This window comes from Indicator indicator, chromosome 1, assembly GCF_027791375.1.
Source record: "Indicator indicator isolate 239-I01 chromosome 1, UM_Iind_1.1, whole genome shotgun sequence".
In the NCBI taxonomy this organism is placed as follows: Eukaryota; Metazoa; Chordata; class Aves; order Piciformes; family Indicatoridae; genus Indicator; species Indicator indicator.
This window is the reverse complement of record NC_072010.1, coordinates 70,467,109-70,539,197: the sequence shown is the minus strand read 5'-3', so window position 1 is coordinate 70,539,197 and position 72,089 is coordinate 70,467,109. Positions and strand designations below refer to the sequence as shown.

Genomic DNA, 72,089 nt, shown 5'->3' with positions numbered 1-72,089 from the left:
AAGATACTGAGTACCTCAGCCTTTTCCTCATCCTTGATCATTATGTTCCCCCTTGCATACAGTAAATGATAAGGGATTCTCCTTAGGCCTCCTTTTGTTGCTAATATATTTGTAGAAGCATTTCTTGTTGCCTTTGATAACAGAAGGGAGATTTCTAGGTGGGCTTTGGCCCTTCTAATTTTCTTCCTGCATAATTTCATGACAATCTTGTAGTCGTCCTGAGTGGCCTGCCCCTCTTCCAAAGACCATAAACTCCCTTTAGTTTACCTGAGTTGCAACCAAGTGTCCCTATTCAGTCAGGCCAGCCTTCTTCCCTACCAACTCCTATTTCAGCTCATGGGAACACCCTGCTCCTGTGCCTTTAAGACCTCCTTCTTGAATAATGTCTAACCTCCCTGGACTATTTGACCCTTCAGGACTGCCTCCCAAGGGACTGTGTCAACCAGTCACTGAAACAGACCAAAGACTGCCTGACGGAAGTCCAAGGTGGCAGTCCTACCAATCCTTGTCTTTACTTCTCCAACAATCAAGAACTCTTATCATTTAGTGATCATTGTGCCAAACATGAACCCCAGTCATTACATCACCCACAAGTCTTTCTCTGTTCACAAACAGCAGGTCCAGCAAAGCACCTTCCCTAGCTGGTTCCCTTGCCAGCTGTGTCAGGAAGTTACCCTCTGCTGGGTACCTCTGGGTACCTCTGGGACTGCTCCTTCTCTGCTGTATTATATTTTCAGCAGACACCAGGAAAGTCGAAATGCCCCATGAGAACAGGGGCTAGCAATTATGAAACTTCTCCCAAAAATATTTTATCTGTCTCTTCATCCTAGTTCAGCAGTCTATAACAGACTCCTCTAGGATTGTCTTAAGGTTCTGTCTTGCCTTTTGCCTTCACCACGTTAAATCAGCATTTTTTTCCTAAGATCCTAGAGTGACTCTAGGTCACCATCTTCATAGCATGACTAGACTTCTGGTGCATCAGCTAAATTTGGATCACACAAAATTTCTTTCCAGTTTTCCCTGTATGCCAAGCAAATCCCATGTGGCATTGCTGCTGAGAAGTAGAACGATAACCAAATGAGGAGGGAAAAAAAAATATGTAATCTGGTGAGTAGTGTGCCAATTTGATACTGGAAACATAGATTCCATGCCCTTCCCCTGCATTTGGCACACTGTCTGTCCACTCTTGGTGCTTTTATGCAGCACTTCTTCACACTCTTGGTAGCTTTGAATAAGAGTGAAAGAAGTGAGACTTTTTCTCATAGGTCTTTTCTTTCCCCTTCTCTTTACAGTTACTTTCTCTGTGAATTTCTCATGTGAATTCAGAGGCCAGATACATTTTTAAAGTTCAATTTTGGAGACTTTGCAAGAGGTCTGCAAGAGATCCACAAGAAAGTGATACCAGCAACCTTGTTTGGCACGAGAGAAAAAAAAAATCTCCCAGTGCATTTGAGGTTTTTTAAGGAAACCACATATCTTGTGTTTGAGGCTTACTCATGACCTTTCTTTTTTTTCCTTTTTCCTTAGGCTATGACATATTACCTGCCAGTGGCTGGATTTATCATTTATTAACTCAAATCCCTTTAGAAGTGACATACTTCCTATACAACTTTGAGAAACCCTGGAAGATGAGGAACAAGAGCGACCAGAGAGAATGCTGAGGAAAGCTTTGAAGGCTGAAACAGAAAATTGCATCTGTTAGGGGAGGGGTCTTGGTCCTAAGCAGGTCCTTAATCACCTGACTTACTAAGAAAGTGAGGTTTAAACCACTAACCAAGTAGATTTACACCCTCCACATACATTACATCAAACACATGCATGCTGTTAGGCTGTGGCTACAGAGGCTGAGAAACCAGGGCAAGGGCAGAAGTCAGAGGCTGTGTCATGAGAGCAGTTTCTCTGTGCACAAGCACCAGGACTGGTTCCTTCATCATTTTGCAAAAAAGATGCCAAGAAACATGAAAGGTTGGGAAAAAAACACAAAAGACGCCAGAAGCAGCAAGAATATTTTTCTTCAAAGAAGACCAAATTCAATGAAATTATGTGAGACACTAAGCTGCTAAACCTCAGTGCAAAGGCAGGGAGTGGAAGAATTCAGGTTGTGTGCCATCACCATCTCAATGCTCTTTAAGAGATGGTTTTGGGCTGCTTGGGTATCTGTGGAAATTTAATGTCAGCAGAAAGAACTCTCACCTTTCCTGCTTTTACAGTTTTGCACTACTTCAGATTGAAGAGAGTGAGTTTCAGGAGAAGAGAGACCTACTTCATCCAGACCAATGGGTGTTTATCCAGGAGCAGGATTCTGACCCACTTGCCACCTGGAGCAACCCAAGCATGATTTGTTGTGTTTGTGCTCAAATTGGCTTTATAGACTCAAAGGAATTGAAAGTATTTAGCAGCCACTAAGTTGTAAATATTCCATACTCCTCTTATTAAAAAATAACTGCCTACAGAGTTCCCCATTTTCAAAGCTCTTTACTATTATTATCATTATTACTAAATATTTATCTTTCCATACAGCCCAGAGGGAATAGTCAGAATCAACTCCCTATAGCACTACCAGTAGTGTTACTTCCCAGCCTACCTTTCAACCCACTCTTGTTCTTTCCACCCAGCTGATGAATATTGTAAGAAATGTTCAACCAAAGAAGGTTAAGCTATGCCAACCCTGCAGCCACACTACTGGCCACTGTCATACTGCCCATCTCCTCACAGTCTCTCCAACACCCCCTCAGTGACACCCTGAATGTCACTGCCTTCCAGTCACACCTCTGCCATTACAGTCTGTCATGCTCCCACAACACCCCACCCTCTGCATATTGCTGGGGGCTCTGCAACCATATGCCACAATTGATCTATTAGTCCAAATTTCCCAAGGGAGCATGGTGTATCCATCTGACATCCCTGCATTTGAACCTCTGAGTCACAGGTAGTGGAACAACGTGTGAAAAAAAAATTGAAAAAAAAAACATCACGCATTCTGTCGGCAAAGCACTTCCCATGGAGCATGCAGCATAAGTTGCTCGTGTGCACCACTTACCCCACTGTGTCTACAGAATAAATTATGCTCCAGAAATTTGCTCTCAATGGCCTCTTTCAGATAGTAGCAATGTGTAAGATAAAACCTGCCACTTTATGTCGAGTCACACTCATCGAGTGCAGATTTAGTAATAGTAATACTTGTCTTTTATGTAGCACTTTACATTTTCCAGTTGCTGCATGGAGATTAATTAATCAGTTAGACCTACATAAGCCAGGCCTGAAGCACATATTGGAGGACTGACAGATGCCTGCACTGCTGCAAAAGCTCAAAGGCAACCACCTGACCCACACAGACGTTTAGTTGGAGTGAGACAATGGCAGGAGCCCTGCAATCTGCTTGGATTTAACCTGGAACATGGCTGCTTGAGGCTTTGCTCATCTCCTCTCCACCCAGTAAAAAAGAACAAATGTAAGCAAACACTGACCATTCTACCACACATGCTGCAAACCTCTTGCAATTAGTGCAGTTACTGTCTCTGAGGCTGGGAAATGCAAAACGAAGACAGATAGGTTTGCAACCTGCTTTTTGTTAGTGCTCACTGCCCATGGCACCCCATTGAGACCTCTCTTTGCTGTGGCTTAAATATCCTCTCACCCATGTCCTTCTAGCCCTTGCTGGGCTTGTTCTGAAGTCTCTCCATGTGTTGGAGAGGGAAGTGATGTTTGTGACGGCAATGTGGGAGAAGGCTCACATCACTCAGTCATTCTATCTATTGACAGCACTCATCCAACCTGGCTGCCCAGATGCTGTTACTGCTGCTGGTAGAGTGCTTCAGACACACTTTCTGAATTAAGCCAAGTCTGGATAATTGGGAGTTGGAACCCACTCAAACATGAGCCAGCAGATGAGGGATCGTGTTGTTCACTGAATTGCTCATTGACAGTGAAAGAAAAACATTTGTGGTGGAGTGCTGCTGCCCTCCAGACGGGAGCATTGGCCAGTGGAACAGGTCGCAGTTTCATGAGAGTATCAATTTTCATCTCAAACTGGATTTGTGCAGCTCCTCTTGCCCCAGACTACGCCTGAGGCAGCACAAAGGCAGCCCGGTGACTTGCACTGAGAAAGTACCCAGTGCAACATCTTAGCTTTTCATAAACTGAAAAACAAAACAAAACCTGCAAAAAAAACCCAAACCAAACCAAAACAAAACAAAAAACTCCACCTTGTAAAAGAAACTACTGACATTTTTATACTTTGAGACTTTCTTTCTTGACATCTACCTTCCTGCTATCTTCAGAAAATGTAGGAAGGCATTAATATGCGCATGTAAGATCACTCTTACCCATATGCCTGTCATATACTTACTATGTGGAGAAAAATCTTACACTAAGCACATGTAAGATGCTCAGATGAGATAAAACTGATGTGTTTGTGAAACTTCAATATGGGCATTGAAAGTATCAGTTGAATTAAGAGTCACAAAGAGTTTTAAAATTAATAAATGCATGGCTCCTTTTATTTGTCTGTTAGTTTCTAAGGCCATAAGTAATAATTTCAGAGTATTTATTCTCAGTCAGAAAGTCTAGCAGTCCAACTGTTATTTGAAGTGGAAGATGAGATTCTGCCATAATCAAAAGACTCCAACAACCGAGATAGTTTTAAAAAGGTCTCGATTAGCCAGAAAATTGTAAAGAGAGCTGGCAATACTGCTATGAGACTTTAAGTTTTCCGCTTTCCTGACGCTGTGCATGTTTATGTTTGTACTTGTGGCAGTTTAGGCTGGGTGCCCCCTGCCACTGCTACATGAGATACACCTCTGGTGTCCTGGGTGTTCACCCAATAGGGGTGGACACAGGAAACGGTGTATTTCTACCCATAAGTCCTGCGCCCTATAAGGCCATCTGCAGAGTCATTCTCTTCCTCTTTCTTCCCTCTCTGCTCCCATGGGAGATGTCCTCTCTTATCGGGTAATGCCGGGGGAGTATCCTCAAGGCCTCTTAGGCCTGGCTAGGCCTAATGCCAGGAGGAGGATGGAGGCAGGGGCAGTCTTAGACCTGGCCAGCCTGAGATTTGCCTAGCAGCGGGAGGGGGAAGAAAGAGCCCTGGGGGGTTTGGGTTTACCCTCAGGTGGGAAGAAGGGAAGGATTGGGAAGCCTTTGGGAATTCTGTGAGGGGTTCTGTACGCTTTGGGATACTCTTTGTCACTATGCTTTGTAGTTTGTAGTTCTCTGTAGCTTCACCAATCGCTTTTCCATTTAAACTTTCCATCACTCTCCAATCCGTTTGTGTGAGTCTCATTCTTTTGTCCCTTTCGGGGCAAGAGACGATCTGTCTGGCCCCAAACCAGCACAGTACTCAAGTACGTTTTTCTTGCATTTAATTACAGCGACAATTCTGTCATCCACAGACACTTTCCCATCTTGCATTTCCTGTCACCAAAAACTCCTGTGGTGGAGGCCATGTAGCTGTTCCAGGCTCCCAGTGGTGTCCAGTGATATTGCTGGTGGAAATTGGTTATTTTGCACTGAAAGCAACATTTAAGCACTTTAAACCAAGCTATAGGGAGACTCTCTCATGATTCAAGCACCTTGAGGTGTCCTGTCATCTCCATCTCATTGGGCTGTGTCTGTAGAGATGTATCTCCTCCTCTCTGCTGGGGCTCAGGCAGACCTGCTATGCAACTCAGAGATGTGAGACACTGAGATGGCAAATCATATTTGTCTCAGTGTTTCTGAATTCTCCCTTGTCTTTGGAACAAAGACATGAGAGTATGATGCTGTGGCATTAAAACTGAAAAGTTAAGTGCCCAAAAGCCACCAAAAGAAAAATACTAGATTATAAACATAATGCAAAGAGATCCTTGAGTCTCTCCTTGTGTTTGCATAACACTTGTGAGGTGGGATTCAATGCTGAGAACTGCACGCTGTCTGTGACCTCACTCATGGGCAGCTGCCTGTGCTTCTGGAGGAGGGTAATGCTGGGGACCACATCCCAGCTCAGCCCCTGAGACTCTTTGGGTGCCACCTGGGGCATTGCTTTTCTCTGTGAATGTGAGCAGCTCTTGAAGACACAGGAGGTTTTTATACCAGTACAAGTCCCCAGTCCCGTGTATGCTGTCTGACCCTAAGCTCCTAATACCTTGGAGACTCAAATGGCCTGAGCCAGGACATGATGCATTTGTAGGAGCTTTTCTGTAATATTGTCAAAACTATCAGACAGTCAGTTTTAGTTTTTTACCACCTAACTGATTCCTTGTTGCATCTGGGCATTCAGAGGAAAAGCAATATTTTTTTTCTGAGCTTCCTTTGACCACAACCATTGCTGTGGATGGAGGATTTAAGTGTACATGTAGTCCTGTGATGTGACATTTTTAGAGGTCAGATCAAATCCCCTCACATTATAGTCAGAAAGGACCGTGTTATGACTGTTGTTTCATGTTAAAAAAAATAAATAAACCAAAGCAAAACAAAACAAAACCCAAAAACAAACAACACACAAAACCCCCCCGCAAAATCCCCCCACAAAAAAGCCCCACAAATACAAACCCACCAAAAAACTGAGAGTCACTTTTAAAAATATCACTACATTTCTACTATGCCCAGCAGAAACAAATGTTTTCCCCTCTTCCCCCGCCATGACAAATGCCCCCTCCATGACTGTCAGTGAGATTTTGTAAAGTCCTTATTATCACACTTCACTACATATCAGGATGAATGAAGAGAGCTGTGCAAACACTGCAGATATCTTTTCTTTATTACAGCTGCAGCCACTCCCCAGAGACATTATTAATGTCCACAGCTCTCGTAGAGGCACAGCGTATGCTGGCATCTGATTGCTATTCAGATCAGCAGCCTCCCTCCGTCTGTCTGTGAACCAGCACATTAGTAGGTACATAAAGGGCTCTTGCTGTGGGCTGAACAAGTTCCTAGGGCCTCCATCATGAAAAGATAATGGCAGCGTGATTGCCAAAATTTTGTGAAAATTGTGCTAAGCCAAAGCAAAACAAAACCCAAGGTAGGGGATGCATTTTTCCTGGGCAATTTATTATTTATCACTGCTCAGCAAACCCTTTTGTTCTTGTGTATGGCAGTTACTCTCCATTTATAGCTCACTTGGGTGTATAATTCAGAAAGAAGATACATGATGTTTTTTAAGAATATAGGGGTAAGTTTCATTCCCTGGACCAGGACCAGGCTCAACAAGGGTTAGCTATGTGAGAAATGAAGGTTTAAAAAAACAAACGCCCACAGAGTCTACAGCCACTGCTGCCTTGGGGTTTCTGCAGGAAGAAATCTGATGCGTGGAGTCAATAGCCAGAAGTATTTCATGGATCAGAGAAGGGTCCTGTACCTCCAAGAGCAGAGCTGCCCACCAGTGGTTTTGAATTACATGTTGGATTGTGGCCATGGAAGGCAGCACCCGTGAACAGGACCTGGGTGAGAGCTGTGGGCCTGCCTTGCCTGTGGTCATGAAGCTGTGTGTGCTGGGAGATGAGCACCCATCACTCCAGCCTCACGCCATCTGCTTGAATCCATGACAAATGGATCTGTGATAAATCAGACCCCATAATACCCTGTTCCAGAACCTACGCTTCTTTGATGTGAAGCAAGCGACATACCCATTCATTGTCCATTCAGCCTGGAAAACTAGTACATACCTCTCCTTTTGTGATACACCTGCATCCTTAGCACAGATACGTACGGGAGAAGAAAGTAAAAATATATTTAGCAATGAAGACCTGAGCAAGGAGATTTAATTAAGGCAGGAAAACTAGTGTTCACACAAGAGGGAAGACACAGCTGCTTGAGGAAACACAAGAAGAACAGAAACGCTTTGCTGTCTTGTTCCCAACCATATCGCAGGTATCCTCAGGTCCCTCACAAGAGCAAATTGCCAACATGCAGTGCATGGCTATGTACCTGTGTGCTATGGGCACTTAGAAGTTCCTTTTGGAAACACAAAAAGTGACCAAACTTGACAGCTTGTGACATAGAAAGCAACCCAGAAATATGAATTTTAAGGGAAATCTGTCTATATACATGAAACATGCAGAACTGTGATGTGTGTGAGTGGGCAGTTGTAATAAAGGTCAGGATGTGGGAGAAGACCATACCCAGACCTCTGCAAGAATTAATTTAGAAATTAAACCAGACACTGAAACTGGAGCAGACAGGAGGAAATATTCTACCCTCTCTATTGGCTGATGTCATGCATTCATCATTGAGTATTTCAGTGTAACAGCCCCTCAGTCTGCACATACATCAAGAATGAGAAAAATGGTAGTATCTTCTCTTTGCTAGAGCTCCCATAAGTGCTAACCATGATCATCGACCTGGACCTGCTTTGTCTCATTAATGTACGTAGGGGGAAGACAGTCTCTGGAATTTGTTGGCATCATGGTATCTTTGCCCAGCTGTGTGCATCCTGACACCAGGGTTTTACATAGTGTAAAAAGCTCTCTAGCTTAACACAAGCGCTGTCTTTCCCCTCACTGCCTGCTTCCATGGCCTAGAAACCGTTGCCAACTGCAGTGCTGGTGGAGGTTGCCTGATATGCTGTCACAGCACCTGCTTTATGAGCTTGTCACCACCTGGGGTTGCCAGCTCCTGCCTGTAGTCTCTGAGTACCATGAAGCCATGGACCCCTCCCTCACTTGCTTTCCTCAAAAAGGAGGATGGGGAGGAGGCACACTGCTGTGCAAATTTCCTTTAGTCATTCTAGACATTACACAGCAAGAGGCACCATTTCCTCCCATTAAAATGAAGGTGAAGTTGCAATGAGCTGTGGCAGTGACCTGATTCTCTTTAACATCACAGGTTGTCAGGACAGAGATGCAGACAGCAGCCGCTTCAGAGGAGGGACTCTTGACTCATGCAAAGATCCAAGACAGATATCTGCTTTTCAATGAAGGCAGTTATTTTGTCATGAAGTCCTTGCCCCATTCTGCAGCAGTATTGAATTGCCTCTTCTACCCTTGAATGTATGGAAATATACTCCTCATGGGAATCTTATGAAGACTTCCAGGAAATCTGAAAAACATGTTTTGTCTGCCTCCTGACAAAGATACACTGCCTCCAGATGCTACCAAAAAGGGGTTAGATGTGTTGGACAGATAATATTTTCATTTATATATCGACATCACGAAATCACATTACATTTGATGTGAATCTTCTTCCCTCCTGATAAGAAGCACAGATGTACAAAAGTGACCTCATACCTGGGGATGACAGAATTATTCTTCTTGTAAATAAAGAGCTACCCATGTTTCCAAACAGCAATAAGCAACACACAGATTGAAGTGCTGTTTGCTCAGAATATAAATTGCAAAAAATTGCTGAGCCCTCTTGGAAAATGGTTGTGCTCAGAGAACACTATATTTTCATGGAAAAGTTTTATTTGTTAGGCACTTTGGTACAATTACCTGACCATGTACAGTGTGGCTGAGTTACACTGAAAATGGATACTTTCCATAATGGTGTCTCATTACTGATGATTCATTGGAGAGGTGCTGCTGTGGTAATTAGTATTTTATGGGTGAATGGGCCACACACTCTTTGAGAAGTCCAGTTCCCTAACGATGATTTATTTAAGTGGTTGGTTTCTGATAGTCATGTAAATAAATACATACTAATGGAACATAGCAACGGTGCTCCTGTTGACAGGTTTCTGTACCTTACCATAAAGCAGCTGAAGAACTAAATCAATAATGGTTAAGGGCTTTTATGTGTTTTTGCAGCAGCAGCTTTGACTGAATGCACAAAAAGATGCTAATTTCTCATTTCCTTCAATTTTTACCTCCCAGGATGTTGTCAAAGCTTACTTTTTAACTTAGGTATTTGGAGAGGCTGATATTGGATGAATGAGCATTATGATGCATCTGTTGATGGCCTGCTGCTGTTTCAGGGGCTGGCTTTGCCCTCCCACTCCATTAATACACTTTGTCTGCGAAGTGTGCTGGATACTTTGAGCCATGCCCTACCAAAGCTGTTCTATGTGGTCAAGAAAAGGAGAGATTTTAACATTGGTTGTAGTGGGTGATAGGGCAAAGGATGTGACATCCTATCCTGGCTGCTTCTGCTCCAGTGGTTAAAGACACCAGCCCTAAGTACTTGTCATCATTGCTTTTCTGAAATTACTGCTCCCTGAATTTACCAGCTGAGCTACCCATGTGAAAATGAGACAGAAATGCTAGATCTCTGCTAGGTCAGCTTTTGAGGCTGACAGGGTTTAGGGAGCATGCATAGGAGCAGAGAGCTAGCAGGTCTAAGGGCAGCAGAAAGTGGGCATCTTCAAGCAGAGCTGCTGCAGGCAGGAAAACATATAAAAATAGAAAAGTAAAAATAAAAATAAAAAAAATCAACTGAAACAACAGCTTGGCAGGTTTTACTTCCCAGTCCTGTGAGCTCATGCAAGAAGCCCTGCCAGAGGGCTCGTGGGACAGGGTGCAGTGAGTGAAGCTGGCACAGATCTTCCACTCTGTCATCTTCTGATCACTGTGAGACAGCCAAAATAAGGGCTCACAAGCAGTCCTCATTCATTCAGCTCCAGAAAAAATGCAAATAAGCTCAACAGCAACAACAAAACACCCAGATTTTTTCTGGTGCAATTATGGTGCCTATAAACACAACTTCAGCTTCAGTCTCGCCGTTTATATTGCTTCTGGAAACTCCTGAGACATGCATAATCTTACTGAGCAGAATCCTAGCCCCACATAAGTAATTAGCAAAACTCCAACCCATTTCTATGAGCAGATTTTTGTGCATCATGAGCAGCTTTTATTTGAATCCAGAATTCAAGTGTGAATGTATAAACTTAAGATGGATTATTATCACTGTAATAAAAATATACAAAAGCACATTCATATACTTAGGAAAAGGAAATAAAGGAAGGATATTTGCTAATAGAATGCATAACAGTTTACATCTGCTAGTATAGTTTCAGGGAATTAGACCAGATGTTGGAAATCTGTCATCTTTTATTTTGAAAGATATTCTTCCAGTGTATATAATCTGGTGTGTCAATTAAAATATGTTAAAGAGTAAATTTCTTCCTCAGCATTATAAACTTACTGTGACAGGGTGGCTGAGTCATGCTTGTCTGAATTGCTTCAGATTTTCTGCATTCCTTCAGCCAGACTTAATTCCCTGCGGACATGAAGAGGACAAGTTCCTTAGCTGTGGCAGCCAGGAGAGCACTATACAAGCTTTCAAAGGCTGACAGGCAGAGTGGGTTGTCCTTCCCCTTAGTTTGTCACAAACCTGTGTTCTCAGGGACAGAAAGGTGTTTCTTCTTAAGGTGAGGATGGTAGCAGGCTCTTTTCATTGCTGTCTTTCAAAGCCCAAGATGTTTGGTGAATGTGCCCTCTGACTAGATAGCGGAACAGAGAGCAAAGGGAAGAGACTGTTTAAGGTAGGCTAGATGTTAAGGCCCTGCACCTCACCACAAGATATCTATTTTGAGGCTTTCAAACTGTGGGACTACAGGAAGCTCATGACTCATAGGCGTCTCCCTCCCAGAGTTAATCCTTGAGCACTCAACATTTTAACTGTCTCTTTCTTGTGAAAAGACCTGATTGTAATTGTGATGTTTGAGTAACAGACAGATGAGACTCGTAGAAATGTGGAGAAAGTTACTCTCACACAGACTTTGAGGAAGAAGCATTCATGTGCAAGGGAGGCAGCACAGCAAGGTTCCTGCTTGCAGACAGTTTCTTGGCCCTTGCCAGCTCCCAGGTGCCAAGTACAACTTTATGTGTTTCAGAGCAGCCTTTTCCATTATTTTTCTCATCACTTATTTGGAGGAGCAAGTGGCATGCAAGAGCTCAGCCTGGAAGAGGTGTGACCACCTTGACCACCTGCATGAGTACCAGTATCTGCTGGGTTGCTCCCAGGGAGTCACCTACCACCTCCCTGACCTGCCTTGGGGTCTGCTGTGTGCAGGCTACTCCCCAGAGCTGCCTGACTCAGCTTTTCTTCAGCCAGTGCTTACGAGGTCTGACAACCTCTCCTGAAGGCCCCTGCTACAGTGAGGGAGGTCTTTTGTTGTGTCTAATCTAAACCATCCTTGCTGAAACATTGGTCCAGTCTTAGTTGTCTCCTCTGTAGGAGACATGTAGGGCAGATCAGCTGTCTCTACTAAAGCTAAACTATACTTATTTCCTTCAGGCTTGGTTAACAGGTTGTGTTGTCTTGGCTCTGCCTTTTCTAGCAGTCTCTCCTGAGTTGTCTCCTGCTGGGTCTCACCTTTCTTCAAGTGCAGTAACCCAAGCTTGACATAATCTTCCAGCTGAGACCATGTCAGTGCTGAATACAGCTAAAACAGTCCTTTATATGTTGTTACATACATGTAGGAATATGAGGTTTATCTTTTTCATTACAGCAAGACACAAGAGACTCATATTCAGACTCTGATCCACCGTAGTTTTAGATTTTTTTTTTTATTCATAGATTTTTTAATTTATTTATTTGCAGAACTGATCCCTCTCTGGTATTTGCTGTTTGCACTTTAGACATTTCCCTGTTAAACTGCATATTTTTTTCTTTTTCTTAAGCCCATATCACAAATGTATCAAGCCATCTGAAGCCTGTCCCCAGCACCACAGAGGCGGCTTGCCCCTTGCTGCTCTCTGTAAATGTGACAGGCCCATTCTCGAGTCCATCACCAGTGCCAAAGATACAGAGCAATCACAGGGCTATGGCAGCCTCCTGCTGAGCCCTTCTTGATCCAAACTTCCAATCTGATAATGAGCTAATCACTGGTACTCTCTGAGTAACATTTTCCAGCTTGTTTTGTGCCCACCATGCAGAGGATTGTCTAGACCACACACTTGCTGCGCCTGCCTGTGAGCACTCTGCAGGAGACACCGTGACCAGACATACATTTGTTTCTGTCAGCAAAATCTGTCACCCTGTCACATGAGAAAATAAGACTGTTTTGACAAATCCATGTTGGCAGCTACTCCTTCTCTGCTTCCTTCCAGGTGTCTGATTATTTGCTTCGGTATTTTTTACTTCAGTATTTTTCACAGGAATTGGTGGGTGTACACTTCCTCATAGGCTCTTGCTTCCTGCCCTCAATGATAGGCACCCTACCTCTCCTTTTCCAGCGCCTCAGAAGATGGGGCAAATGCTCAGCATTTGCAAAATCTTACAGAAAATCCCCAATTGCATTTCAGCCCCCTCCACTTCAGTTATTGGAGCATCTTAAGATTTAGATCAGGAGGTCTAAACAAATTTGAAAGCACCATATTTATTTAGAAAGTGTGTGTTAACCTGGTGCTTTGAACTTGGTTGGAGGGCTTGTTTGTTTTCCATGGCATATTAGTTACATAAATCTCTTTTTTATATTCCTGCATGAAAACTTCGCTGTCGACTAAGACTGTATACCAAGACTGAGTCACTTCCTTTGAGGCACACTATGCTAAAACATGAGATGAGTGTCTGAGATCTCCATTTTGTTGTGAAGAGCTAAAATAAAGAAATCTTCCAAGAGCAGCTGGCAGAAAATATTTGTAATGAGAGCTGCCAGCTACTAGAGGAAAGTGGCTTATTTATACGGGGGCACCACTGAGACAAACTGAAGAGACAGATTGTGTTGGATTTAGAAAATTAAAATCACCAGAGTGGACAAGGCTGTGAAAACTATATAATATAAAAAATTAATCTTGTAACCCAGCAGCACCTGCATCTGGCAATCTCATTCATGCCTTCTGCAGGAGCTGAACCTTCTTGCTGTATCAAATAAACCCCATAATTACATTGCTTAAGTAGGATATTAAGTGGCATCATATTAAGCCATTACATGACCCTTGTCATCACCAGCTCTGCCAGGCAGTGAGGAGAGCTGTTGCTCCCTGCTGATTTCTCTGGGTATCTATCTAAACATACTGTGGTAATTAGAAACATCTAAATAAAGCCCTGCCCAGGATTACAAAGGCTGAAAGGAAGAAACCTTTCTGACCAGTGTTTACAACCTGCTGTTGTTATGTGTGTGCACACATCCTTGCCAACATCCCCCATTTGATATGATCCAAAGCTCTACAGGGTAAGAATGTGAGAGGTTCAAAGGCAGCATCCTTTTCCTCCTCTGATTGATAGAACCTGTGCCACTGGTGACATCTTTCCGCAGGGCTTGGAAGACAAATCTGCTAATTCCCCCTGCTTTACTCCTTTATGCCTTTCTCTGAAGAGAAACCTGTGGGTTTCAGATGCCAGCTTCATTCTAGGCGTCCTTCCTAATTACCTGAGCCACTATCATTAACTGCAGCACGTATATTGATCTCTATCATGCATGTTGCCTTTCTAATATTCAGTGACAGTGAATCAAACTGTGTCACAGATGTGGTTTTCAATGACAAGGTATGTCTGAGTGCACCCCACAGATTTCCCTTCCTTGTAGTTGAATCAGAATAAATAAATAAATAAACCTCTCAAGTTTCCATCCTTTAGCTCTATGTAAGGGAATACGATTAGCTCAGGAGCACTACTGTGCACCTAGTCCTGTGAAAGATTTCAGCTTCAGGTGGGAAAAATCCCTTGCTGACAATGAAAGGTGTTTGGGAACATGCTTCCAAACTGGATTGCCTCCCAGATTTAGGGAACAGATGGCTTAGAAAGGTTTATGTCCATTTTTCAAAGCCCCAGTTCTAGCATTTGTCTTTCACTGAATTGTGTTTCAACAGAAAACGTCTTCGCTTTCCACAGGAAAACTGCTACAAAAGAGTTTCCAACTCTGTGCTGTGCTGCTGTCTCTGCTTGTCTCTCACTCACAAGATTTACCCTTGCAATGCCTGGGCTCAGACACCGCTGTGCTTTCCAGTGGCTGTAAAAATTGTTCATGAGCCAACTCACAAATAAGCAGTACTTCATGTCACTGTCAAGTAATGATAGTGGTGGACACAGTTCATGATAACACCTTTTACACAGGGAAAAGTCACAGATATCAAAGACCTTTGTCAAAAGAGAGGTTTAAAGATTTTAAGGTACATAAGGAGAAATAGAAGTTGTCCACTTCAGTAACAAAAGCAGCCTTATATTTTATAGCCAAGGGCGAAAGTGCAGTGGGTTGAGACATGTCAGTAATACAAACAATTTTGCCTGAACTATTTGAGACAGTCACATGAAAAGGGCTCTTTGAGAAATATTTTGGTATTAATTAATTGCCTGTTAACAACCCATGCTTTTGTTTCCCTCCTTCATGAGTGGGTTGTATTCTAGAGTGGGAGGTCCAAACTACAAATGAGGCACTACAACGTTTGACAAACATCTTATCTTAGATACATAGTATCTGCCCCCAAAAGGAGGCCGTAAACTAGGTTAATTGGTAATCCTCTGGCCTTTTTAGACCAGAATAGCTATTCCAAAACAAACACACTGCAATAGCTCCTCTGGAACAGCTCACCAGGTGGTTTTGCTTCCCTGAAAAAGATTATTTCTCCTGAATAATCACAGCCCTCTGAAAATACAGTGGCTTTTCTTCAAATAGCATGCCCTAGTGGGAACTACTTCCAAGCTGCTATTGGGAGATGATGTATTCTGCCGCAGTTATTATAGCAAATTTACTCAGGTAGAGAAGGTCAGTAGAGGTATTGACTAAAAATGCTCTCGGACCAACTTACCTGGAGGTTAAGGAGCAATTTTCTTTGGTATGGAGTGGAAGATTTTACCTAAGCACTTTTCATATGTGCACAATTGATGCTGAGAAAAAAGAGCAAAGTCTATTTTTGTCTCTTGTCATCTGTGCCTCAATCACAGTATAAAATTACTCTGGTCCAGCGATTGCCTGCCCAGAGAAGGGCCCATATTCATTCCACCTCCAGGGTTTCCATTAACACAGCAGTTACACTGTCATTTGGGCAGAAAGCCCAAGTCAAAGCACTGCTTCATTTGATCTGCATCTGTCCTAAAGTAATATCCCTCTGCTCTTTCCATCGTGTTTCTCTCTGAAGCAGCAGACTGCTGTTTTTGTGAGGAATGACTGCCTCCGTTTGACAGCAGAATGCTTTGAAGCGATCATGCTAAGCAGACAGCGCTGCTGCTACGAATTACTGTCTACAGCACATTACGGTGACCTCCCTACCTTTCTTTTCCATTTCATATGAGGACCTAGAAAGGAAAGGCACCCTTTTGTGTGTGGTAATCATTCAAATATGCTGCTTTTCAGCAATTCTTTCAAGGTAATGGAGAGCAATTTTGGTGAAAGAGGAGAATGCTCAAATAACTCAGATCCCACTCTCCTCCTGTGTTTAGCACAGTGGAATTTACAGGCAGGCCCTGTATTTCTGGGTGACTGAAACTTTAACATTCCTGAGGGCCCAGTGCAAAACTGGCCCTTCTCTACTGTCAGAATATCAGGTTACTATTTCACATAACCTCTCCCTCAGGAAATTTATAGATCGGATATTCTAATGCATTCTGTTACTTCTTATAACAATTTCACACATTTTCCCCAGTTTATGTATGTTTCAAGTTAAGAAAAGGCTCTAGCGAGGAGAAGGAATCTGTAACACAGTGAGGTTGCCTTCCTCTGAAGGAAGATAACATTTCACTGTTTCTTTATTTAGACTTTTTTTTCCCCTGTAGTACCTTGAGAAGCCACAGAACTGCAAGCACATCCTCTGGAATCCTTTTCATTAAAGGGTCTCGATTTGTGAAGGTCATGCTTTGACAAGGGAAAATGAGGATAGTCTTGGTATCTTTAACATCTAGAATCCCTGTGACAAATTTACGAATGAAAAAAATTGTTATCTCACTGGATTAATTTTTTGAAGACAGATGAGGAAGAGGTTATGTGGGGAATGTTTATTCCGAATGACCTTAGGTTTTTCTCTCAGGGAGAAGTTGTGGCAGCTCTGAGTCTCCTAGAATGAAGGCCATTTTTCCATTGCTAATGATAACAGTGACCTCTTGTGGAAATGTCTAAAATATGTTCTAACTCACGTTGTTTTTAACCCGTTTCTAGCTTTGGATCGCCTTTCATCATTTCTAATGCTTTTGTTACTGTTCTTCCAATTTAAGATAGTCCCTTCTCCCTTGGCCAAGTTTAAGACTGGGCCCCTAATTCCAGTGAAGCAGATCTTTAGAAGTTAGAAAAAGTTGTTAGACGTTAGAAAAGAAAATACTACAGGTATGTTGTTACTTTAGAAGAGGTATGTGGGCCTTAGGTTTAGTAACTAAGCATCCTACCGTACCCAGAAGTCATAAACAGATTTTGGTATTTCTAACCAAAGTCATGACATCTGATAGCTTTTGCAGAAAGACAGGATTAATAAACACAGAGAACCAACATCTAATTGTCACTGGAAGATTTGCCGGACATCCGGTGTCAAAACCTGGCTACCTTGTAAAAGGTATGCCAACAGCTAGGATTGTTTTTTTTTTTTCAACTTCATAAATAAAATTAATAGGAGGAAAATAACTAATTGCTAAGAATAGTGGAGAGAGGATCCAGGTAAGGCCATAATTTTCAATAAGGATGTTGATGTTTGCCAGAGATAACATGTGATACAGATAAGGAGGCTTAAAACCCAGGAAAAAAGTTGCCATGGATCTTTATTACCTTAACTACAGAGATATCAAATTACCTTACATCTGAAGAAGTGAGTGCACACTCTTTTATTTTTATAATGGATGGGGTTTCTTTAACATATCTTTCCAGTTAGGAATGTTACCTTCTGAAAACATCGTAATGTCAATGTTTAAGAAGAGAGAGAACTATTCAGGTACATACAAGTCTATCAAGCTGACTTTATCAGTGTGTAAGACTTTAGAGCAGTCCTGAAATTAAAAGACAACTAAAGATCTGGACTTAAATGAAAAATGGGATAAAATCTATAGAGACTAATCAGACTTCTGCATCTATTTGGCCTAAAAAATTAATTAGTCTTATTTGACACAGTTCAACATGGGATCTTAGCAAAATAGCTTAAGAAGGTGGTGATAAGCGGACAAATCATAAAGCTTACAGGATGCAAGTTGAAAAGGAATGATGTGGCTAGAGATGGGAAAAAATACCTAGTGTTTTTTCTCAAGGATCAGTCTTGGCAGAAGTCTTTCCTGAGGTTTATGTAACGTGGGAGTGTTTTACGACATTGAAAGGGATCAGTACAGAGGAGGACAAGGATATTGTGCCTGGAGACCCACAGGACTGAACTGAATGGAAATGAAACTCAGTCCTGCAAAATGTATTTGGGAACCAGCAATGAAAAGTTACCTGGAAGATAAGCAGTAGCCCAGTGCCACCCTCCTTTTCGCAACATACAACAGTGCAAGTGTAGCCATCTCAAAACAATGACTGATGCATTTCCAGGGGAGTTCACAGGGCCCCTGGTGAAGAGATGTGATCCAACAGCCAACAGATGAGAGGTTAAAGAGAGGTAGCTATGGTTTGGGCATCTAGGAGAAGATTAATGGTGCTTACTAGAGAACAAATCTTATGAGCAGTGGCTGAAGAAAACAGGCTTGCCATCCTGGGACAGGGATGGGTGCTGAGAGGAGACTTTCTGGCTTTTTACAATTCCCTGAAAGAAAGTTGGAGCCAGATGATGGTTGGTCTCTTCTCCCACACAACAAGCAATAGGACAAGAGGGAACTGCCCAAAACTGCACCAGGTGGGGTTTAGACTGGACACTGGACACAACTTCTTCACAGAAAGGGTTGTCAAACCCTGGAACAGGTTGCCCAGGGAAGTGATTGGGTCACCATCCCTGGAGGGCTTTAAAAGGTTTGTAGATGTTGTGCTGAGGGACATGGTTTAGTGGTGACCTGGCAGTGCTGGGTTAATGGTTGGACTCAATGATCTTACAGGTTTTTCCCAACCAAAACAATTCTATGATTCTATAATAGGAACTGAAACCTGAAAATGATGAAAGAAGAGGGGGAAAAAGTGGAAGAGAAAGAAAAAGTGAGTTTATCATGACCCACCCATGACACTGGCATCCATTAAGGTGAAGATTCAGTCTTGAAGGAGGTATGTCCCATACCGGTGGGGAAATACTGGAGTATAATACAGTGTGCATTTCTAGGCACATATATTAAAGACAAGGGAACTCAAAAGAGGATTAAATGCAGAGCTGGACCACTTTGACCTTCAAGCAGACAAAAGGAGCACTGAAGAAGGTTATGATTACCCTGCACAATTACAGTTGGGCTGGAGGACGTGGAAGCAAAAACCCACAAAGCTTACACCAAGCACTGATACTAGAAGCTTTTTTAAGTCTTTGCTTTGACCAGCACAGGACAGATGAAGAATCAAAGTCTCATGACAATGTGAGTAGCCTGAAAGGATTGTAAACACAATATCATGAAGTGAAAAAAATAAATAGCCCTTCCATACATATCATGGGCTAGACATAAGCAGAAATTTACATTTATGTAAAAGTGCAATCTATTTCCTGAGCAGCAAATAAAAAGGAGCACACACTTGGCTGAAATGAGCAGTCATTTGAAATGTGAACCAGTGTTTGTTAATGGATTTTTGGCACATGTCTGCAATTTCAGTTATTAGCACTGGCTGAATGATGCCAATACTATACAATAATTTCATAATCAGAGGGCTTATAGCAGAGGATAGGAGACACAGCAAGCTTTGTAAAATGATGCTGCAGCTGCTTTTTTTATCCAGAGGCTACTTATTAACATGAATAACATCATCCAAAAGAGAAAGAACAATGATGTCATCCTTCAAAAAGAAAATAAAAACAATGCAACAGTTTAGTTTCCTGATGTTGATGGGCCCCTGTAGGTTTTTTCAAGAATCTGTGGAATTTTATTGACTGGTAGTGGAGTTTTTCTTTCCTTGTACAGTTACTTCATAGGGAAAATAGCATATATAGAGAAACACATAATCGGTAAAGCAGACAGCTGATAAACAGCCTAACCACAACATACTCATATTTGGTTTTGTACAAATTGTACTGAGCATTGTGAAACTGGGACACACAGTACTTAAAGCATTATACTACACCAGGAGACCATATTCCATTACCATTTTACATGGGGGGAGCAAGTTAAAAAAACCCTACGGCTCATTTTGCTTGTGGGTTTGTTGGGGTTTTTGTTGTTTTGGGTTTTTTTGGGGGGGTGTTGTTTGTTTTGTTCTTGTTGTTTGTTTGTTTGTTTTTCTGTAATTACTTCTTGACTTTTGTTACTTTATATAATTTCCAAATTTCTACAGGTCTCCAAACCTCTCTCTCAAGTTTCAGAAACAGCAGTGCAGCAGCATCACAGCCAGAGATATCGTTTCACATAGGCAGTGTTACTGATCCCACAGTTTTTGATTGAGCTCTCTTGTAATTAATCCAAGCCTCTGACCTTCATATGTTTAATTAACTTTCTATAAAATGATGCATGGTTGTTTACATTAATATAATTGTCCTCCCAGACAATGTCTGAGACACAAAGAGGTTATGACACAGCATCCCTGCGATTCCTGGGCTAAAATGCTCCACCAGCAATTGGCCAGCATCAGGGCACTGCATACTCAGGTGACACCCAAAAAAGAGTAAAGGAAAAGCTGTCCTGCTCTGGGCAAGGGGGCAGGAGGAATGTAATGGTAGGATGTCCAGGATCCTGCCTAAGAGCCCACAAAGATATAAAGCAGTGCTGAGTAACTCACAAATCCTGAGTTCAAATACTGCTCTGGTCACACTGACCCTCCCTTTCCCACAGACAACGAGAAAACATCAGTACAACACTCAGCTGCTGCTCTCAGGCTGAAATGTCTGCTGGTGCTCAGGCAGTCAGTCCAGGCTTGTAAGAGGTTGCTGTGGGAGCAAAAAAGGGAAAACCCAGCAGAATAAGGGCAGAGAAAAATAAAAAGGGGGTGTTAAACTGTTAAGAGATAAGAAGGGAAAGCTTGTTCAAAGGTATTGAGGGGGAAAAAAAAGATGCTGCAGCAGTTAGAAAGTCTGCTGTTCTTTGTGGCTCTCCTATTTAGTTTCAAATTTGTGGTACAATATTTGCAAACAAGAAAGTGTAGGTGTAGGGAGCACAGGATCATAGAGGAGCTCTGACAGCCTCACCAAGAGGCTGAGCAGAAAAGGAAAGTGCCAAAAGACCAAACTTCCTGCTGGACCATATACCACATCCAGTACTGGGTCAGAGAAACAGCCAAGCCCTTGCTGTGTACTGTAGGGATTAGTCATGCTCTGAGAGAACAAGATGACACAGTGATTTACTACTAACCCAAATAGTTCTCAGAGCTCTCAGAAGAAACCTGACATAGTTTTCTCAGTGTTTGTTTTATCTGATTGATCAATAACATCTAAAACTGCAGATTTTTCCTTACTGGGAACTGAAATCGGAATTAAGGATATCTCTCTTCTCTGCTTGGCCAGCTATTTTCATCAGAGTTACAAGAACTGAGACTTCTGTATCACTGGGAAATCTTACTGAAATCAGCAAGATCTTTTTCATGGAAAGGATTGTTCCTCCAGCCGTGAGACCTTATGGAGTCCTACTGTTGCCGTCATTGCTGGCAACACCACTTTGGTGCCCTCTAGAAAGATGGGAGGGATTACTCCATGTTTTACACATTCTGGGTATATTTTAACCACAATAATAAGCAGCATTCACAAAACAACACAACACAGTTCCTATCAGGAGCTGGTTGTGGTTCAGCCCTGGTACATCTGCAGCACAGGGCAGGATGGTATATTTATCTCCCAGCAGCTGTAGGGAGAGGAAGCTGGTTTCAGTCACCTGGCACTAGGTGCTTACTCGTGTGGCTGAAAGCAGAGGCACAGCTTTGCATGCAGGCATGGTTTCCTATCTAAAAATCTAACAATAGAAATTAATCATAAGAAGGAGCCTTGGTGTCTCTTTCCAGAAGCAATCAAGAATCAAGTTCCTCCACTGGCTGCTGGGGAGATGCATAGAGATGCTTTGCAGGGCTGTCCCCAAGCTGCATCTGGGAACTCATGAAGTACTCCTGGCTCAGAGGAGAAAAGAACTGAATTTTTTTCAAAATGCAAATATTATACTAAAACTTCCAGAGGGACACAGAACATATGGGCAATAACTGTCTGCACAAATGTGCCTAGGAAAAATACTTGCATCTGTATAGCACTCAAAGGCACAAAGTTACTGGCACAAGCAGAGCCAGTGGGACATAGGGCAACCTTGGTAGGGTCAGGGAGAGGCCCTTTGTCTCAGTCCAGAGAGGGAAAGAGACTAGGGTCTTTTTGAACATTCCTGTGTTATGAAATTAGAGGCACAGACGAGGTCAAAATATCAGCAGGGAGGATAATTATTAACGGAATAAAGTGGATGGAACAGAAGAAGGGAGAGAGAGAGGGAGAAAATAGAGAGAGAGATGGAGAAGAAGAAAGGAATTATATTACCACACCCCCACAGTTTGGGTCTGTGGAAGAGTGCTGCTGCTTTGGCTTGGAGGAGATGTCATCCTTGTTAGCTTGTGCTGTGCTCCCTGGAGGAGGGGAGGGAAAGATCCCAAAGTCCAAGTCCTTCTCTGAGCAGCCCCCAACATGTGGTGTCCTCAGCAGAGATGTCTTTACTGAGTTGCAGCAGGCAGAACTTAGGACACAGAGAGAGGGTTCCTCCTAGTCTGCTGCCTCCAGGCTACATGGTGATGTCTTTTCTCCTGTGTCTGTCCTTTTCCTCTCACATTTTCTTCCCCCAAGCAGGCATCAGCCAGGTCTTTTATACACTTTTTCAGTCACAGGGTTTTTTTAGCTATGTGTCCAGGTATTGTCCCCAGGGCATCTTCTGGGGAGTAGGGGTGGGGGGAAAGAGAGGCCTCCACCTTTTACCTGCCCATACACACAATACACATCAGGGGCTTATCATGCCAGGTGATGAATCCATTGTCCTTTTCACCATCCTCCCTTTCCAGGAGATGGTCTTGTCTGTGCACATTCCAGAGGGTGTCAGATACCAGTGGTGTCTGCCTATTACACATTTCTGTTTCCAGAGGGTCTTTTCACTATCCCCTCCCTGGGCAGCTGCAGCACAGGTGATTTTTATCTTTGTTGATTCACATCAAGAGAGGCAAGATTTAGTCTCTTAGACCCTTGGGTTGGCTCAGAGCAGCACAGGAGGCAATCCTTTCACCTGTGCAAGAGCCAAGAGCTAAGCAGAGGTGAGAGAAGACAGGGTGACCGATCAGCCTGGTATTCCTGTTAAATGATATGCAGCAAGGGGAGCTGGGTAATCAGTGATAACCAAAGCAAAGGCTTACTGTGATGGCCATATTAGAGCTACACACAGCTCCAGGACTTCCTGTGTTGTTCAGGAGGGGTTGGAGCAAGAGGAGGGGTGTGGTAAAACAAACTGGAATGGCAGTGAGGGGTCTCAGCAAAGCCACCCAAGTTTTGGATTCTTTTTGGACTCTCCCTGCTGCTCTCTTTACACTCCAACTCCTTTGCTTGCCAGTACAGGGAAGAGAGACAGAAAAGGTAGAGGGGATGAAGAGCAGGGAAACTCAGCAAATGATTGCTAGATTTAGATTTCAGAAGGAAAGCACCTTGATGATTCATAGAATCATTTAGGTTGGAAAAGACTGTTAAAAGATTATCAAGTCCAACTCTCAAACCAGCACTGCCAAGTTCACCATTACACCATATCATTAAGTTCCACATCTACACATTTTTTAAATATCTCCAGGGATGGTGACTCAACGACCTCCCTGGACATCTTGTTTCAATGCCTGGCAACCCTTTCCATGAAGAAATTTTCCCTAGTATTCAATCCTGCTCTATCTGGTTCATATTAGACCATACCTGGTCTACATTCAGTTTTGGTCCCTGCTGTACAAAAAAGGTGTGGACAGGCTGTAAAGTGCCCAGAGAAGGGCCATGAGAATGATTAGAAGACTGGAAGATCTGTCATCAATATGAGAAAAGTCTGAGAGAACTAGGTTTATTTGGCCTTGAGGAGAGAAGGCTTAAGGGACACCTTATTACCAAATATCAGTACACAAAGGGTGGCTACCAGGAGGACAGAGACTGTTTTTATGAGTTGTGAGGGTAATGGGTACAAGTTACTCCTGGGGAGATTCTGATTGGGGTACAGATGAAAATTTTTCACCACGAAAACAGTTAGACATTGGAATAATCTCCCAAGGGAAGTAGTGGTTTCCCCTACACAATTTTAAGACTCAGCTTTACAGGGTGTGGGTCCATCTCATTTAAACTGTGCCATTACCTAGAAAGGTTGGACCAGACGATTCTTGGGGTCCCTTTCAACCTGGCACTCTGTGATTCTGTGAATCTAATCTTCCTGGCCCTAAGGAGAAGAGAACAACACCCACCTCACTACAACCTCCCTTAAGGTAGTTGTAGAGAGCAATAAGGTGTCTCTGAGCCTCCTTTTCTCCAGACTAAAGAACCCCAGTCCCCTCAGCTGCTCCTCACAAGATTTGTTCTCTAGACCCTTCACCAGCTTTGTTGCCCTTCTCTGAACATGCTCCAGCAACTCTGTGTTCTTCTTGTAGTGAGGGCCCCAAAACCGAACACAGCATTTGAGGTGCAGCCACCCAGTGCCAAGTACAGAGGCACAATCAGTTCCCTGCTCCTGCTGGCCACACTACTCCTGATACAAGCCAGGATGCTGTTAGCCTTCTCGGCCTCCTGAGCACACCGCTGGCTCATATTCCACTGGCTGTCAACCAACACCTTCAGGTCCTTTTCTGCTGGACAACCTTCCAAGCACTCTTCTCCAAGCCTGTAGTACTGCATGGGATCATTGTGATCCAAGCACAAGACCCAGCACTTGGCCTCGTTGAACCTCATACATATCATTGGCCTCAGCCCATTGATCCAGCCTGTCCAGATCCCTCCACAGAGTCTTCCTACCCTCAAGCAGATCAGCACTCCCACCCAATTTGGAGTCATCTGCAAACTTGGTGAGGGTGCACTCAATCCCCTCATCCAGATAACTGATAAAAATATTAAAGAGAACTGGCCTCAATACCGAGCCCTGGAGAACACCACTTGTGACCATCTGCCAAGCAGATTTAACTCCATTCACCACCACTCTTTGGGCTCAGCCATCTAGCCGGTTTTTTACTCAATGAAGAGTATATTCATCCAAGCCATGAGAAGACAGTTTCTCCAGGAGAACGCTATGGTAAACAATGTAGTACAATGACATTGTACTACAGACAAGTAAACAACATCCACAGCCTTTCTCATCCATTAAGTAGGTCACCTTGTCATAGATGGAGCTTGGATTAGTCAAGCTAATGAAGAATATTTTGATGACACCTTGTTCCACTGAGCTTTCCCTCTCATCCCCAAAGATATGGCTGTATCCAAGAAAAAAACAGGGGAGCAGCCCCAGCTGCAGGATGCATGCTTTTTCTGGCATGGTGTGGTCAATCGGGTCTCTCCCACCAGCCCTCCCACCCAGCTGGGGTTGCATCCAGCTTGCAGCAGAATCAGCACTACTTGTAGCAATTAAACATTGCTGGGAGTTCTCCAGCATTGTTTCTCTTTTCCTTGTCTTTTGAATAGCTCACTCTCACTGGAAAGCTTTGGGTAGGCTGGGAGAGAGGAGAAGAAAGGTGTCAGCCTGCAAGTGGTGACAAGAAGTATGGGATTCACGAAGAAGGGCAGAAGAAACAGCCAGCAGGCAAGACGGGTCCAGCTCTTGGCCAGGACATGGCTCTTGGCCAGGACACGGCCAGGCCAAAGAGTGAAACCTGTGAGCATCTCTAGGACTCTCTCAAATACTAGGTAACAGTCATGTATTCCTACAGTGCCTAAATGATGACACACACTCAGCTTCAAAAGCTCACAGCTGACCTCTCAGCTGCCAACGGTGATTTGGAGAGCATTGAGATGCGTGGGTTTTGTCTGATTAGCATCTCTTTTGTGGCCACTTCCCTCACAGACAGCAGAAACATCTTCTACCTTGTTTGTGTGCTGCAGACAGATTTCTCTCTGCCATCTGTTCTGCATTGCTAGCTCTTTGGCCTTCTAAAGCCATGGGCAGAGGAAATAGCAAAATTGCCCGTTGACTGAAAAAAAAAAAAGGCTAAAAATATGCTTCCATCACATCATGCAAACTCCACTGCTAGCAGAAACATCTCTGACTTATTCTGTCAAAAGCCTGGATGTAAGGCAAATATTGGTGTTGATCCACCTGCCTTTGAGGTTGCCTGGCTGCTCAGCCCACTTGGGCCTCTGTGAATCTACCACAGACCTTTTGCATGGAGATACCTCTTCTCTCTTGATAATGTTCAGTCAGCTTACCCTTAGCTCTATCTCTAGGTATATCAAGGATAAGAAGGTCATTGGGAGCACTCACCATGGTTTTACCGAGGGGAAGTCCTGTTTAACCAACCCGACATCCTTTTATGAGAACATAACCAGGTGGATAGACGATGGTAATGTGGTTTATCTTGATCTCAGTAAAGCATTTGACACCATCTCCCACAGCATTCTTGCAGCTAAACCGAGGAAGTGTCTGCATGATTGGATAGTGAGGTGGATTGTGAACTGGTTGAAGGAAAGGAGTCAGAAAGTTATGGTCAATGTGTCTAGTTGGAGGCCTGTATCTAGTGGAGTCCCTCAGGGGTCGGTACTTGGACTGGTACTATTCAATATACTCATCAACGACCTGGATGAGGGAACAGAGAGCACTGTCAGCAAGTTTGCTGACGACACAAAACTGGGAGCAGTGGCTGACACTGGAAGGTTGTGCTGCCATTTGGCAAGACCTGGAGAGGCTGGAGAGTGGGGTGGGGAGAAATTTAATGAAATACAACAAAATGAGTGTAGAGTCTTTCATCTGGAAAAGGACAACCCCATTTACCAGGATAGTTTTCTATCAACAGGGTTCTGTTGGAGAGCAGCTCTGGGCAACAGGACCTGGGAGTCCTGGTGGACAACAGGATGACCATGACCAGCAATGTGCCCTTGTGGCCAAAAAGACCAATGGCATCCTGGGGTGTAGTCAGTAGGTCAAGAGAGGTTCTCCTCCCCCTCTACTTTGTCCTGGTGAGGCCACATCTAGAATATTGTGTCCAGTTCTGGGCCCCTCAGTTCAAGAAGGACAGGGAACTGCTTGAATGAGTCCATTGCAGAGACACAAAGATGATTAAGGGAGTGAAACATCTTATGAGGAAAGGCTGGGGCTCTTTAGCTTGGAGAAGAAGAGGCTGAGGGTGGCCTCGTTAATGTTTATCAATATGTAAAGGGCAAGTGTCAGGCACACGGAACCAAGCTCTTCTCAGTGATGTCCAATGATAGGACAAGGGGCAACATGTGAAAGGAGATTCCACATGAACATATGGAAACTTTTTCACTGTGAAGGTGATAGAGCACTGGAACAGGGTGCCCAGAGAGGAGTCTCCTTCACTGGAGACATTCAAAACCTGCCTGGATGTGTTCCAATATTACCAGCTCTAGGTGATACTCCTCTGGCGGGGTGATTGGACAACACGATCTTTCCAGGTCCCTTCCAACACCTAACATTCCGTGATTCTGTGATTTGGGCTTACAATGGTGAATACTGTTATGAGGAATTGCAGGACGGATCTCAGAGAGAGCGAGGGACTGAGCCTGGACTTGCTGGCCTGATAAGCATCTATGCAAGCACTAGCAGTACAACAAAAGTGGAAAAAAATAGACTGTGGGCCTATAGGAAAAATCCCTTCCCTTGTTCAGCCTCCAATGTCTCCTGTTAGTGCTTCTTAATTCCTGCATCTGAACAGGGAAAGACTACCTGTTCAACACTTCTTCAAAAAGTTTACCTTAATTAGTCCATCCTCCCCTCACTCAAGTCCTAAACAGACCAAGCCCCTACAGTTTACCTTTAAACTTCAAACAAAAGGGCTAAGGAGCACAACAGGGTCACAGGATGTCAGGGGTTGGAAGGGACCCAAAGAGATCATTGAGTTCAACCCTCCTACCAGAGCAGGACCATATAATCTAGCTCAGGTCACAGAGGACCACATCCAGACAGGCCTTGAAAGTCTCCAGAGAAGGAGACTCCATAACCTCTATGGGGAGCCTGTTCCACTGCTCTGTGACCCTTACAGTAAAGAATTTGCCCCTTGTGTTGAGGTGGAACCTCCTGTGCTGCAGCTTACATCCATTGCTCTTTGTCCTATCCAGGGAGCAAGTGAGAAGAGCCTGTCCCCTTCCTCCTGACATGCAGCCCTCAGGTATTTCCAAACATTTGTTAAATCCCCTCTAAGTCTTCTCTTCTCCAGACTAAAAAGCCCCAAGTCCCTCAGCCTCTCCTCATAACACAGTGCTCCAGTCCCCTAATCATCCTTGTAACCCTCCACTGGACCCTCTCCAGCAGGTCCCTGTCCCTCCTAAACTGGGGAGCCCAAAACTGAATGCAGTACTCAAGATGAGATCTCACCAGGGCAGAGTAGAGGGGGACAACCTCCCTCAATCTACTGGACACACTCTTCTTAATACACCCCATCATCCCATTGGCCTTCCTGGCCACAAGGGCACATTGTTGTCCCATGGATAACTTGTCCACCAGGACTCCCAGGTCTTTCTCCACAGGGCTGCTCTCCAGCAGATCACCTCCCAGCCTGTACTGGTGCAGTTTATTATTCCTCCTCAGATGCAGGACTCTGCACTTGTCCTTGTTGAACCTCATTTGGTTCCTCTCTGCCCAGCTCTCAACCTGTTCAGGTCTTGCTGAATGGCCACACAGCCTTCAGCTGTATCAGCCAAGCCTCCCAGTTTGGTATCATCAGCAAACTTGCTGAACAGACTCTTTGTCCCCTCATCAATGTCATTGATGAAGAGGTTGAACAGCACCAGACCCAGCACTGATCCCTGGGGGACTCCACTAGTTACAGCTCTCCAGCTGGACCTGGCACCATTGATCACCACTCTTTGGACTCTGTTTTGTAACCAGTTCCTAACCCACCTCACTGTCTGCTCTTCCATCCCACACTTCCTGAGCTTGCTCACTAGGATGTCATGGGAGACAGTGTCAAAGGCCTTGCTAAGGTCAAGGTAGACTACATCCACTGGTCTCCCTGAATTTACCCGTTCAGTTATGGCATCATAGAAGGCTATCAGATTAGTCAAGCAAGATTTCCCCTTGGTAAATCCATGCTGACTACTCCTGATAACCTTCTTCTCTTCCAAGTGCCTTGAGATGCCCTCCAGAAGGAGCCGCTCCATCATTTTTCCAGGAAGCTTGCAAGACTAGCCCAAAACTAAAAGTAGTCCTGCACACACCCATTGGTCAGACTGTGGACATGCTCGCCAAGCAAGGCTTTGGATCATGGAAGTTCCCACAGGTTCAAAATGGTGCCATGAAAAATATAGAAGAGAGATCTACTAAAGGTTCAAAACCACAGACATCACATCTGGCTCAGGAAGTCTCTTCAGTGCTGGAAGCTGGGGAATGACGTATTATGCTGTTATCCCTTGGGGTTTTGGCTACTGCTGGAAACTGGGCACTGGGCCAGATAGGCCTTTATTCCAGTCCAGACTGGTGGCCTTACCCTCCTACACCCTCAGTGCAGGGTACTCCAGGCTCTTTGGTTGTCATCAACCATGTGTGTACAATCCTGGGCTCATATCCTGTCCTCATTCACGGGAAACACGGCAAACAAACTCTTTAGGACACTCCCCTGTGATTTCATCCAAAATTTACTGCCATTTCTCCAGTCTTCCACTCCTTTCCCTTCCCACACACTTAGCCAACCAGGACTTTATACTCCATTTAGAGAGATCAAGCCAGAGCACTGCAAAGCCCAGCATACATGATTAGGAGATGCCTGCTAGGATTCCCTATGCCACTTAACAGCATCATATCTGAAGCCAACCAGTATCAAACTGCTTCCTTGGCAGCTGCTCTCCCAGCAGTGCTCACCCCCTCCCACACAAGAGTCCCTTGTGAAACTTCTCATTACCTAGAACAACATGCAATTTAAGAAGAGCTGAGAAAGGCTTTAGGCTCCTACCAGATAATGTTACAAACCCCACCTGCACCCTCACATTTGCAGCCACAGCTCAGAAGTTAGCACAGTGCAGGGACCATTCCCAATAAGTAGCCTGTGTCAAGCTGCACATCTTAGGTGGGAAAGAGCGTTTAACACTGTGGACACACAAAGCTGCTGTGTCAGGCAGTACTTGTGCCGGAGAACAATCTCACATGCAGTTTATAAACAGAGGCTCAGCTAAAAATGTGCCTGCTTTTCCTGTATTCCCTCTTCTACCTCAAATGAATGAAGCAAAGCAATGCGATGTCCTTAGCCAATCCTGCCGGAGTCCTGTGCATCCCCTCCCCTCTCGGTGTGTTTTTATTTGCGGTGGCTGTTCCCTGGTGTCTGGCCAGGTGGGTGCATGTCAGACGTGAGCCATGCACTCCTGTTCCAGGACCGGCTCCAATCCCATACGTGCTTGCAAGCAAACCCACTCCCAACTGGGGACAGATGACTCAAGCGAGAACTCAGAAATATTTAACTCCTCTCTGCCAAGAGATATTCCAGCACTAAGTGCAGAAGGAACAGAGTGCTGAAAGGCAAACTGCAATCAGCAGCTGGCTCTCTAAGTGGGACTAGATATTTCCACTAAAAAACAGGTACACCCAGCCCAGGCTGTCTCACAACTGGAAGGACATCAACTACTATTGATGTCTTGGTAGGCCTCATCCAGAAGGAATTACCTGTTGCTACTCATAGAGATAAAAATCAATAAGCCTCTGCACTGTAGAATTAGCATGTAATGACAACATCTGAAAAGCTCCAGTCAAAGCTGACGCTTATGCAAAGTCAATTACTGCAAAGTAAACAAGAAAATTACTTGCTAGAAAGCACCATCTGGTAAGGAGGTACCTCTGCAAAACAAGGAGCCTGCGATTCAGACACACAGCTTCTGAATGCAGTCTTGTAACTATCTACAGGGCAAATAAAATATTCAAATGTGCAAAGAGTGGGAGGCACATCTTTTTTACAGTTCATTCATTCAGGAATGTGTGATTGATTTGTGCTTCTCTAGCAAAAGAAAACACACCAGAAATAATAGACATTCTGGGACTGATCAAAACAACAACAGAAAGGAAAAAAAAGAGAGAAATAAAAATATCTTTGTGCACAATTAATTTGAGGAATTTGTTGACCTACTGTGGCACTGAGGTGACAACGCTGCAGAGAAGGGAGATTTTATGAATGCCACTATACTCCATTTTGCTTGCTAAAGGTCGGAGCCTTCCTCCAGCTGTGTATACCACAAGTTTGGAATGCAGAAGGCTTTCCAGGACATATAGAAACCTCAAATGGAGAGATTTGGGGGAAATATCTTGCCAAATTATTTTACATTCTCCTGTTCAAGCATTTCTTTTGCTTTTCAAGTGTCTGGTATTAGTCTATGTTGAGAAAGGACAATAAGTCACTTGGAACATTATCTACTTCCTATGGAGGATTTGCTACTAGGATTGAATGTGCTTAATCCTGAGCTTCATAGTTACATCTGGAGTTGGAGAGGGAATAGAGATGTGATTCTTAACAGTGAATAACAGAGAATAAAATCCTGCTCTAAAGTTCATCTTTTCTGAACAGCTTTTCCACAAATTCATTTAAGCTTTGGGGATGGTACATTTTAAGCAAACCAGGTTGGATAATTCAGATCAGCCATTCTTCTGGAATTACTCAGGTCCCATTGCTGAGCACAGGGCTTGGGATTTGGGTGGTCCCTCACATCCTTGGACCCTCTGCTTTCAGCAGAAACAAAGAATCAAGAGGAACTGGGAAGAAGCTGGGAAGGAAATACACACTCAGCAACCACACTCAGTGAATTCTGAGTAAGTAACTTCTGCTTTCTTTGATTACTCTGTTGTTGAACACCAGTCTCCATTGGCAATTAAGCTTTGGGTCCAATTTCCACACAGGACTTAGCAAAACATAGGTTAATCTCAGAGTGTCCCACATGAAGAAGCACCTGTTCATGTATCCATAGAGAACAGCATCATTTCCAGACACTCCAGCACAGTGTTTGCTGAAAATACAGGCAGGACTGCAGACAGCTGCCTAAAGGTGCCAGCGATGGAGTCATCCTTTACAGCAAAGCCCTAATGCAATGTGGGCTCTGGTGTCACATACTTGAGTACAGAAACCAACTTTAACTTAACAGCCTTTGTTATGCATCTTAAAGGATCTGTTCTCTGTAACACTGAACATCACTAGTAGTTTAACTGGAACTGCTAGAAGACACTTGGGTGGCAGGTATCTCCATTAAGCCTCCTGGGGATAGGTCTAACCTGACTATTAAATGTTAACAGAGAGGGAATGGGGAAATGACACTGGTGTTCAGCAAAGGCCCTTGCTAAGTGGATTTCCATTCAGGCAATGGATGATCTTGCCTCCTTCTGTTCAAACCAAATCATTCCAGATACAAGAAAGTGAAGCTGGGATGGAGCAATTACACATTTTCTAATACTATGGCTACTTAACCACAGCAAGTTCATCTTCTAGAACATTGTTAGCCAACAACAGCAGCCAGTCAGTGCTATAGGGTGCCTCTGTCACCAGCAGAGAATATGGAAGTATTTGCCTCAGAGCAGGGCTGAGCTTAGGCTCAAAGTTGGATATTTTTCCTCTTAATATGGACATTACATTATATATTAAGTGTAATGCTCTAAGTGTCTGTCTTTCCCTGCCAGATCTGCTCTGAAAGGACACAAGGGGTCCTCCTGCCTGAACCTACTCTGACTGCAGCATTGGTCCTAACCAAACTGGAACCGCTGGCTAGGAAAACTTCCCCAGGCATTTGATTTCTTACCTTTTATCTCTTTCATCACTTGAAAACAGTACATTGAGAAGGAAAGAACAAGGACTTGTGAAAGACCCCAGCCACAATATGTGGTAGGTCTCCCATAGGCTCCATGAATTGAACTGAGGGTGAGAGGATTTCATGTTGCAACCAACACAAATGGGCTGATGGGCTGAAGGTGCTTCCCTTCAGTTTTTGTTATGGTTAAAGAAAATTCTGCTCTTGAGCACCTGCAGTATATACCATGCTCAGGCATGCATGAACTCCATGCATGAGAAGTTCCAGCTCTGCTTTAGAAATACACAAAGTAGAGGAGAGGGGCACCAGAGCTGTTTCTGTAACTTAGTCTATGGTGAGGTTAACTGGCCTGGTGACCAGCTTCTGGTCTGGCTTCTGTGTTCCAAATTCAGGTCCACCCAGGGGCAGGGCCCCTATGTGGCTGTTGCAAAAAAAAGAGCAGCAGATGTTATGAGAAAAACACGCCAATGACATTTAAAAGCAATGATGTTTCTCCTATGTATGTATGAAGTCCCAAATTTAGCAAAGGCTGAATCCCACATATGGCAGAACATCACTATAAAAGCTGTCAGCAAGTAATACTTATCTCAATTTAGAAACAACTTGTTCCTACCATGTAATGTGAATGCAATTGAAAACATGCCCGTCTTTTAGCTGAAAGTGTAGCATACACATCCTTAAGAGTAACTAAGGAAAGGGCTAGCATGGATCCACATTTTTTTTGGCCCATAAAATGAGTCTCAATTTTTTTGGTCCAGATTACTCAGTTCTTCTTATTCTATAGCTGAAATACCAACTGTTTCCAGCACGTGCCCACTCTTCTGAATGTAGGTACTGCTGGTCAGAACTAGGCAGCACTATCTCAAGTTCCCACTTTGATGAAGCCCAAAGCAAAGCAAAAGGTTTCCATGCTCAAGGAATGGCATCACTCTAAGGTTCAGGAAAAGGGGCACAATCTGATATGCTGCCCTACCAGAGCTTGACATCAGCTAGTAAAGGATACGTAGGGTGAGGAAATCGTATTAGCATTTACTAGCTTCAGCAGTTATTTTGCTTCTATTGCTCTCGAAGCCTTAAGGCACACGATAATAACAAAAAGGAAAGATGGATCAGTCACATTTCCCCACCTCCTTCCTTTGGTGAAAGAAGTGATGTTTGAAGAATGCTGTTGTCTAGCGTAACAAAACATCTCAGGCACTTACACACACGCTCCAGCACACACTTGCAACTTCTTTTAGAACAGCAGCACTGCAACTGCTGTTTGTTTGCTCATACATTCAGTAAACATGGGCACAAAGGCCAAAATCAATCCAACACCTGAAGGAAAAAAAGGGTCAATATTTACAAAAAATGCCTTCAGAGTGGCTTTGCTCAGCTGGCAGCAAGTCATAACTGACTGCTGACATGGGATATGCTTCCTGCAATCTGGCTCAGCTTTGCCCTCCCACAACTGCATTTTGCTGCTGCTGGAGCCTGGCCAGCAACCCACTGCCCCTATCACCAGTGCCAGCTGTGCTCAGTGTCTCAGTGAAGTACATCGCTTCCACCTCACAGCATCCTGAAGGTACTTTATTTCATGGGGCTCAGTCAATAAAACATTTCTGGGTTTTTAATTGCAATCATATTTTTTCAGAGCTTATTCTGTGCTTATTCCAGTCAGGTCACACTTAGGACTAAAAATAATCTAAGAAGCTACAAAAGGACAAGGCCACTGTGTGACCCTCTCCCATCTTTGACATATCCCAGTGCCAGGGGAGCTAAGGGCTCATCTGCATTGTTGCATGTCTGCTGAAGGCTCCTTACTCCCTATCTCTTTTGTGGACCTCCAGCTCTCACAGACTGCATCAAGTCCCCAAGCCCCGACATGCCTCACACCATACAGCCTCCTCCCCTTCTTTCATGCTGAGGCTAAAACCTTTGCTATGCAACTTATGAACCCTAAGATCTAGCCACTGATTCTAGGATGTCATTTGCCTCTAAAAACCTCGCGAGGCCAATTCTCATCCCTTGTGGTCCTTGTTGGGGAAATCAAACCATCATCCCCCTTCTGAGAGCAGCACAGCATCACCTTGTTTCTGTTCAGACTGTATCTACCATAGCTCCACCGCTACCATTGCATCTACCATTGCTCTAGCACTCAAAGAGCAATGAAGCTTTCCCATAAATTCACACTCTTATAAATTCAATCTGTTTTATTCCAAATATCACATAAATTAAATACATTTCCCATGAATATTGCAAATATACATGAAATGAACATTGCAATTTTTAAAAAAAGTTTTGGCTTTGCTTATGCAACAAAAATTGCCAAATGTGGTTAGAACATGAACTTCTCCTGTATTTACTAGATACAAAAAGGTGCAGATTAATAATTTATATTTATACATATGTACACACTCCATTTCATAACTAGCTTTAAAACAGTAAAAAATTGTTTCAAGTTTATCTACATTAAACATACTCATTTAAATCTGGTCAGAAGCCCCAGATAAGAGTTGATACAATCATTTCACAACTGCAAAATTAAGGCGCTACCAAAATACCAGTTCCACTAGTGTAAAATGTAATAGGAATAGAGAGTGTACAGCTTTCTATTTATCAATTTAAAAGTGGACTGGAGAACGAGGAAAAAGGAGCAGTAAGAAACATGACAAGATCTACAGGTTAGAAGTACAAAGAGATCTTGATGACTATCAAATAAACATATTAAAATACAGTAGATAAAAGGCCTCAGTGGCAAACAATTAGTATGCTTCTGAAAGACAAAAAAAGGTTAAAATATATATAATTTTGTAGCTTGAAGCTTTACAGGTGAACAACAGGTGTAGAGGTAGAGGGATTTTTTTTTTTTTTTTGGGCCTCTTTACGATGTATAAAGAAGGGCCACATTCACCACAGTGAAAAGACTCATCATATATCCCAGCATCCTTGCTTGGACAGCAAGCAAGAAAAGCGTCATGAGCTAGAAAGGCAACGAATCCTGTCTATCTCTTCCAGGAGCTAAGCTCCAATGCTTCCACATGTACCTTGGCGACAAGCTACACCTAAGCATAGATCGGTCATAATGTGGACGTTTCCTCTAGAGAAAAAGAAACAGATAGCTTTTCCCATGAGGTACTACTGGATGCTGTAGAGATTATATGGCAGAGATAATTTGGTAACAATAAATTTGGTACTTTCACTTAGAAAGCAAGTACCACAGGGCAGTGGTGATTATTTTTTTTTAATTATTATTTATTAAAGCTTTGCTATTTGATCAGCATTCAGTGTTTTGGAAGAAATGTCAGCTTCAGGCTGCTAATAACTTGCATCCATACACAGACAATTCCTACGCTGTTATCATTTTATCCAAAACATCAATCACTGAAATATTCAGAAACTGCTTTAAAACCTTGACTAAAAAAAAATCCCTCTACAGTTCAGCTTTCTCTTCCATAACTATCATTCTGTTAATTATGCAGGCCTTTGTGAACACAGTAATGTCACTTTCCATGTAAAATGTCTTTACACGTTAGAGAGCAGCAGTAAATAACCTCTCTTGTTCTGTAGGGTTTCCTCTCAGAAGTACCTCAAAAGTAGATATCTTGAAAATAATTACTTTTGCAAAGAAGAATATTCACATTAGTTACTGAGGCAAAGCCAAGAAGACACTAACTAGCACCCCTTTTTTTTTCTTTTCTTTTTTCTTAAACGCACTCCTACGCAGAAAATTAAGCACATGTAAGATCAGGGACCAGCAATATACAAATACCATCGATGTCCCCTTGTAGCTAAACTAGTAATACTTAAAACTAGGCTAGACACACAAAGGAGCAAGATGAGCAAGTCCAGAAGAAATACACAGCATGGAAAGGGATGGGAAGAACAGGAAGCTGAACAGAAAGGATTGCAAGATCAAGTACAGTTCATCTTCCGGTCTGAGAATTAGTTTGTGAAATCATCCTTCGGCAGCTCAGCTAACAGTGGGCTAAAGACCTACTACTGACTGCTGATATTTCCTCCTCCATTTCCTCCTCCATATTTAGAACAATTCTTTTATAATTCAGTGACTTCTTCTTTATCATCTTTAAATCCCGGAGGAAATGCATCCAACTTGAATTTTGAGTATTTTGGTGATGGTAGCAGAACTTGCAGAAGGCTACTGTAGAGGTTATGACATCATTGGTTGTAAGTTATGCACTTCACAATTCAGAGAATATACTTACAAACTATTTAAATAGAAAAGGCGTGTTCAAGGTAGAGGCAGTTACAGTACATTCAGGGTATGTTACAGAAACCATTTGTGGTAGCCATTTGCTGAAAGGAAAAAACCTCTGTATTTTTGTTTCCCAGACCACACAGGTTAAAACTACAATACCCAAACAAAGCAGGAAATAACTCGATCACTGCATTTTAATGCAGTCTTCTTCCAGAATTCATGTGCAAAGTGAAAAAAGAAAGTTTAAATACATCTTCATTGACGAGTAAGAACAAAAGAGCTAAAAAATAAACCAGGCACTTTGACCATTTAGGTAAACAGCCATTTCTTCTTACCAGACTTCTGCACATGAACAAGTCTTTACATTGGTCTTGTTATGCTTGCAGCACATGGAGATTCAAGTCAAACTTCTTTTCCCGTTGGTAGTATCAGCTCTACTTATAGGAAACTATGCCAATTGAATTGGTAACACTGTGAGCTATTTCATTGGCAGTTGAGTAAATGTTGATCATTTGACTGACAAGCAATCAATTCAATAGCTATCTGAGTTAGATATTAACAAATCGATACATTTTAAAAAAATAAAAATCAAAGACAAATGAAGGTTAACACCTGACTTAAGCTTGCATTGAGACTTGCCTTTATAGGTTCGGTTTGTGCCTCCTTTCACTGTGTTATTGTGGACTGATTTCCATCACATACAGCAACTGGTACTAAACTACAATACTTTTGGTTTACATCACGTTCAGCAGAGATCACCCCACTGTGATGGGAGGTTAGCATGACACTGCAGGCAGAAGGGAGATGGAAACCTCCCCATGTTTTGTCCTGGCTGGTCCCACTCACAGAGCAGGTGTTCACAGCAAACTGCAGCACACCTTCATACTTGGGGTGAAATCATTATTTCACAGCAGCATTTATCATACTTTAGGGAGCCGATTTGATTTTAATTTAGTGGTAAGACCAGCTAAGATTACTTTGATTTTTCTTTTCAAACAAACCAAAGTACACCTTTCCAAACATTTTGTACATACTCTATTTGCTACAACACATAAATCACAACACAAGGGATTACCTAAGGCTACTAAATAATGTACTTACTCAGTAGCTATTATTCGTTCAGTTAAACATCTTCAGATGCCTTGACCACAAATGGCTTACTTTTTTCCTCACAGATTTCTATTTGCTGAAGAGGGAGAGATGTGGGTGTGTTACAGACTGCCTACTGATTCACTAACAGAGTGTACTGTTGGTTATAGTCTTCATGCATACTTCTGCCAGGCAGAATAACTCCTCTTCTGTTCATTACTTCAAGAAAGGCTAGGAAACACCTCTTCAATCCACTGTCCAGTTTCCTTTTCCTACCAAGTGGAAATCTGAATCGCGTGCAGGTCAACGGTGCTACTCTAGTACTTAACTCTTGCCAACTAGAAACAGCAACTCGGTTGTAGCACTTTGAAGCAATTATCCACATCAGATACACTCTAATTGTAGCACAGCTTTGTAGAGGCTCAGATTTCACCAGGAAAACAGGAGAGAGTGCACGGTTTGGTGAATACCCAGGATAAAAAACTGATGCAATCAGTGGATGCTGGACACAGTCAGAAAGGGCTGTTCCTTTTGAAGGAATCTTAAAAACAAAAATCAAAAACCCCGAACAAAAAAAACCCCAATCCCTCCCCCTTTGCTCTCCGCCATAACAACCTATTGTGAGATGTTTTCGGAGCCCACTCACTACTGAAGTCCATGTTATCTGGGTCTTTTGCGAGTCACAAATATCAGTACACGTCTGATGGCAATAAGACGATCTTTAAGGGAGGTCATAGCCAATATAGCCAGCTGAGCTCTATTTTCCAGAGGCAACACTGCCAAGAGCCACCAGTACCAGGCAGGACCACTGGGGTTGCTCTGCAAAAAGACGGAAAGACATGCAATCACGTATTCATCATCCATCAAAAACATCACCTTCCTTCCCACCTTCTGTTTGCTAAGAAAGTTGACACTAAACTGTTCAAGCAACAACTAAACACTTAATTTTAGGTGCTCTCCTTGTCTATATACACCATTAAGACTTCTCTGTTCAGATATCAACTTACACTGATGTGTTGTTTTCTATTGATTGTTTTCCATTTTTCATGCTGATAGACAGAAATTGGGTAAACAAGAATTTAGGAATGTACAAAACTATGCAAAAACCTGCCATAAAATGGTCTTGTGTAATAATTCTGTATAGAATAAGGCTGCTAGGTAGGAAGGTTTTATTACCTGTGGCTCTGGTTCTTTTCCTGGCATGGACCCAAAATGATTGAGAATTTGCACTTTCATATTGTCTTTAAGAGAAGTAAACCAGGCAACGGCTTGATCGTAAACTGAATCATGAAGGCGGACAAGTTCTTCATATTCCGGTCCTTCAACCTTATTGTTAAAGAAGGAAGATGGAACAAACCAGATTTGATACCGTGGAGTCTACACGCTTCTCCAGAAGCAAGCGAAGCAAAATAATGCAGTGACTACAGTTGTTCAGCTGTCCTTATCTAAGCAAACTGTAACCAAGTCTCAAATTTCAAACCGGTGATGCAGGAGCCTCTTTACCCTCCCTTAGATGCTCTGAAGAAACATTTCTTGGAGCAGATACTGCCTTGTAAATATCCTTTCCTAAACACTGGTGCAAAGAATCTGCTCTCTAACCCTGAGACATATTAACCATCTCAAACCCTGAGTCCCTGTCAACAGAGAGGCCTCTAAACATTGTTAAATCATCTGCCAAAACAAAAGCCACTGCCACTGAGCACAGAGACAGGGGGTCTATGGTACTTAGAGACCAGCAGTATTTTATAGAAGTATTAAGGCCATGGTAGGACAGCCAAGGAAGAGGAGGGCAGACACCCAAGCAGGCAGGAAGCAGAAAAAGTGGATGCTTTCCCAATACCAGGAACAGCCATTAAAAAAAACAAACAAACAAACAAAAAACCTTACTAAGGCAAAGAGTGTTTTAGTTGCACAGGCCTGCCTATTAGCCATTAGGGAAAAGAAAAAAGCATAAGCAAAAACTACTGCAATTGGTGATCTGGTTGTGTGTTTGGAGGGGATGAGTGCTTGGTTTGGCTTGGGGGGTTTGGTTTTTTGGGGGTTTTTTTGGGGTTTTTTTTGGTTGTTTGGGTTTTTTGTGGTTTGGGGTTTAGTTTCTGGGTTGTTGGTTTTTTGGTTGGGTTTTTTTTTCGGGGGGGGTGGCAAGTGGGGATGTTTGTTTGGAGTTGTTTGGATTTTTTCCCTGAAAGTTGTACACACCACTGTGTGATTCACCTGTGCTACTCAGATGTGCATCTGAGCTGTTCTGGACCCCCCCTGCAGTCAAGGAGAAACAGCTCTTAGAGGGGAATTAATTGCATCTTAAGGTAGATATCTGAGACAGAGTGGATAAAATAGCCAGCTTTGGACTGATTTCTTACCCCCCACATAGTATGTGAATGTAGGGTGCTGGACACAGATGTCAGCCTCTCAAGTGAAACAAGGTAAATCTCTATGAAGTGGTAGGTCTCTGGCAACCTCTACAAACAATACCTGCGTTTCACCACCCTTCATTGGAGATTTACACACAGCAGAACCCTCACTGACCATTTACAGGGGGAGGCACTTGCACACCTTCTGCCTTTCCTTCACTGGTAAACAATCTGCACAGGTGAGAAAAGTCCTTTGCAGACTTGCACTTCAACTGTGACAGTGTGCTGAAAAGCTTTATGACCACGCTCGGCTTGATCAGTTGGCAGGAGATTACTACTACCTCAACACTAAGAGAGATCAGGGTTTTACAAACATGCTCTGAAGATGATCCATCATTAAGATGATCCATCATTAAGCATGGCCAAAAATTCACCCTTTGGCCAACACGCATCACAAGCACCTCACTTGATGCAGGTTTCAGAAGAGGACTTGTTTTTAAAAACCAGTCCTCTCCTTGCAATTCTCTGCTCTTAGCCAGCTCTGACAGATGCTTGTAGAGGCATAGTTAACTACATGTCATTAAGATCTCATTTTCTGAGGGGACTTACACATTTGGTTGAGGACCTGTCCTATGTATGAGAGACTGGAGGTCACATGAAGTCCGTTAATCGTCTGTTCAATGCAAGAGAGTGGCCAGTTCTCAAACAAGAGCATGTGCTCTTATGAGGGTTTCAAGTCCCTATCAGTTTTAAATACTACTCTGACCTCATCTATACATCAAAACTGATGTCAGCACCTGAGTCTTAGAAGCTATCCGTGAAGGGAGCGCAACACTTAAGCAGAGATAATAATAAGGGCAAAAAAGGAAGAAAGGGAAGGAAGAGATAAAGATTGTTCCATGGTTTTAAAAAATAGAGCTTTAGTATTTATAATGATATTGGTTTTAAAATAATGCACAGCTAGCTTGAAATGCAACAAGGAAAGGCTATTGAAGTGAATCCAGCAATACATGGGTATGAATAACTTTGCACCATAGATCACCTTTTTATCTTCAAGATACTCGATGTTTGCTGTGTTATATCCATCTCGCTGGCCATGGCTTAAGACCCTAAAACGACGGACACCAACTGTATCAACAACTGAGCGCCCATCAGGAAAAAACTTTACGTCCCTGATCTCTAATATACAGCCATGATCTGCAAATCTGAAATGACAGAAGGGCATAAAAGTGGAAGTCATCAACAAGTGTTTATACACATTAGGACAAATACTGGGCCTAATTCACTTCATATTTGAAAGAGGATCCTGCTTTGGTGACAATACATTTCTGCTTATTTACATAAGCCACACAACCCCCACCCTTTCTGCCTTCTCTCAGAGATCCAGGGCAGCAGCATTTTCAGAGTATATTTGCAGGACAGCAGGGTCAGGAAGGGACAGGAAACTAAATGAAGTGTGTTTCATGCGGGGGGTTGCCAGCTGCTGATGGCAAATTCATTTGGTTTGCAAAGAAAACAAGATGGGTAAAAATACCATAAGGAAATCAAGAAACTGAGGAACAAATGCAGAGCTGGGAGGGCTATCCCCCTACTCTGAGGTGTAAGCAGAGCATTATAGCTTTTAGAAGGAAAAAGCTTCTCTATGGCAAGATTTTTCTTGCACTTGTTTCCTTTAAGTTAAAAAAGCAAAACAATAAAACAAAACAAAAACCAAAACACCCCCACTCTCCCCCCCAAAAAACATACCCCAAAACCTACAAAACAAACCCATAATACTCTTTCTACAAAAGCACATTTTTATCTGCTATACTTTAAGTAGGCTTAGGTTTTAATGACACCTTGGAAACAAGCATGCAACAATTTTTTACTTTAAATTATCAGGCTTACCTACACTATATTTGTGCTGTAGTGAGTTCACTAGACAGGCTGATGGCACAATGACTCTTCACCATGATATGTTGATCTGCCACCATGTGCACCTCAGCCTACTGCTAAGCAGGAGAATGTACTCTATCTAGTCTCATCTCAAGGTAACAAATCCCTGCAGGGTCCAATAAATATTTTGCCAGAGAAACATTTGTTTTACTAGGGCTTAGCCATTTCTTACACTGGGGTAATGAAGAAACAGTGACACTATGGGAAAATAACTTGTGCTTCTACTCTGAACAGAAACCTTAGGCTTCAGAGGAAAAAAGTTAAAAAAAAAAAAGCTCACCACTGAACAACTCTTTTCTCCTGGCCAAGGTACAAACTGAGGAAGAGCATGAAGAGTACATCTGGACACAGATATGCCCTGTGGCTCTACCAGTGGGATCATGAAAAGTGAGTTTATTATGTCAATATTAAGCTGAACACTGTTAAAGTAACTACATAGCAGTTTTAAAATTAATTGTTTTAATGGCTTTTATAGAGAATTTAGAAATTAATCTACAAATAAAGGGATTTATTTTTCCTTTATTCTCATTCTTTGGGAAGTTACTTCTGGATAGACAGTCACTTTAATCAGAGACAAAAAAGTATCTAGGGATGAGTATAGAGCATACTGACCCACTAAAATTCTATATTCTTCTCCCAGTTTTAACTATAATGGAGAAACAAAACAGAGGAAGATAATTAATTGCACATGTCTTGCCATGGTGTTCCTCAAGGGAGGTATGCATCTATGTTTTAGTAGATGAGGCAAAACAAGTTTCCCCACTTTTTGTATTCCCAGCTGATTTTGCAATTTTGAATAAACAAAAGAACTTTGCTTGTGTAAGAAGCTACAACAATCTGCCAGGTGTCTACAGATGAAAGCTTCCTGCACTTGAGTGTTTGATTTAAAGTATCATGCTTTAAAAAATTAATTATTTTAGTAACTCAAAACAGATAGAACATAAAAATCTAACCATTCTTGTGGCATTTTTAAATACCCTTTATGACACTATCAAATAAACTAATTCTTGTGGTTTTGGAATTATAGCCCCTTGGCACTCTGTATTAGACCTGTCTCCAAATAAGTCTGGCTTTTCCACAAGCCTCCACAGATGTAAGGAAAGTTATCACTGATGTCCTAGGGTCATTTTATCCTCACTATTACAAGTATTTGCTTCTAGAAAATTGGTAACAGGCCTGGAAGGGACTGTGGAGCATAAGCTGTTGCTGGAGTCTGATCTCCACTGAGTGCAGCACTGACAGCATGCCAGATGGCATGAAGCACTGTCACAGTTGACTGGGAAGCTGTAGCATCTCCTGTATTCTTACCACCACCTTACTGTCCAGTCTGGAAGGAAAAAAAAAAAAAAAAAAAACAACCAAACCTGAACTGTACAGGGAAAGGCTGCCAAATCCTGGTATGACTACCCTCCTCTCAGATCCAGTGATGATTACCTCAAAAATGCTGCTCCTGAGAACACCCATATAACGTGTTCTTAAAAATTCCCATGCTCTCATCATCCATTCAACACCCACGCCAATCTATCTTCTGAAGTCATAAACTATCTATTAGAACTCACGAGGTAGACCTCTCTTAAGACTGCTTCACTTTTTTTCCCCCATAACCATCTTTTTATCATCCCCTTCATTCAAAAAAATTATTATCTATAAAAGGACTTAAAAACCTGAAGGTTTTCATAGAACCACAGAATAGTTTGGGTGCAAGGGAGCTTTAAAGATCATGTAGTCAATCCCTACATATGGAACTAAAAACACACCAGTGTCGGAATTCACAAAAATGAATTAAAGATCATACAGAAAGATAGTGTAAACCACTCACTGCAGATAGTCTAGACATTGCAACACAGCAGTAAAGACAAACAAAAATTTGACATTCAGCAGCAAAACAAACTTTCAGCCAAGGGTATACTTTGTCTCATTCAAATGATAGCACCTATGCAGTAAAGCTACAGATGGTTTGAATTATTTTTTTTCTTTTTATATTACCTTTTATTTTTAAAACTGAGTAGACAGAGGAGCAATCTTATCCAGACAGACAGCTTCCACTAGAACAAACAGGCTAGAAAGCTTCCCAACCACATAGACAATTAAGTGCTATTTCTGGAGCCTGTAGTAGCAGGAGGATTTGTATTCTTGCTATCCATCCAACAGGGGAGCAATAGAAATTAAATCTTTGTGTCAAAAGAAATGTTTAAGACAGAAAACTAAAAAGCCAGAATCTTCAGCATTAGTTCATACAGGACTGGAAGAACTGTAGCGGTTTGGGGAGACAAGTATACTGTGCTGCAGCACTCCATTAGCATCACAACAGCTGCTATAACAACAGAACACTCTCAGCTCATCTCCTTACCCTTTCAATTCATCAGCTAAGCACATGCCAAATTGCTTGGTACCAGTTTCCATGCATCTTCTTATCATTAGACGGTAACGAGGTTCAAAGACATGGAGTGGGCAAGGGATGGTAGGGAAGGCCATGGTACATACGAAGATGGGAACATCTTTATTCAAACTGTAAGATAATTATATAAAAATAAAAAATGTTTGCCATAAGATAATGGTTAAAATCTGCTATGTTCAGCACAAACCCTCTAATACGACACTGACTCAAGTAGTTTCCTTAGATTCCTTCTCCATAAACACGTATGTGGTCAAGGTTTGTCAGTTTTACAAGACAAACACATTTCAGGACTTTAACACATTAAGAGAACAATCCCAGTTTCCCAAAACTTATCAATACATTTAGCTTAAACACATGTGGCAAGATCTTGGTGATAACTTCTTATAGTAATATAGTACCTAAGAACTAGCCACGCTCAAAGCAAGATGGTAGAGAACTCCCAAGCTCAGTAAAGTCCGTTAATTCTGAAGAAGCCTACTTAACTTATCAGGCTTATTGCATGTTTTGTGTTCTTTTCTAATGAGTTGCAGTGCAAGATTCTTGAGTCACTTACAAAACTGGATCCTTGAACGTCTCCCAGCATGAAGTGCAACCCATTTATACATTGAATTCTACTCCTTGAAAGTGCCTATTATAACTTCTAAAGCTATCACATTGTTTCAGAAGAAAAAAGCAATTATCTTTATTTTAAGAATATTGTGCATCTCTACCATCTGAGCATATTTCTATTTGTTTATCTGCCACTAACGTGTCAAAAGTATGAAACATCTGGCAGGTTCATTCACAAATTCATTCATTTTACACATTTTCATTAGCACATGAAGTTTCTTCAGTAATTTATATTGAAAAACACATTTTTGTAACAGCTGTCAGTAGTAAAAAGGAAGCCTACTTTGACAATTCCTTAATTTCTTCCTCATAAACTTTCTTCCTTTCAGATAATTCCTCTGGCAAGTAACGGACTATCAATTCTTCCGTGAGGACGGTCTTCTTGTAAGTTCTGCTTGCCAGAAACTGCAAGAAGAGTCAACTCTTAAGTCTGGTAAAGAGAAGACAGGCAATACCTCTTCCTACCAACCCATCCCTCTCCTAAGGCCAAACAGCACATTAGTCAGGACTGTACCAATTCCTCCTCCTTGTCTGCTTTCAGGCACCAAGGCTTCCAGTTTAGGATACACAGCTCAATCCAGTGCCTATTTAACTGTGACTCCTTGTCCTATTTCTGGTAGAAGTTGTAATACCAGCAAGAAGAAGCAATCCCTCCTCACTTTTCACCTAGAGCTGCCAGGTTACTGGCAAGAAGTACTCCAAGTACAAGACATATTATGCCTGCTGGAGCAGAAGTGTTGACCAAGGAGCAACAACTCCTTGTTCACTGCAGGTAGACACAAAAACTGGAGACGTGGTATGAGCAAGCCCCACTTCTCTCACAAAGAATGACAAAGCATATTCTGGAGCAAATGAGGTCTGTGCACAGCTTGATGCTGTGTGTACTACTGTGCTGTTCTGGTTTCATAGAATCACAGAATAGTTTGGGTTGAAAAGGACCTGTAAAAGTCATCTAGTCCAACTCCCCCTGCAGTGAAGAGGGTTATTTTTAACTAGATCAGGCTGCTCAGAGCTCTGTCCAATCTGACTTTGAATGTTTCCAAGGATGGAGCATCCAGCACTTAACTGTGCAACCAGTGTCAGTGTTTCACCACCCTCATTTTAAAAATTTCCTTACTTCTATGCAGCCTAACCTACCTTCTTTCTTTTTAAAACTATCATCACTTGTCCTGTTGCCAACATGTCCTGCTAAAGACTGTCCCCATCTTCTTAGAGGCCTCTGTTAAGTATTGAAAGGCCACAATATGGTATCCTGGAGCCTTCTCTTCTCCAGGCTTCATGAACAACCTTAATTCTCTCAGCCTTTCTTCACAGGAAAGGTGTTACAGCCCTCTGACTGGTTTTTGTGGCCCTCTGAACCTGTTCCAATAGGTCCATGTCTTTCCCGCGTTGAGGGCTCAAGACCTGGACACAATACTCTGGGCAGGGTCTCTCTAGAGCAGAGCAGAGAGGAGAATCCCCTCCCTTGACCTGCTGGCCATGCTGCTTTTGATGTAGTTTCAGTGTAGAGCATAGAAAACCTCCACACAGATGCTTTCAGAAGAATACAGCTTTATGCATTTTTGTTAATTGGGGCAAGGCCATACTTACTTCTGACAGCTTTTCTTTGCAGAGTGGGCAATGCGGATTATGGTCAAGGCAACGCTCAAGGCATTTGAGGCAAAAGGTGTGTCCACAGGGAGTGGTAACAGGCTCGTAGAACAACCTGAACAGGAAAACAAGGAACAGAAAAGCTAAGCTGCCAACACGAACACCATAGATTCCAAAACTGTAGAAAGGAGTGACTACATCCAGCCATTTCTTCCATTCCTGCTTTTGTGTAAATCATAGGTGGCAGCGTTATTTAAGGATATTAAAAAAAAAAAAGCTTTTCATTTTTAGAAGTAGTAAACGATGGAGAATACCACGCATAATAGAGACGAACACACAGACACCACATGCAAGACTCAGCAAGAAGGAACACAGAAATTACACAGACATTGTCTGGCAAGTTTCCCTTCTGACACCATAAAAACTCTTCTCACAAGCCAGAAAGCTTCATGCCAGGTCAATGTAGTCATACCTCATGCACAGGGAACACTCAAAGTCCGATGCATCCACCAGGGTTGTTGGTATTTCACTTGATGTGACAGTGGTGTTTTCAGATAAAACATCTGCATCTAGATAGTTAAGAAGACGATTTAAGCATTACTGCCATTTCAGATGCCATTTAAGTTGGTTTTCCATAAAGAACCTAAATAATCTCTTTTCTTTTTTGAAATTTTGTTCCAAACAAACATAATTTTTTTTCATTGAAGTTTCAGACTTACTGGCAGGAAATGTTTTGGAGTGCAGAGGATAATGTCCATGGCCAGAGAAAGCATTTTAAAGGAGAATACCCATGATTTGCTTCTCCAAAAACAGTTGGTTGGGGCTTTTTTTAAGTCTAATTTTTAAAATACTCTTCTACTGCTTTTCCACCACCATCACCACTCCCACATCAGCCACGCCAGATGTTTGAGAGTACATTAGGTCCAGAATTTAATTTGTTTACACATAGCCAAACTATTTCATCAGTGTTTATTATAGATTTCTCAGCAGTTTATTATAGATTTCTGATCTTGGTTTTTGGGGGGTGATGTAGTTTACACATTTGAAGAGTATGGGCTTCAAACTCCACAGCAGCAGCAGTGTTTTACCTCAAGAGCTATCAGCTCAAGCTTCTCAAGATTCTGTAACTTCTTTTATAATCCACATCTTTATGGCTCAGTGATGAGTTGCAGCAGAGCCATGAATGCTGCCTCCACATACTTTTCATTAACTAAATTCTTGACTGTTTGAAAAATAAATTTAAAAAAGGCTCAGCTTTTTTTTCACATGGAGTTAAAACACTAGGATGTTTTTGTTAAAGAATAACTTATGCTTGGCATCTCATTTATCTTGAGCACAGACGTGGCGGGGAAGAGGACAGCGGCCTACACAGAAAAACAGCATGATTTTTAACCTATATCTCTCATGTTAGCATTTAGTAATACTAACAACCTAACTGTGTTATTTCTGCAAATAGTAACATGGCATGAGGATCCAGCACAGACCAGAAATTAATGGTTGTGGGCAAAACATGGTCTCTGGCCTTTGCTGTGAACATACAGACGGCTCAGATTTCACAATCTATTTACTGAGTCTGCACCTCACAAGCAAGTACAGGGTTTTTCCCCCACAGCAGAGTGATCAATGAGATTGGCCATACCTTGATCACTTGCAGAGGTGGGAAACAGACAAGTAGCACTTGAAGATTTTAATATTTCAAGGCAGAAGTTCCATTTGTCAGGAAAGTGTGGGTTGTTTCTTTTTTCCTTAAGGGGAAAAAATGCACACTACTGTAGTAGCATTTTCAAAATCCCTTTTAACCAGTTATTCACTACTCAGTGCAATACATTTCCTTCAGGCTTTTTGTGTTGCAGTATTAAAACCACTTTGGAGGTCTTTGTTAGAAGCTTGAGAAGCATACCAATTGTAAGTACAGCTATCAAGTGACAGAAAACTGGGGAGGCTTATTACCCTTCAAAAGGCTTCTTTGTTTGCTTGGAAAATTTCATGTAAAGTTGCATGTGACTGTTTCTGATGCCAGTTAAAGATTAGTTTCCAGGATTACTGCATCTCTCCTTCATATAGAAAGACAATGAAGTTCAGCTATACCTCTGAGACCAAGAAAAAGGAAATAGCTCCAGTAAGACAAATACTAAGCTATTAGTGGATTACAAATTTGAAATGGCCCATTTGAGAGAGAAAAACACAGAGTTCATTGAATGAGCTGAAACTGCTCTTGTGTAAGGTAAATAAGCTGTTATAGCAGAAACAGACACACCAGACAATAAAGTATTATTCCAATCCCTGTAGGGAATGTTTCACTGACACCTATAAAAAGAGGGAAGGAAAAAAGTTTATAATTTTTCAGTATGCGCAAAAGAAATCCCTTTCTTAAACCTCAACACAAACCTTTTTTAGGAATCTTATTTGGGACATCCATACTTTGTAAATCCCTCATATCACTGGACAGTTTTCTTTTTAAGCCAACCCCAGGTAAACTGGAGAGAATAGCTCCCAAAGACTTCTTGTTGTCTTCAAAATAGAGATCCAGAACATGATGGGAAACAGGAGAATCAGTGCTTCTAAACACATCAGATTCTTGGGATGGGGTTTTTGTTAACCTGAACACAGTATCCTGAAAAAAAAAAAAATAAGAACAGATATAATAGGAAACAATTTTGCTTTTAATTTTTTTTTATTAGTTGTATACATCAGCAATAGACCATGTCCCTACAATAAACTTAGCCAGGGAAAAAAAGCTTCACGCCAAAGGACGGTCCAGTTGCACAAAATTGAGCAACTTCCTTCCCTACAGCTCCTGGCTCTAGAAATCATGTTCCTGTCATACTAAACCTCTGAGTGGAAAAAAAAAACACCCGCAAATACAATTGACCCCCACATGAAGGCATCAATTGTTTTCCGAAAAAAAGGGCTTTAGTCTCTTCTGAGGAAGTATAACCCAACAAGAGATCCAACAGCAATGGAGAAAACAGGCTTACCATGAAAGCGCCTACATGAGTGCAGACAATGTCATACAGATCTGACAGGTCCTTGTGTTACTTTTGGCATTTTTATGTTGAAGGCTTTGTACTTTACCTTTGAGGACCCAGCAACAGAGATATCTTCTGCAGCTGACTGTGTGTTTATGCTACTCAGAAATGCAGGCTTCAATCTTGTATGCGATGTTCGACTGGAGAAAGGTGCTGTTAGACTATCATGCACATTTTCAAAGGCTGGGAAAAACATCTCACACATAATCTAGTCAATTAGAGAGAAAACAAAAGACAAAAATAATCATAATTACAACATGGGCATTTATGTTGGTATAAACAGAGACAGACTTCACAGCTTCTGGATGCCAAGAAGCTTGCATCTACCAGGACATCCTGCATTCCCCGATGCCCACAGGGAACCTGAATAGCAGTCCCTACCACAAACACAGACACATCCCAAGGTACTCTTCTGGTACCCACCTCCTTCCCCAAAGGCTTCTTCTCCCCACAAGCACCCAGAGTGGGGGGCAGTCTGTTGCATCCTTCTGCCCCAACCCATCTCCACTATGGCCCACAGACCCCTCCCTCCAGAAGTCTCCATACTATGCTCTCCTACCAAGATCAGTTAACAGAGGAGTGTTTAAGCTTGCCTCCCGTTCTGTATTTTCTTTATCCTCAAGCAGATTTCACTCCTAGCTGAAAGCTGTGTAGCGCCTGTTCTCTTTCTCACCAGTCCTCAACAAGCACCTGGCCAAATCTCTGTTGCCTGTATGGATGGTCATGAAAAACATGACCACAGCTGGCTAGCATAAAGTACATTTAACTTCCAATAAGAGACAAACTGATACAGAAACTGCAGGATTTTTCCAAGACAGGACAGCACGCAGCTCTCCCTTCTCAACTCTCTGCCACTTCCTGCTTAAAAGTGGTTTTCTGGTGGGCACTAAAATTAGCCTTGAGCCTAGGAAATCCAGGTGTACACAAGTCCAACCAATATACCACAAGTGTATTCTATAAACAACAGCAGCCAAACCTACAGATTTGCAGAGGAATCGACAAATATGCAATCCCTCTGGCTGAAGCATCAACCAAACCAAATAGGCACCTTGCACAGCACAGTATTAATAAGGTTTATTAGAGAATCTAACTGAATCAAGTTATCCTTTGGTTGTTTAATGTCACCTGAAATAACACAAATTTTATGTGGCTGCAGAAGTAAGAACAGCTTTATGGCCAAGAAGTGGCCAGTAAATGTATTTCATACCTTTTGGGCTTCTTTCTTCATTGAGCTCCATTCAGGATTTAAGGCAACACAATAGAGAAACTCCTTCAATGCTTCCTCAGTCCTTTCCAATCCAGAAAGAGCTTTTGCTTTCACATAATGGCCCTGTTCACACAAAGGAAAGATACAAATCTAGAGATCATTTCTGAAGTGGGAGCAAGGCAAACTTGGAAGTTCACATCATTCTCCAGATGAAGAATAAGACACTTTTTGGGTAATGACCTCCCTGACACACATGACTGAAGGAAAAGTCAGGCCTTTTGTGGTAGTTTAGGGCTGCGCCCAGAAAATTTTCCACAGATCTTGCTTAGCTGCTGCTGACCTCGGCTGTGTTGCTTTGTTGTGGTTAAGTACTAACAGCAACTCTCTGCTCTTTCTCTTGTCCCGTGTACAGGGGGAAGGAAGAGAGCAGGGAGGGGGAAGCTGTTGGTAGCCCCCTAGTTTTGTCCAGGGGGTTCTTGTGTAGTTGATAAATTGTAAATATTGAATGTTTTGTACATATTCATTGCATTTCATATTTTAGATTGTAATTTTGCTTGTAAATACAGCTTCATTTGCTTCCATCTGAACCAATCTGGCAATTTCAGTTTGGGGGGAATTTTCAACCCACCACACTCTTTCTGAAAGATCATCTCCCTGAAACCCACTGCTGCATCATTCCCTGCCAAAGACACCGCTCTTTTCCTCAAGGGGGAATTCTGATGTAGAATGAGGCTCAAGTCTCTCCAGGGACCAAGACTACTACATATCTTATTGGGCTCAACATACCACAGAATTGTTTCACACACCAGGGCAAACTTCACAGAACCATAGAATGATTTGGTTTGGAAGGAACCTTGAAGATCATCTAGTTCAAACTCCCACCCCTGGAATGGGCAAGAACACCTTCCATTAGACCAAACTGGGTAAGGCCTTATCCAATCTGGCCTTGAATACCTCCAGGGAAGAGGCATCCACAACCTCCCTGGATAGCCTGTTCCAGTGTCTCACCACCCTTACTGTAAAGAACTTCTTTCCAATATCCAGTCTAAATCTACCCTCCTTAAGCTTAAATCCATTCCCACTCATCCTATCACAAACCCTTGGAAAAAGCCCCTCCCCAACTTAACAGTAGCAAAGCTGCATGGAAAAGCCAGCTTTTCTGAGAGGCAAGAGGCAGGCTGGAAATAACAGCTGAGGGAGCAAAATATTTCAGGTTCAGGATACTTCCAGTTCTTCTGAGTAAATTACCAGGACAGAGATGATTTTTCACCAATTTGGCTAGAAAAGACCAACATTATGAATTTAAGGCAAGTTACCAATACTTAACATAAAACCTTTCAGCCCGTCCTACCTCTCCTACATCCTAGAGAAACACATCTATGGACAATGGGTATGGCAGTTAGCTTAGAGACAAGTCCTACTTTGTTATTTGTAGCAGAAGAATGCCTCACCTTTGACTTTCCCTGCAGATACTGATTTGTAATTCAAATCTGACTACAAAAGTTACTTCCTCAACAACAAAAAGTGTGGATTTAATTTGCCTCTTGCTAATGAGCAAGTGTATTTATTACAAAGTGTGCTCTGGAAGTGAACCTCTGATCCACATGACTATCTCTAGGCTGTGCTGAAAGTACATTTTCACTAGTCGAAGAGATTAGTTAGATAAGCAGATACAGTTTTCTATTTTTCAGATGAATACCAAAAGATCTGGTATCACAATCTTCCTGGGCAGGTACCTCCCTCACTCTCTCAGTATAGCCTGTCAAACTGAGACTCGTTAAGCTCCTTAACTTTCTGCTGTCAGAAAAAAAGGAGGCTTAGACCACAAGCAGGTAATGGGCACCGCATAGGGCAGGTTAATGAGAATCCAACACAGAGCCACAAGGATGATTAGGGGACTTGAGCACTTCCCCTATGAAGAGAGACTGAGAGACCTGGGGCTGTTTAGTCTTGAGAAGAGAAGACTGAGAGGGGATCTCATCAACGTGTATAAATATCTGAGGGGTGGGTGTCAAGTGGAGGGGGGCAGGCTCTTTTCAGTGGTGTGCACTAAATAAGACAAGAAACAACGGTTCAAGCTTGAGCATAGAAGATTTCACCTCAACATGAGGAGAAGCTTCTTTACAGTGAGGGTGATGGAGCACTGGAACAGGCTGCTCATGAGGTTGTGGAGTCTCCTTCTCTTGAGATTTTCAAAACCCACCTGGATGCATTCCTGTGTGGACTACCCTAAGTGACCCTGCTTTGGCAGGGGGGTTGGACCCCATGATCTCTGGAGGTCCCTTCCAGCCTCTAATGTACTGTGATACTGTGCTCACAGGATCATTGTGACCTTTGAGTCCAACCTCCTTGCAGGACCATATCATCTAGCATGACATGCCATTTGGTGACCTGAACAAGAAGTCTTAACCCACATCAGTATCTCAAGGTGAGATACTTTCTTCTTTCTCCTGAATACAGTAAAAAGAGGGCTAATCCTGACCTTCTTGACGTTTGCACAGTCTCTAAAACCTTTTTAGAGAGGTCCAATATGCCCAACATCACTGTAGTTTACTCCACTCAGGAAGTGTGGTCTCATCCTTTGGAACTGCAAGAGCAATTTCTTTACCCAAGCTGCAATGCAGGGCTGAGCTGGGCTTTCTACAGGGAAAATACTTAAATATCCCACATCAGAAGTTAGGGATTGGAAGACCCTACAATGCAGAGACTACTGTTGCCACCTAACCTTTCCCAGTTTCACATGGCCCTTACAAGCGCTGGACTGAAGGGTAAGCTATTTTTTTTTTTTTTTAATTTCATGGCATATGTTTGAGCTAATCTCTGCCACTGTATGAGACGCTGCAAGACAGAAAACAAAGCAAATGACACAAATTCCTAGAGAACATGGATTCTGGATCAGCACATGGAAGTTCTCACATGCAAGCACAAGTGAAATACGTCTGTGACACTGCTGGTTATGTCACAATGACAAATTTCACTTTCAATTAGTGTTCTTCAGAGATGTGATTAACAAAATCTCTATCTGCCTACAACTGACATGCATCACATTTCCATGGATTCAAACAGAGATGCAAACAGAGAAGACACTTCAAGAAAACGTGCAAATATGTGTAATTCATCTTTCTCCCCTCTGCATGGAAACCCAGCCCATGCCACCCCAGATGTATTCCTGACTTAATGAGAAACAATCCTAGACAGAAAGGGAAATTAGAGGCAGACGGAAGATTATGAACTGCCTTCAAACAAGAAAGGTTTTAATGGGTGACAAGACAGATAGCCTTCAGAGACAAATACCTAACCTGTCAGAAACTAGACAGCACCTCTCTGCTTGCCCCACATCTTCCCCAGCTGGAACCAGAGAAGTAGCTGCAGCCTCCCATACTGAGGCAGACCAAGAAATTCATGCAACATCTCATCAGTCTTCACAGGAAAACCAAGGTCTGTCTAACATCCTTTCCCAATTCCCTGTGCTACCCCTTCTCCAGGCAGCACCCCCAGGGGCTTTACCTGGTCAAACCTGTGCTGCAGTTTTTGCCACTGATGGGTGAGGGACTGACTGGAAGTGTAATACTAGGTGGGGCAAGCTGTCAGACACTCAGTCTAGCCTTAGGCAATTAGCAGTAACAACAGGCACCACATGCTTCTTCCATTTTTCTCTCATAACATCTCTGATACTCACTTCAGACTGCTCATAAACCAGTGTTTCCTTTTGTTATGAAAAAAACCCATCCCAGCCCCCTCTATGAATCAGTGATGTAGGAATCACAGAAATGAACTCTTAAGTATTAATAGGATAATAACTAAATAACTAAATAAATAATGAAATACAGGCTGAGGTGTTCCTTAGAAAGACACATTGGCTAGCACGCCATCAAAGCCACCCACTTCCTGGGAACACACCATCCCAGAGACTTACAGAGCCATCCCTGGCCACCACAACCTCACAGACCCTATTTTGCTGCCAGGCTGCAGCACTGGCCCTAGCAGATCAATGAGCACCAGCACAAATGAAACCATATTATCAGTTGCCCACCACTGAAATCCCACCTCCTGGAGACACACAGGACTTGTCCTGTGAGTAATTTAGCATTTAGCAAACATTTCCAGCCCTGTTAATGTCTCAATGTTCTCCCAGCAACACGCTCAGCAGCACTGTGTCCCCAGCACAGAGAGAAGCCACCTGAAGAACAGAGAGTTTTCATTTGTATCTTTATAGCATGCAAGCACTGTACCGCAGGCCAGTTGGGTTTATTTCGGCAGAGGACATCTGCATCGTGAAGAGCTTGCTGGTAGTTCTTCATCAACGTACAGAGCTCTGCTCGCTGTGCTATTAGTGAACACTTGCAAGGAGCTGGAAAACAAAAGCGGTTGCAAGAAACTCCATTAAAAGAAGCACTAGGATGTGTTAAATACAGTAACCTAGTTTAGTTTCCAGAGTAACTTTAAAAGCACTATTGCACAATGGTTACATCCATACTGTCCTGTAATAAGAAAAGGCAATTTCTTCCTTCCTTCTTTCTTAAAACATATTCCCCTCACACCTGTGTTTTATCACATTCACATGCAGTATGCCATTTGCTCTTTCTCTCACCTTGCTTACAGAGCATTGTAAGTAAAAAAAGAAAAAAGCTTTAAGAATTTTTGCTCACAGCGTGGCTTTAGTTGAAAGAAATCACCAGAGCAGGACTTCAGCTAAAACAATGCATACAGAAATACGCATACAGCCTTTGAATTTCATATCCAGTTCTCAGTTCTTTATCTTTGCCCTCCTCCAGACAGGCAAACCTCTCATGATCATACACACTGCCTCAATACCCACACATTCATGAATTGTTCTGGTTGAATGAGTTATGAACATCGCCAACATAATTATTTTGTCCTTTTCTAAAGTCTCTGTAACGTATTTTAAGATTGCTGTATCTTCCTCCACCATAAAATTTCTTAGAACCACACAAAAAACTTTGGCTGATCCACATTCAGCTTGTCCAGGACCAGGACATCCAGGTCTTTTCTGCAGTGCTGCTGTCTAGCAGAGCCAGTCCTGGTGCCCAGGGTTATTCTGTTCTGCCTGAAGCAGGCAAGATTGGTCAGCCCAGGCCCAGGCTGTGAGTCTGAATAAGAGCCCTATCCTCCAGCACATCAACTGCTTTTTTCCTCCCACAGTTTGGTATCACAAGCTTACTGATGGTGCCCTCTGCTCACTCATAGAGGATTTTAATAAGGTGCTGAACTGTCACTCCCATTACCAGCACCTGAGCAATGCCACAGATGCACACTCAAGCCATTAGCCATCACTCCATGCCTCTGATGATACAGCCAATTCTCCACCCCTCCCACCTCTGCCTCCCCAGTTTGACCAGAAGGATGCTGCCGCATCAGCAGCCTTTCAAAAACACAGTAAGCCCCAAACAACACTCTACCTTTGTCTGATAAAGCACTTATCTCATCTGAGGAGGTGAGATTGAGGTGTGATTTGCTCATGCAACCTTCATGTGCTTGGAGAGACCAGTGGAGGGCTGGAAGCTGGCTGCCAGATGGTGGCAGCTAAATGCAGTAACCCATACAGAAGCACGAGCTGGTTAAAGCTGTCATAACCAAGACTGAACTTTAAAAAAGCTGCAAAGCGTGTTGAGAGACAGCACTGCCTTATTTCTACAAATTTTAAACACCTCCAAGCTAGCTTTCTCAAGACTGCTGCTGCAAGTGTCATCTCCTGCCATGTCCCTACACAGGGTTCTTGTTTCCATGCATCTCCTACTCTCTCCACCCTGCTTTGGCTTCACTGTTTACATCTTGCTTCAGCTCGAGCATCCTAAACATGTTCTCAGCAAGAGCATGTTTCTCACACAAAGTCTGGGAACACATATACATGCACAAGGATGCACAGAAGAGGAGGCTGAGGGGAGGCCTCATCGCTCTCTGCAACTACCTGAAGGGAACTTGGAGCAAGGAGGAGGCCAGCCTCTTTTCCTTGGTGACAAGTGACAGGACTAGAGGAAATGGTTACAAGCTGCACCAGGAGAGGTTTAGGCACAGTATTAGAAAATACTTCTTCACTGAAAGAGTTATCAAACATTGGCATGGTCTGCCCAGGGCAGCAGAGGAGTCATCATCCCTGGGGGTGTTCAAGTGGTGTGTGGACCTGGCGCTTAGGGACATGGTTTAGTGTTGACCCTTCAGTACTGGGTCAAAGGTTGGGCTGGATGATCTTCAGGGTCTCCTCCAACCAGATATATTCTGTGATTAAGCACAAAACTGCTGCAGGTGCCACCATTCATTAAGTTCAAGCACCTACCAGAAGGGATGACCCAAGATCACCCTCTGCCCTGACTCTGGCCTCCTCCCCTTCCTTGAGCTGACACTAGCGCTTATGCAGCACACCAGGCTTGCGTGGTTACACAGAGAACCAGAGCAAGGAATCAATTGTCTGAAAGCTAATCCAATAAAAACAAGTAAATAAAAGGGTTTAAGAGGATCAGTTTCCTCTCAAGTGGTTCACTGTACCGCCACGCAAACACAAGTGCCAGGACATGGGATGTGAAAGAAAAAAAGCAGCAAAGACTGATGCATTTTTTGGCTGTAGCACAGACTGATGCCAGATACACTAACTGCAGAATGACATACCAGGGGTGATGTTGCCCCACTGGTCCCTGACTGTGACAGATAGAGCCTACATATAAAACAAGGAGCTCTGTAAAAGCTAGTTCACACCATGAGGTTCTGTGCAGATTTCTTTGGTTGATTTTGTCTTGGGTTTTTTATTGTTTTGGTTTGGGTTTTTTGTGTGTTTTTGTGAGCTCTTTTTTTGGTTGGTTGGTTGTTGGTTTTTTTTAGTTATTACACAAGCAGACTGCTACTGTGATCCATATTTCTAGATGGCAATTCTTAAAAAGACTGCTAGTTAAATGAAATTGAAAACAACTTAAGATCTTCAAAATCCAGCTTTTTAAAGAGCTGCTTAATTATGAAATTATTTAAATTAGCTACCATTTGCACAATGTTATGTTTGGATTGACTATGAATGACTATGCATTTCCATCATCATATCTGCTGCAGGGCATTTGTTTACAGTAGGCTGATAGAGGTAAACACAAAGGTAGGTTCCTCAGCAGCCAGGGAGAGTGCTGGGTGAGGTATTTTTTTTACACCCCTGGGGAAAGGAAGCAGTGGGAGATTAGGGGGCAGACAAGGCAGCTCCTGCTTCTGTTCACTACTACACATATTTCATGCTTTTCAGCATAGTTCCTAAATTCAGCAGGCTCAGAGAGAGAACATATATATTCATTGGCTCTTTTTCAGGATCTTGTCTCCACCAGTAAAGTTTTAAGCTAAAAGTCATCATAGAACACAAGGGTGTGGCAAAGGCTGCAAGCTCTCCCAAAGCAAAGTGTAAAAGATCTAACAACATGAAGGGGAAATAACCTACTGAAAAAAAGCAACCCCAAGGCAAACTAGAAAAAGCTATGTGTATTCATAAGTTGTACCTCTTGTTCATTGAGTCTCAGTCAGAAAGTCTAAGGTGCGACCCATCTTAATGAGTAACTGGCAAAGAACGTTTAGAGAGGGGGCAGAGAGAGAGGGTAAGAAAAAGGCAAACGACAGCTTTGCCAAAGAGTCATATTTACGAGATTATAGTATAACAAGTATTCTATAGGGAGATGACTTAGCAAGATGAGATGCCATAGCTGCAGTGGTGCCCAGCTGCCTCCATTCGCAGTAATTCCACTCGGCAGCACAGCCCAAACACTCAAAAGGTCTATGCCCAACTTGTAATTACATCACACTGTTCCCAGACTCCTGCTGCTGGTAGGACCATCCCAGCATGGTCCATGACTGATCCCAAGGCACAGCTAGATACACTGAAACTTCATACTGTCTCTCTCAGTGGAACCCTGTCATTAGTTGGCTGACTCCAACTTAAGGTACCTGTGGAACTGTGAAGTGAGTATCCAGCTACAGAGTAAGTAACTACAAGAAAAAAAAATTATTTTATTAAATGGCTTATTTTAGGCCAAATGTTAAAAAAGTGTGGAATATTTTGTTGTTTCCACAATACCAGCAGATGGCATTTCCTGATTAAAACTCTTCTGGGAGCCTGCAGCTGCACAGCAAAATTTATGTCCTTGTCCACATCAGGGATGCAGCTGCTGAGGCTCCCAGGATCTGCAGCTCCAGGCAGCTGGGACAGAGATTTCCTCAGAGCTGCAGGTCCTGGGAGCCTTCCCATGCAGCTCCCTCCATCCCAACCATAATCTCATGGCACCACACAAATACCAGTCACAGCAGTGCCCAGAGGGGAAGGACTTGGTATCTCTACACCACCTGGATTGAGGGGCTTGGTGGTTCCCTCCCTCCTGGACCCTCCTTGGGGCCACAAAGTATTGCCTACCCCAAAGTGTGGTTGTGAGGCTGAAAGCCTCAAATTTATTAACTTTCCACTCACACCACCTTTGCACTTCTCTGTAGATGTTTGTTAGATTGAGCTTTTACTGATGCAGAAGCTAACATCCAAAATTAATCTTGCAGATATGCCCAGGCATTCAACATTTAACAATAAATAAGCCCAAACCACTTAAAATCATAGAATGGTCAGGGCCAGAAGGGACATGTCCAAAGGTCCAGTCCAACCTCCCCACAGTCAGCAGGAACATCCTCAACTAGGCCAAGTTGAACTTGTGCTGCTCCCCAAAATCTCCTACTGCCAGGATAGGAATTAGAGCAATTAAGAGGATTTACTATACTGAGCATAGATGATGATAAAAGTTTTACTGTAACTACCACGAAGATTTCTTCCAGGAACTCAGTACAGAAAGATCAAATCTGAAGTTGCTAGAACTATTTAATACTTCTTCCTAGAAAAGCATATTTTATTAAAATAGGTTTCAATCCTAAGCGTATTTTCTGAATGCCTGAGCAGAACCGAAACTGTCATCACAAAAATACCTTTCAGTCTTGCTTGTACGAGTCAGTCTGCAAAGGACTTTAGGGAAAATTTTTCCCACATTTTAAAGAAAGTGCTGTCCCTAGAGAGACAAAGAAATTTGGCTTGCTTTGTTACATTACACATTCAATTCTGAGCAGTTCAGTGTTGAAAATCTTTTCAAAAGCTTGAAAAATACAATGAAATATTTTTATTTCAATGAGAAATTAGCAAGGTTTGGAAATGGACTGAATAGCAAGCTAGTTTTCCTCCTGCAGACTTCATGCAAATATGACAAGTTCACACAAAAAATGGATTCACAGGGGTTTTTTGGTTGGGGGTGGAAGGGTGCAGAAGAAAGAGCACACTTAAAAAAATTGACAGAAGTAGTAAGAAGTTCAGGACATTCAAATCAAGCTTTATTCCACAGCAAATATGAAAACCAGAGTCAGGTTCCCAAAACTGACTTAGAGGGACAACGAACATGATAGATGTCATGGTTTAACCCCAGCTGACAACTAAACATGACACAGCTACTTGCTCCCTCACTCCCCAAAGCAATGGGGTGGAGACAATCAAAACAGTTTAAGTAGAAAAAAAAAAACTTGAGTTGAAATAAGGACAGCTTAATAGGTAAAGTAAAAGCCTTGCACACAAGTGAAACAAGGAATTAATTCACTTCTTCGCATCATCAGGCAGCCATTAGAAGCAGAAAATGCCCTGAGACTGTACAAGCACTGATCAGCAATAATGAAAACATCCCTGTGTTATCAGCTGTTTTGAGTGCAAATCTAGAACACAGCCACATACTAGCTACTGTGTTGATAATTGATTCTATCCTAACCAAAACTAGCATGATGGTGTAGTATAGGCACAATCAGCAAGACCACTTTAACTGGATTCACAATTGGATTTAAAAAAAAAAATAATCTGAACATCACAGCTTTTCCTCCCTGCATTTACATCACTGGCTGTTTTCAGAAGTAACCTTAGACACCAGAGGAAGCATGCAAGAAGTTTTAGTGCACAGAGGATGCTAGGAAAAAGATTACTCTTCCTCCATATGCCCACTCTTGCAACAAAGCACTCCTCCACTATGACAACCAAGCAAGCACCTGCTAACAGTACTCTGCAGACAAACGCAGAAACTGTTTCCACCAGTTGATCGATGCTGGCAGACATACCAGCAGAGTTTAGTAGCTCTTGAAATAGGCTGCAGCAAGGAGAGGGTAAGACACCATCACTCCTCTGCTCAGAATCTGGCCACCAGGCAAGCAGCTGGTTTGTGCTCCTTTCTCATCCACATTGCCTGCAGCCAGTGTAGTAAAAGGCATCACCTCCCCTGATGGAATCTGCCATCAAGCTCTATTTGTTTTATTTTATCTTCAAGCAAATGTTAAATAGTTTTCTTTGGTTTTCATCCTTCAGAAGTGTCCATTGACAAAGTTTTCTCTCCTATCACCTCCACAAAGAAGATCATTCAGTCACACTTCAGAGCCCCAGTATGGCTTGTTTGCACTAAGCAGCTAGAGGTGATCCATGCCTGACTACACACAATCTAAGCACAAATCATACCAAGATGAAAAGAAGAAAACAAGAAGGAGGAGAAAAAGAACAAAGCCAGAGAAGATCTGTTTAAACTAGAGCAGAAAAACTGCAGCCATCACTTCACTAGCAGAACTAAGGCTCTAGTGCTCCCCTTGCCTTCCCACCCAAAGATAAAGAACCTTCACCTACTTGCTGCTTTGCCTTGCAGCAAGCTTAACTAGGTGCTCTCTGATCTGGGGGACGTCAAGAAATTCCATTGTATTATTCACTTTGACTGAAGGAACACACACTGGCAACAGATCAGATGGATTATTCTTTAAGAGTATACAATTTTAAGATTGAAGTAACTTCTCTCTGGGCCTCGGTATTTTGCTGTTCAAAAGCCCTGACTTAACACGGGTTTTTACATGTGCTGGACAAAATGTTTAGGATTCCCAGTAGCTTTGTTTCAGATTCACTAAGTTCTCAGCTAGGAAGCTCCATATGTTGGAGCTGCTATCTGTCATAAACCTGGACTGTCATCACTGCTAAGCACAGCTAATCACTACTCCCCTCATTACTCCACAGAAATACCGGAAGGGAAGTTATATACTACCTGAATTAAGAGCTGCAACAAAAAAGGTGCAGCTAACTTTGAGCCCTTGCTTTTGTGTTCACCTCTAGCCTCATGAGGCAGAGGTACAACACTTGGTCTCATGCCAAGACCGATTACATTAACCTACAGTTTAGTTTGCATTTCTGCAACTGCAAAGCCAGTGATAACCACCTTTACAAACCCCCAGAGTGATGAATTGCACGGTACAGCAGAAGTCCTCAATTCAAGAACATCCCAGCATTAGAGCTAAGTGCAATTAGACCATATCCAAATCCTAATCTTTCAATACTTTGTATATGCATGCTTCCCTTTCCAGATAAAATACTATGAATCCTCCCAGTATTTTCAGTTCCCACTCTACCCTTTGGACACTTGGGTGACATACATCAAAGCCCACCCACGGCTGCTTTGTATTAGTATAATACAACTACTGAGTACACAAATGTGACTTGTTTTCAATGCTTGTTTTCCCAGCATTTAGTTCAGGGTTTGAGTAAGGTTTCATACCAAAGCCCCAGTCAGAGCTGAAGTATGCTCTCAAACAGCAGGTACAGTGACTGTCCCAAACCAGGGTGCCTACAGACTGAAGCATGAATGTATATGAATGCAAGCTTCCAAAAACAAAGCAGAACACCCCATGAGGTCAGCCCCTTGCCTAATCCCCAAAGCACCATCCAAAGAAACATAAAGAGATGTGCTAGGTGCACATGAACATGTGATTGCAAAGATATGCCAAGGACTCCCGTCACAGCCAGGTGGGGCCAGCCAAGCAGGTCTGCCATGATCATAGTTAACACGATCATTTTACAGTCAAATATTCTATCATAATATCATCTTACCAGCAATAACCTAGCTACCATACTTGTCATGATGAGTACATAAACTACATTTCTATCAGTTACTCTTTTGCTCTCTACAACTTTCTGTTTTTTCAGTTAAAGCTCATTTCAGCTCAGAATTTCTAACTTTGCACAATGCAAGAAGGACCTGTTTCTCAGTTATTGCCTCACTACTGTCCTCAAACAGAGCAAATCACTTAATGCGTTTGGAGAAAGAGTGGTGCAGTATCCTACTAATTTTGAGACAAGGAAGCGCAAGTCAGTTCTGCAAATGTCTTCTTGCAAAAGCAAAAGGCATCTTGTTATACTACACAAGAAAAGAAAAAGAATATGCTGTTTGAAGAGACTTCAAAAATTCTTCACTTTCTTATACATAGTTTGGTCTCTAGGATGCTGAAACAGTTCAATTATTTATAGGAAATTACATCTTGGTTACATACATGCAGGGGTAGGGGGAAGTGTCACCCTATCTCAAGCAGTACATAACTAAGTTACATGTGTGACGCTAACTACTTAAATATCTGTCTACTGTACAGCACGACGCCTTCTCCCCTTCATGCCCATGATAGATAAGTCTCTTGTTCACCACTGCCCTCATATTGCAGCTACATACAACCCCTGCTTTCAACAGACCCTCCCCAAAAACTCCAGAGATCCAACTACAGGATCTGAGCTTTCCACTGCAAGCTCTTTACAGATCAGGAGTAATACACGCTTCTGTTCCAAAGCACTTGACACATTTCCAGTGGTGTCATATATGAAGTATTTACTACTATTTTCAAGTACTACTTCACTAAAAAAGGGAGGGGGCTGAGGGACAGAAGTCTGCAAAAGATTTTAAGTTTAAAAATAACACTCAGACTACTGCCAACAGTCTCTAGCCTTGACTCCTACTTCTACACATTTTTCTAGCCCTGTAAAACAGAACAAACAGGTTTTGGAGACACACTTTAGACAGATTCCAAGAGGCACTTTTACAGAATTGCTTTTTTAGCACAAATCCTCCAAGCAGCAAGCATCCACCATGTTTTGTGGCACACAATTTAAAAAAACTACTTCTCATTCTCCACTGGCAACTCATGTTTTCCTTTAGGAGCTACAAAATTAAGTATTCTTCTGATAAATTATTAAAATGACTGAACCATTTGCTGTTCCAGGAGTCATGACAGCTGTCTAGCATCACACTTTTTTTTTTTTTTTTAAATGGCTGGTGCAACATCAAAGACTTACATCTTTATTACTGGAAAACAGAAAGCATTCTCAAGACCCTGTGAGGAATGAAGATTGGGTCACTCATTTTCACCACACCACAAAAAGACAAGTGACCTTATCTTCCAATAATAATCTTCTAGAAATAATGTACAAGAGAATAGAATGTTAAAGTGTATGCAACACACACACAAGTTACCTATAGGTGCATGTGGATGCTCCCTGGCAGTTTTCTTTAAACACTACTTCTGTACAAGTGCATCACTAATGAGCACAAGTCCTTTAAAACAGCAGCAAGAGGATGATGAGGGTATGGTGATTCCGAGGAGGTGAATCCCCAGCACACTACCTGTAACTCCAGTGAGCAAGACTGGGAAACAGGAACCACCACAGACACTGTCCTAAGAGACTCCATCTGCTTGTGAACGGACATATTTTAGCCTGAGACCTCATCTTCGCGCACCCGATGCTCCCAGCTCTTTTCTACTGCCTCCTGGCCTGCCCACCTTCTTAATTCAATTCTTACAAAGGGAGAATTTGGCAGGTGACAAGTAAGTTTCCATGAATTGCTTGACCACAAAATAAATTAGCCTAATGTCACTACTCAGCACTTTCTTTTGGATCAGGCCAGTTCATGGTAAGAAACTTCTCTCTTTCTGCAAAGTCTGGCTAAGAGAGGAAGATCCTCATCCTCCCACCAAATCTCTTACATTTTGTTTTAGCAATGCTCCAAACATCACCCTGTGGATTAGGGGTCAGCACATGGTTCTCCACCCCAGCAGATGTGAGATAAAAAACCTCCAGCACCCAGACAGCAGTATCTTCCTGCAAGCATACTACCTCTCAAGCAACATCAATTTCAGTACAAACTCACCTCCTCTCTTTGGCCTTTCCCATACCATTCCTTACCCACTGCAAACAGATCTACAAAGACAGCTTGGGAAGAAAAGCCCCAGCTTTGCACATATATGCACCCTTAACTCCACTGCTTTTAAAGGTCTTTTTGAGCTTATCTCCTGCAACCCCTTGGGGAAGATTTAAAATACTTGAGCACTACATGCATCAGCTGTAACCCCCTCCCCCCTGGGAAACCTGTTTCTGCTCAGAAAGAGCCCATCACACCAGAAGTAAACACAACCACTCCAAGGAATCACTGCAGCTTTTACTGTTCTCCAGGGACAGCAATGCTCCTCAGGCTTTGGTGATTCCAAAGGGGCACTGCAGTAGTGGGTCATTACGGGCAGATGCCAACATGTCTTATGCAGAAGCAAAGTATCCTGACATGCCAGTATCCAGATACAACAGGTGCCACTATGCTGGGAGCCAGTCAAGATTGCACAGTGCATAGCAGGCAAGTGAGCACCTGCTTCACTATGCCACAGAAGTTGGGGCACAGCCATCCCTCCCCATCTGAAAAAGCTTATTTTAATCAGGGTTAGGAGGATGCAGCAGGTGCACAGCCCTTTCCCAGCTGCAGAATTTACAGAATGCTTTGACCTGCAGCTGCTGACACAGCTCAGGAACAAGAACCATTACAAAAACAGCAACAGGAGCCATAGGACTGCACCACTGGGCTTTTTATCTGAGCAGGCATCTTCAGGCTTATTTACAGGAAAGACACGGGACACTAACAGGCTGTCTCAGTAAAATAATAGCATTGTTGGAAAGGATCTGTAAGATGGAGTCCAACTGCCAACCTAACACCACCGTGGCCATTAAACCATGTCCCTGAGTGCCATTATTACGTGTTTTTGAGCAGTCCAGGCGTTGTGACTTCATCACCTCTATGGGTAGCCTATTCCAGTATGTGACTGCTCTTCCAGAAAAGAAATTTTCCTAATACCCAGTCTAAACCTCCCCTGACACATTTTCAGGCCATTTCCTCTCATCCTATTGCTAGCAATTTTGGAGAAGAGACCAGCATCCACCTCACTACAACCCCCTTTCAGGTAGCTGTAGAAAAAAAATTGTATCTCCCCTCAGCCTCCTCTTCTCCAGACTAAATCCCAGTTCCCACACAAGACTTGTTTTATAGACCCTACACCAGTTTTTGTTGATCTTCTCTGGACCTGCTCCAGCACTCCAATGTCTTCCTTGTAGCGATGGGCCCAAAACTGAACACAGTATTTGAGGTGCAGCCTCACCAGTGCCAAGTACAGGGGCATTATCGCTTCCCTGCTCCTGCAGGCCACACTACTGCTGGATACCAGGATGCTGTTTGCTGCCTTGGTCACCTGAACACACTGCTAACTCATGTTCAGATGGCTGTCAACCAGCACCCCCGGGTCCTTTTCTGCTGGGCAGCTTTCCTGCCACTCTACCCCAAACCTGTAGCATTGCATGGGATTGTTGTGGCTTAAGCGCAGGACTCAGCACTTGGCCTTATCAAACCTTATACAACTGACCTCACACAAAGAAGGCCACAGAGAGATGCTCACTAGAGACAGGAGCCACTGTCACCCAAACCCTGTAATACTCTACATGTGTGTTTTCTTATAAGTAGGCCCTCACTCCAAGGAAAGCTCAGTTTTCTTCTGAGCTGTATGGCATATAATTTTAAAACCATCAGAGTAGCACCCACTGCACAAAAAAGACCCAAACTAAAGGGAAAAAAAAAAAACCCACCACCACCACCCACAAAACAAACCCCAAAACCCTAAAACAAACACAAAACAACCCTCAACCAAACGAATCCCTCCCCCTAAAAAAAACCCCAACCAAACCTGCATTTAATATATATTTAATTGATCTAAGAGTTCATATAATCAGAAGACCAGCCTAGAAGAGATAGCAGGGAGGAAGTCTACATCTGATACCCCAGCTCTCTGAATTTCATCTGTGTGGGGAATAGCCCTGAGAGCAAAATTTGGACAATACTTGATATTATGATAGCTCAAACAGCGAAAAGCTTGGCACAAAGAGCAATCTGCTGGAAACAAATGCTTCCTTTCAAGCAGCCTGACATGTGCTTGCTTTGAAGCTGTGGTAATCAGATACTTTGCAATAATGAGGGATCTATTCCAATGTCTATGGCAATAAAAAAAGCCAGTGACTTTGTTTAAAATAGCAGAGATCACCAAGCTATGGACACCTCAAGAGGACTAGAGTAATCAAAGATTAGAGCTGATTTTCATAATAAGAACAACAAAAATCCCACATAGAACCACACTTCAATCCACAGCAGAGTCTATCAGAGCAAACACGGGAGCAGTGTTGGCATTGTAGATCCAGTAGTTAAGCACAAAAGATGGATATACTTGCTAAGAATAAGTTTTTGCAAGAAGAACTAGTTCAACTGGAAAAATGTTGGCAACCTGAAGGCATGCAAACTTCTTCTGAGACCTGAAATTAGGAGTAGATATTCTATTACGGCACTGGAAATAAGTGTACTGGCTATATGATGGGTGCCTTTTGTAGTTTAGACTTCAAGCGCGCCTTGAGAACTAAAACACAAATCAGAAGACAGAAAGCTGCAACCAGAAGTGACAGGTAACTGGAAAACTTGCTGTAGTTATTATATCACACAAAGCCAATTGTTACAGACAGAGCAGAAAAGTACTCCACAAGAAACACCAGTAAAAATCTGTCTGACCTGCACAAGCTACCAAGAAACCTGGAGTTTTAGCTAACCTTATACAGTAATTGCATAATCAATGTGTTCACATACCTTCAGTCTCTAAAAAGAAATTAAAGGGATAGTCACACCCCTGATTCTTAATAGTAATACAGAAGTATCTGGAGGTTAAAAAAATAAAGCAGTTATGTTCTCACACATAAGAATTCTTAAACACCTGCATTTCAAGTTACTCACATGCTAACGCTTAAAAAGTACTCAGCTATTTTTTTCTTCCTATTTACTGTGATACTTGGCTTGAAAGCAAGAAAGCAACTCCAGCAAGCCAAGAGTCAGCACCTGATGAGCATGTAGTAAGAACTTCAGAGCATGAGGCTCAGACAGCAGTTCAACCTGTGAGAATCATCAGCATGAAACAGGAAAAAAGCAGAAGGGCTGGGAAGTGGGCTGCCCTTCAGCAACAGGAATTTGGATCCACTACCGAAGTTACATGTTCAGTCTGTGGTTTCAGGATTTCAAAAGCTAACAAGATACCTGCTATTATTTTTAATTAGAATTTTTTAATAAGTTTTATTAAGCTATTTTAGAGTCACTGACAGAGTCAAGAGTTTTCAAAAAGATTCCCAGAGTGCTAGGGAAATCAGAGAAGACAGAAAGGACACTGTCAGGAAGTTTTTTTAAGACCATAACACAGCAGCCACAGCTGGACAGGGACAGGAGTGGGAAGGACAGGCTGTGCAAGAACACTAGCAACACAGTAAGCATGATACAGTCTTCCCTCTCCTTCCATCCCCTGCAGACAGCAAGAAGCAGAAGTAACAGCGAAGGAACAGTTCTCTACAAAAACACATGAAAGACTTTTTTCATTGACAACATGCTATTTCTCCCATCAGTGAGACTCTGAATCCAAAACATTACTACTCTACTACTGAAAACTCGCTGTATCTACCACTGACCTACATTGAGCCTTTAGCCTCCCCTCTGCTTCACCTTCTTTCTTGGGCTCTCCGTCCTGCCCTACTTTAGTAAGGATTACTTCAAGTAAATCATGTAATAGTTTTACAAGCAGACTCGTTAGGACTGAAAACTTGTCACATCTAGCTGGAAAAATGGAATAAATAGCAGAAGTAATGGTTTCCACTGCCAGCATCAACTGAGAGGCGACTGCACACTGTGCTATCCCAAACTCTTATCTTGCTGTGGTAGTTTTAGACCACACTCGCCTAGTAGGTAACCGCAGCAAAAACTGAAAGCAAATCAGGGACTAGCATTAACAGTGTGCCTCTCTCCGCTGCAGCCAGAAAAATACAAAAAACCCACACAGCCATTTATCCAAAGACGTAAAACTAGGTTCAAGAAAAGCAATGTTACTCAAACTAGGGAAGGAGCTTTTCCACAGAAAAGAACCACAGTTTTCATTTGTCTTCCGAAGAGCTTTACCCACTGGATTACATCCTTGGTAACACAACTGAGCTTTTCCCCCTCAGTTAAACCGGACATCTATCCCGCTCAGAATGGTGGAGTGGCAGATCCCGGGGGATTTGCTGAGATCCCGGCTCTTCCCAGCTCCGTGCCTCTCTCCAGGCATTTCAGATACTAATGGAGTTGTACCACCCCCACCGCTTGCAGAGCAAACAAGCACGCACGCACACAGGCATTACTATAAGGCTACAACTGAGCGAGCAGGATCCACCTACTAGTCGGCGCAGAGACTGAAAACAACCTAGCTCTGACAAACTAAAGCTGCCAGCGGTTTGGCAGAGGAGGAAGACAGACGGTGCCATTTTTATTTAAAGCCAGGCTCTTCAGAGGATATTTTGTACACAGAAATACTGCATGCCTATAAAGAGGTTACACTCGACACACGGACATGCGATCGTCACAAGTCGAAATGCAGATTTATCTTGAATATTACACACAGTGCAAGATAAAAAAAAATCCTGAGCCTTTATGTGTATTTATATTTCATTAAGTGTTTTCAAAGGCTATGTTTTGCTGAAGATTCGGCTACGTGTAGCTGAGTGAATCCGATCCATACACTAATTCCTTCCACGATGCCGCGGTCGTGCTTAACACAGCCACTACTGCGTATCTATTACTAAAAGATGGTTTCCCCACAAATAGGAAAACGGGTTTTCCAGAAATACTGCATAATGAGTCATCGACTGCAGGCAGCTTAAACGCCAGGCACCTTCTGAGCAAGGACAAAAATAACAGAGGAACGAAAATAACCATTCACTTGGCGGGGGGGGGGGGAGGGGTGGGGAACGGAACGCACTGGGAGGATTCATTCTCAAACCTTCCTCCAGGTGCCCTCTCCCACCATTCACCACAAATCCCTCCCCGCCCAGCTGCTGAGGGGGAGGGGAGCAGCTCAGGGGCCAGCGGGCAGCGCTACCCCCACCTCACCCCCTCCTCCTCCTTCGCCACCGCCCCCTCCTGCCTCCCCCGCCGGCGCCGCTCACCCATCTCCAGGGCCTGGTTGTACTTCTCCAGGGCGGCCGGCAGCTCCTGGCGCTCCCGCAGCGCGTCGCCCTCGGCGCGGAGCCGCCGCGCCCGGCTCTCGGTGCCGAACCACTTGTGCAGCAGGTTGCCCAGCACCACGTTGACCCGCGGGCGGGCGGCGGGCGATGGCGACGAGGCGGCAGTGGGAGTCGTCTCGGCAGAGCGGCGCAGTCGGTGGCAGCGGCCGCAGTCGCCGGGTTCGGCGCAGCGGCGGCAGTGGGTGTGCCCGCAGTGCAGGGTCACCGGCTCGCACAACAGCCGCCGGCACAGCGGGCAGGCGAAGAGCTCGGGCGGCCGGCAGCAAGCCGGGTCGCCCAGACCCTCCCCCTCCGCCCCGCCGCCGCCGGTTCCGCCGCTCCCCCAGGGTGGGAGACGCAGCTCCTTGTCACGGATGCTAAGGGCGAAGCTCTCGGCCAGCTCCCGCAGCTCCTCGGGTCGCAGCCGCCCCAGCCGCGCCGCCGCGCCGTAGGCGTCCAGCGCCTCGGCCATGCGGCCGGCTCTCGCCAGCGCATCGGCGCGGCGGAGGCACAGGCCCCGCTCGGGCTGCGGTAGCCCCGCCAGCTCCGAGCCGTAGATCTCGGCCGCCAGCTCGAAGTTGCCGCCGCGGAAGGCCTCCTCCGCCACCTGCAGCATCTCGGCGCAGGGTCCCCCCGCCGCGGTAGCAGACCCGGTCCCAGCGGCGGGGGGCAGCGCGCAGGGCCCCGGGCCCAGTTCCATGCCCGCGCGGCGCCGCCGGCCCCGGGCCGCCCTACTCCATGCCGGGCCCGCGGCGCTGCCGACTCCGGCTTCTTCCTGGGAGGGGACGGCGACGGAAGGGAGGGAGGGAAGGGGGCGGGTCACATCGCTGCAGCAGGGGGGCGGCTCCCTTTGGGGGGGGGGGGGGGAGGGAAGGATATGGAGGGGGGAAGACACACAGCTTGCACCGCCCCCGCAGGTCCTTCTCCTGTTTTATGTAAGGAGCGCCCGGTTGTGTAAGCCTCCTCAACCGCCCTCCCCCAGGGCGGCGGCGCGGAGGGAGCGCAACTTTCCTGCCTCCGGGCCCGCCCGGCGGCTGCCGCCAGGTGCCGGTGTCGCACGTGCCCGCCCGCTGCCGCCGCTGCCGCTCCGCCCGCCCGCGCTCCCGGCCGGCCCACCGGCGGCGGCTGCCTGCTGATGCAGGAGTCGGGGGGCGGGGGTTTCCGCTGTGCAGCTCCTGTTGGACTCAGCCTCTTCCTTCCCGTTTCCTAGCGTCCGGCATTAACCGCCTGGTCGCCGCGGTTGCCCACCCTCCCTGCTTCTCCTCTCCCGCCCTGCGCGGTCACTGCTTCCGCTGCAGCCGGGAACCCCTCGGCGCCGGGCTCCCTGCCTCAGCGCCGCTCGGCTGCCGGGCGCAGCCCCCCTGCGCACCACCGCACGGGGTGGATCGAGAGTGTGTTACAGGTTATTGTTTGGCTGTATTTCTCTGTCCTCGAGAAATCAAACACGTGCGTTCTCTTAAATTAAAAAAAAAAAAATCCTAAACTCCACAACTCTCAGGAAAAAAATCCTTTTCTGTGAGTGGCAACCTTGCCAGCTCAGCGTGGGATCCGCGAGTCGTGCTGAGTGCTGGCTTGTGCATCGGCAGCAGCAATAAAGATAATGCAGCTGGAAGTTAGTTAATCATGCGTGAGTCAGAAAAGAATCCAACTTGCTCTGCAGGAATAGCAGGAGTGAAAAAAATAAAAAAGGAATTAGGCAACTTTTATTTTAGGCACAACTGTAAAGAAAACATTCAGTGGAGCAGAGTGGAGAGCCTGCCAG

General features: G+C 43.4%; 1 protein-coding gene across 1 annotated transcript; it reads right to left on the bottom strand.

Moving 5' to 3' along the window:
* Window positions 1-38,661: 38,661 nt before the first annotated feature.
* On the bottom strand, window positions 38,662-71,027 carry LONRF2 (LON peptidase N-terminal domain and ring finger 2). The gene is made up of 12 exons (XM_054385931.1): window positions 70,271-71,027; window positions 55,353-55,471; window positions 51,121-51,243; window positions 49,960-50,121; window positions 49,273-49,498; window positions 47,357-47,453; window positions 46,885-46,999; window positions 45,578-45,699; window positions 44,638-44,796; window positions 41,395-41,557; window positions 39,178-39,327; window positions 38,662-38,820 (listed from the first exon to the last, which is right to left on the bottom strand). Exons 1-12 carry the CDS (start codon window positions 71,025-71,027, stop codon window positions 38,662-38,664), a joined length of 2,352 nt encoding a protein of 783 aa, XP_054241906.1.
* Window positions 71,028-72,089: the final 1,062 nt, after the last annotated feature.

Excerpts from the sequence above, each read along its gene's own strand:
- LONRF2 (XM_054385931.1), bottom strand. The coding sequence starts at position 71,027 with ATGGAACTGGGCCCGGGGCCCTGCGCGCTGCCCCCCGCCGCTGGGACC. Across the intron at positions 51,244-55,352 it reads ATAAACCCAACTGGCCTGCG|GGCCATTATGTGAAAGCAAA; the intron begins GTACAGTGCTTG and ends TTGTGTGAACAG. Across the intron at positions 39,328-41,394 it reads AGTATCTTGAAGATAAAAAG|GTTGAAGGACCGGAATATGA; the intron begins GTGATCTATGGT and ends TTTAACAATAAG.